This window comes from Psammomys obesus, unplaced genomic scaffold, assembly GCF_907164565.1.
Source record: "Psammomys obesus unplaced genomic scaffold, mPsaObe1.curated_primary_1811, whole genome shotgun sequence".
Classification (NCBI taxonomy): Eukaryota; Metazoa; Chordata; class Mammalia; order Rodentia; family Muridae; genus Psammomys; species Psammomys obesus.
In genome coordinates this window covers 19,038,631-19,089,651 of record NW_026585797.1, presented here as the reverse complement: position 1 = coordinate 19,089,651, position 51,021 = coordinate 19,038,631, and the positions used below count along the sequence as shown (strand labels likewise).

Here is a 51,021-nt window from a genome sequence, read left to right as displayed (position 1 = left end):
CACACACACACACACACACACACACACACACACACACACACACACACTCACACAGACATACAGGTGAGCAGGCTCACTCTGTTTTTATACACAGATTATTCTTTATACACTATTGTAAGCTTACCTTTCAGACCTAAATTTTTTTACTCTTCATGTTAACATTTTTTGTTAGTATCTCAAGACTTTATTCTCTGTGGCAAATCAGCAGATGTGATCAACTCACTTTGATCTTTATTCCAGGACATATGTGTATGTCAATATTAATCATGTACTTTCTATTTAGCCCTTAGGCTGAATTCTCCCGTGCTCTGTAGCTACAAAGCTGGGGAAGGGGAATATAACTTCTCTCTCTTATAAAGATGAAACTGTGACATTGCATTAGTAACTACTGAGAACAAAATCAGTACCCTTTGGGTGAGGACACGGCTCAGAGGATCAAGCCCTGCTATGTAAGCCTGATGACCTATATTTAGAATGTCAGAACCGACATAAAAGCCAGAAACTGGGTGGAGAGATGGCTCAGAGGTTAAGAGCACTGCTTGTTCCTACAGAGGTCCTGAGTTCAATTCCCAGAAATCATTTGGTGGGTCTATAAAGAGATCTGGTGCCCTCTTCTGGCATACAGGCAGAACATTGTATACATGATTGATTAAACAGACAAACAAACAAAATAACAAACAAATAAATAATTTTTTAAAAGCCAGGAACTACATTGTGTGTTTTGTAATACCAGTTCTCCTATGGCTAGATGAAGGGATTCTCTAGAAGCTTGGTGGCTGGTCAGTCGGTCTTGTAATTCCAACAATGAATTACGAGAGTGACCCTCTCTCAAACAAGGTGGAAGTAAGGATAAAAACCCAAGGTTGTCTTACAACCTCTACACATTTACATCCATTCTCAAAAACAAGAATAGGCATACACACACACACTCACACACACACACACATTCTCTTGCACCACACACGATTCTGTCATAGACACACACACACACATAGGTGCACACGCATACACAGAATCATTATTCGGGATCACTGCTGTGATTCCCTGCTCTCTTTTTCAGTACAGCACATTTTGTACTAGGAGACACAGATAACATAATAGTGCTGTGTGGATTATCCTCCATTCAGAGATATTTTTATTTAAAATTTGCCCTTTGTTTTGCTAAGTGGTGTAATATCTGAAGACTTTGCTGTTACTGAAAGAGAACATCTAGTATCAGATTAAACATATTTTCGAAAAAGTGGCTTTCTAGTATTACTTCCTAATACTAGAAGCTTTTCAGTGACCTCATGGCCATCAGTGCAGGAGCCATCTTCTCTGAAAGTCTGTTGGAGTCTTGGGGATAAGGCCTAGATGGATACTACCACGTAAACATTTTGTCCAAGTATTTAGATTTGAAAATGGGGCCAAGGAGAGAACTTTGTTGGTTTTGTTGCTCTTGTTTGTTTGTTTGTTTGTTTGTACTGCTATAACAGAGAGCCAATGACTGCAGCACTTAGAGAGAGCTTTATTTAGTCTCTTGATTCTGGGGCCGGAAGTTCAATGTCAGCAGGTTTGCTCTGTCCTGGCCCTTTCCTTGTTGTAGACGGCCATCTTTTCCTGTGTTCACACAGGCTTCATTTGACACTTGTCTTTGTCCTAATTTCTTCTGAGGACATCAGTCATATTGGATTAAAGTCCATGAAAATGACTTCATTTTACCTCTTTAATTCCCAAGACACCAAAGCACTCACATTCTGGGCTCATGGGAATTGGGATTTGAACTTGAGTTAATGGGACAGGACTTGGCCCATAAGTGAGTGTATTTAGATAGATACTTAACACCACAAGTGAACAAGCAGATTGGAAATCTTAAGCATAGCTGAGATTCAAACCTCTCATAAATATACGTTATGATAAATTGATGTACCTCTTAACTGCAATTTTTATTTCCTCTGAAAAAAGATGTGTGATCTTCATTTGGTCCAACAGCTCAGCTCCAAGACAGACCAACACTCAAAGTTTTGTTAATTTTGCTGAAATGCATCTAGCGTGCATGTTTCTCTAAATAGGCACTTTAGTTATTTTCTGACATCAGAGGTCACTGTTGGTCAAGAGATTTTTTTTTCTTCATCCACCAATTTTAAATTATTCTAAACAAAATAGAAAGTGTGAAAACTCTATCAGCACAAATAATGTATGATAGGGGTTACAATCAGCAGAATTATCAGTGAGCGTGCTATGAAGTCCGAGGAAGCGTTGGATGCACAGTCCTTCTCATAGAGCCTTCCAAACAGACTGACAGTTAGCACGGGGCCAGATGTCGGTTTCAGGCTAAACAAGCGCCCGTCACTTGACACCTGATGAAAACACAGAAAAATTACAAGGTCTATTTAAGTTACAAAAATCCAACAGTACTAAGAGAAAGAAAAAAAGAAAGAAAGAAAGGAAGGAAGGAAGGAAGGAAGGAAGGAAGGAAGAAAGAAAGAAAGAAAGAAAGAAAGAAAGAAAGAAAGAAAGAAAGAAAGAAAGAAAGAAAGAAAGCTTTAAACAATAGTTCACTTTTATCCTTCGAATATTCAAAATGTCGCAGGGTCTGAAGAAAATGTGAAGCCACAGAGCTGACACTGGTTTGTTCACTGTTGAATGTATGTGATCAGTGCCTGATGCTGTGTTTGTCTGAGGAAAGCATCCCCATGAGTCAATAAGCTTGAAAAGTCGGAGGTAGCCAGTCCTTTCAGACCCACGAAGACTACAGCCAACAGTCAGAAGCAGTGAGCCGAGGTGGGGCTTGACCTGCGTCTATTACTCTGCCACGAGATCCCTACAGCCCCCAGCCTTTCATGGTGCACCCTCACCCTGAAACCACCCCTGCAAGTAAAGGAACTGAGAGTGAGACCCACAGTCAAGGAAGAATGCTGCCTGTAAGACACACTGGCTTCTGAAGCAAGCCATTGTTTCTGGGCTTCGGAGGGTTTCCTCATTGCAGACAACAACCATCGCTGATTTCTCTGACCCTTCAGCTTGTTGTTTCTTCTTCTTTTTCCTGTAAATTTACTGGGCAATAAGCCCTAAGCCATTACTAACCTGTGGTCCTAATGTGCTTCTCTGTTGAGACGGGTCCTGAACTAGTCGACTATCTCAGCAGACACTAAGTAACCCAGCCTTCACCATAGAGTGCCCCCAATAAGCTTTCTATCTTTATGTTTAAGGGCAAAAAGGGACATGTGAATTATATTAATTTTCAGGCAAGAAATCTAGTCTCCTCAGTTATTTTCATGATGCTCAAAGAGAATGTTATCCTTTTCAAATGGGGATGTTTATACTGGGGAGAATTTGGGTTAAGTTTTGATGTCAAAATGCCTTCTCTTGTATTAAATTAATTGGCTATATCAAGCAAAGACGGTTGTTACCTGAAATTCCCCAGGGGCAAGCTTGACTTCACTCAGCAACACCTCAGGGAAGACATACTGGGTTCCGAAAGTGCCGCTGAGGGAGAACATTTCAAACCTGGTGGAAGCCGTGTCCACAGAACCACCACAGGTGTGGAGACTGGTGCTTTTACACTTTAGCAGAATACAAATCTAGATAAGGAATGCAAATGGCATCAGAGTCAAGACGAGTGTGTCTAATCACTAATCACTCTAACCATTTAATCACTCTACAGTGTGATTTGTAGCCGTGAATCAAAATGCCATGCTGTATGCCATGGTATGTTAATTATGCCTTAAAGCTGGGTGAAGATGTTCTAATTTCTCATCAATTTGATGCTACCTACTCTAAAAAAAAAAAATTGAGGTCATCAGACAAGCTAGACATGTCCATAATCTCAGCAACCTGAAGACGGAGGTTGAAGAACCAAGAGTTCAGTAACTAATCTGAACTACGTAGTCAGGTCCACAGAACAGGAGCCTGTTTTTAAAACAGCAATAATAGAAGGCAGGAAAGGAAGGAGGAAGGAAAGGAGAAAGGAAGGAGAAACGAAGAAAGGAAGGAGGGAGGGGAGGAGGTAAGAAGGAATGAAGGGAGGGAGGGAGGGGAAAAGGGAAGCAGGGAGGGAGAAAAGAAGAAAACTACCTCTGCATCTTTAGCTGGTAAATGTTTCTTCCTCATTTGGTCACCTGCCTCACTGCTGAATAACTGCACACTTAATAATAAAAGTACTCCAGTACTCAGTGCTTCCTGTACTGCGCGGTGGGAGGAATCAACTATAGATATGTTGTTGGGCGTTGGTCTGATGCTTATATTTTGATGCTAATTACTGGCCCTCAAGAGCTGGCTACTTCCGGATACACCTATCCTTGTTGTGTAAACCTGCCTAAGACATTATTTCTAATTGATTGATTAAAAGTCCTAAAACCTGGGCAGGGTAGAATGCAGTAGACATGGCAGAGGTTCCGGGCTTTGGGAACAAGAGAATCATGGAAAACAGAAAGACAAACAGGAAAAGAGGAGAAAGGAGGATTAATGTGGAGAAGGAACCATGTGAGCCAGGAGGAAGGACTCCAATCATGGCATGGAAAGGCCCAGATGAAGAATATAGGCAAGTATTTATAAGATTATGAATGGAGAGTAGCCCAGATAAGGATGGTTATGGTGGATGGCATTGGATGGGGGCTGGGAGATGGATGGTGAGGTTACTGAGACAGCACAAACAAAATATCTGCCCGGCCCAAAGTAAATAAGGCAACTATAAAATTTAACAGGTGTCTGGTCCTATTAATTGTGATAGTGGGTTAAATAACACTGCCACAATCATTATATAGCCCAACACCATTTTATTTACAACACCAATATGTAGATGCATAAAAGAAACCTTCACACTCCCCTTCTTCTCACAAGCACCAACTCTGGAAGTTTCCCTGGATCTTCAGGTTAGACTAAACTCAGCAACTTGATACTCTTCCAGCAAAAACACACACTACGTTCCATCCTGCATCTGCCCCAGCGGAACTATCCTCTCATGTGTCTTTCTACTCCACTAGACACGGTGTTTTCCAAGTGTGGGCTCGACACTCAGTGTCACAATATTAACACTGTTGTGCAACTACTACATATATACTCGAATGTTTGTGGAAAGGAACAAGTACGGCTGGTATGTTTACACAGTAAATAAAATGTCACCCAGTAGGCACAGTTCTGGCATCCGGGGCTGTTGGTCTCAAGTATGTGAATAATGAGGCATGCTCTGACCTTGATGAAGCCAAGCAGAGGATATTGAAAAATGACGTTATGGCTGGGCATGGTGGTGTAACCCCAGCACTTAGGGAGGCAGAGGAAGGCAGATTCTGTGAGTTCAAGGCCAACCTGGTCTACAAATGGAGTCCAGGACAGCCAAAGCTATGCAGAGAAACCCTGTCTCAAAAAAACAAAGAAAGAAAGAAAGAAAGAAAGAAAGAAAGAAAGAAAGAAAGAAAAAGAAAAATGAGGTTATGTGGCAAGTATCTTTTATGGCAAAGATAACTCAAAAGTGCTATGAAAGCGGAGAATGTAGGAGCCACCATTGAGGAAGGAATAACATTTTGTTAACATGCACAAATTTTATAGATGATACAAATTGGAGGTAAATGCTAGAAGCATCTTAATACGCAGATGCACAGGGCATGAGTGAGTAGAGGGTTACAGGGGAGAAACCACGTATCAAGACTTCTGGGTCTCCTATACTTAAAGCATTTCATTTGTCAGCTAGTGTTTTGTGAGGAACTTTCAGCAAGAGTCTCATAATCAGAAGAAGCACTGTAACATATTATGTAGCAGTGTGTGGAATGGCTTAGAGGGAGCAGAAACTGTGAGCAAAGAGCCGTATTAGGAGAGTGCTGCCCTGTTGTGAGTGAGATGGGCTGAGAGCAAAACCCAGGGATCAGCAGAGCCTGTGTAAGAAGTCTGGCCCTGCTGTAAGACCTCTCTCTTCCTGGTACGGCCTGGGAGATGTTCTGCTAAATAATCTCAGGGGACAACTCTGTCTATACCAAGCACTGACTGCATATGTTCCATTCTCAATAAAAGTGTAAGCAAAATAAGCCCTTTTCTCCCTGTGGTCTGAGTAAGAATGGCCCCATAGGCTCATGGATCTGAATGCTTGGTCACCAGGGGAGTGACACTATTTAAAAGGATTTTGAGGTGTGACCTTTTGGGAGGGAGTGTGTCACTGGGGGGTGGGCTTTGCGCTTTCAAAAGCCTCAGCCAGGCTTTTGATCTCTTCCTGCAGATCCACATGTAGAAGCCTTAGCCACTTCTCCAGCACCATGTCTGCCTGCTTGCCAACTCTTCCCGCCATGACAATAGACTAAACCTCTGAAACTGTAAACAAGCCTCAATTAAATGCTTTCTTTTATATGACTTGCCTTGGTCATGGCGTCTCTTCACAGCAACAGGACAGTGACCAAGACTCTTCGCAACTTGCTTTTGATCGTGATGTTTCATCCCAGCAATAACAACCCTAACTGAAATATTTCCCGAAGTGAGGTGTCCGCATACTGCGCTACAAACAATCCCCACTGATTATCTGCCATTCCGTTTTGCCCAGCCCTGAGCGTTGGATCTAGAATGTCTGGGACGCAGACATTACCTGCAGGTGGTACTGTCCTTCCACCGTGTGTAACCCATCAAATGCCCCGAAGGCATAAACCTCGTCCTCTCGCTTCTCCGACATCCGGTAGCTTAGATGACAGCAGAGATCGTTCTGGCAGACAGTGTAGTTTCCTGCGATTCCTTTGAGCTCCACAAAGGTAAACTCATCAAAAAAAACAGCGCTCCGAAATTCCTGGTTTTCTTTTGGGGGTGCTTCTACGCTGCTGGCGTAGGAGGTCCAGTTCACTGCGGAGTGACGTGGGTGGGAATCCAGCTGTGCCAGAAGAAGTTTTCCCTCGTTGGTCTTCCTATCGTAGTGAAAGGCCCTTGGAGAATCTGGTGCGTAGATGCCACTGCCTAGAAACACAGTTGGAACAGGGAAAGAGAATTTGTGGTTGTCACTGGTATCTAAAATTCAGTTTCACTCGCTCTAAGCGATATATTTCACTAATTCCCATAATATATGCTGACTAGACCATCGGAAATCCAATAGGACATGATAATAAAGACATTTAAACCAAAGCAAACAAATAAAAAAAGACATTAAAAAGAAGAGTTTCACATAAGTTGGAAATTTAAAACATGAATTAAAGGTATATATTTAAGTTGAGTAATCTATCAAATGGGGGCATATATTATTTTGATGTTTATTATTTTATCTCTTTTGGGTTGTTTATTTTTGTTTTTGTCTTCTTTCTCTCTTTTTGAGACAGGGTCCAGGCTGGCCTCCAATTCACTATGTAGCCCAGGCTGGCTATGAACTCAGGATCTCCCTGTCTTAGTCTTCTAAGTGCTTGGATTTCGGCTGTGCACCATCCCACAATTTACCTAAAAACTGAATGGGCACCATATGACAAACTAAATATTCAAAATTAGGAGTTGGGTTAAAGATCACTGGCTGCTCTTCCACAGAATCTGGGCTCAATTCCCAGCACCTACATGGTGGCTCACAACTGTTTACCACTCTAGTTCCAGGGAATCTGATGGCCTTCAAGGGTATTGCATGTGTATATACATGCACACAAAATGCATAGAGATACATAAAAAAAAAATCAATAAATCTTTACCAAATATTTTCTATAAAAAGACTACATTAGCTTTAAAATCTCAGGAGTTGAAAAATTTTTCTAATTTTTAAAATGTCCTTTCCAACCCAAGTTTAAAGACCAAATATTCCCTACCTGTCATTCTCCTTGAAGGATTGTGTAGGTTGGCTGCAAGAAAATTGACCCCCATGCCCATAGCCCAAGCTGAGTGGAATTCAATGGCTGCCAAATGAGGTAGAACATCCATCCAGGCTGTTGGGAACAGTATGGTGTCCACCTGGAACTGTGTCACCAGGGTGATAGCAGGATCATGGAAGAGAATATCGAAGCATGTGAAGATGCCAAACTTTCCAAACGGGGTGTCGAAAGTTATGAACTCGGGCTCCGTGGGTGCATTGAATTGTTCTTCTCCCATGAAAAGGTTTTGCTGTGATAAGCAAACAATGCAAGGAAGTAAAAGGCTAGGAAGCGCCCAGGGATATTTCTGTGCATGTGAAATGTGTTCATTCAGTAGTGCACGTGTGGTCTACGGCCACCGTCTCTATCGGAGCAGCCCCTCAGAGAATCAGGGCCACTTCAGTAGAATGGAGCCAGTGACAACCTTCACAGCACAGATGAGGTGGGCCGGCATACTTGTCTCAAAACTTACAAAGTACCCCTGAAACAGACGACCGTCTGCAAAACACCTCACTATGTGCAGAGGACTGTGCTCCTTTCTCAGGACTAAAAGTATTCCACAAAGCCTTTTTTCAGTTCACCTGTGACTGGTTACCTTGGTGGTGTTTTAAAAGCCAAAGCCCAAGAGAAGGCAGAGTAGTTCAGTGAAGGCAGCTCTGGGTGGCGCCTCTCCCAGCCTTGTAGGAACTGGTCTGTGCTGTCACAACTCTCCCTCTAAAGGATGTTTATTATTGTAAATGATAGTCGTTCTCCTACTCGCTCTTATTTGCTAGCTGTTTAATTAATTAATCGATTGACTGACTGATATTACCTTATGGTATCGTGCGACCAGTCGGCCCTGGGAATCAAACACCACATCGGTGTTGTACTGGAGGCGGCCATCGGCAGGGCACCTCGGGTCGCTGGTGTTACACGTCTTCTTATCTCCCATGTTCGCAACAACATAGATCGAGTTGTTCTTGGCCAAGCAGCTGAGCCTCTGCTGCACGGGGGTGGAGCCAAATCTGGCAGATGTCCATTGGGAGAGAAGTTTTTTTTTTTTTAAATCTGAATTAACTTTTAACAAAAATCCATGGGTTCTGTATAACTGTGTATACAACAATTGCAAATAATAAGTAGGGAGAAGGGTTAAGACAACAAAAGACTTCCGAGGACAGCAACCATGGCAATTTGGCAGTAGAAGTTATTCTGGGGATAAGAACCCAGCCATGCATATTTTTGAATCATAATAGATGTCAGATCTATAACATACATACAGATGTTATGTATGTTAATTTTAGAATGTCTGCAGCAATCCTCTGGGTATCATAAAGCAAACCTTTCCGTGTTCTGTTCATGAAACAAGGCCCGATAGGAGCATCCTGAAACACTTTAAATTCCTAAATCAAAATTTAGAACTAGAAGAATGCTGGGAGATAGCAGAACAGAGAACACTCTGGAGTCTGACTCCCTACCTAGACAACAATTGCACTGCAGAGGCTGTCCTGACTATTTTGGAACCCCGCAGTCCATTCCAAGGCCCAGAAGGTAAACTGTAATTAAGTTCGTCAACTCTGTTCTAATTAGCAGAAGCTACCCTGCTATCTCCCAACCTTATCGCCTTCTGGCTATCTGAAGTAAGAAAGACTGCTCTGCCCTGCCTAGCCACCACGCTGTGTGATGTTGCCACAGGCCTAAAGAATGAGGTCAGATGACCGTAGATTAGGACCTCAGAGTCTCCTCTGAAGTTGGTTATCTCAGCTCTCCAGTGATGGCAGCAGAACTCTGACTGACACAGGCAAAACAAGTGAGTAGAAGTTCGTAACTGAATTCTCCATGTTTTTCATCTTCGAGAATTTCTTTACTTATACAGTGAGGTACGATCATATCTGCCCTCCCTGTCACCACCACTCCTCCCGATACCTCCCCCTGGTAGCCCCCCTCACACACACACTGTTTCCTCACCTGTTTGGGTTATCACAGGGGATCCAGTTCACTTGAGGATCTGGGATATCCTCCAAGTATGGGTAGAGAGTATCCCTGGTGAAACGAATCCCATAGATGCCATCTTCTGGAGTCACGATAATGTGTGCACCCTGTTAAAAAAGGAGAGTTAAAACATTTCTGGAGCAGACAAACTATCAGAGGTGGGCCACAAGAAGAGCTGAGGAATTAAGTGTGCCAGGCTGTGTGTGGTAGAGATGCCCAGTGAGTTGAGGCCAGCCTAGAATGCATGGTAAGCTCTAGGACAGGCAGAACTAAGCAGAGATATCTTATATCAAACACACACAGAGGGAGAGAGGAAGATGGGGTGGGGGAAATTAAGCAGCAAATAACTAGTTGGGTACTTTTTTCTTATTCTTCTGTTTCTTTCTACTTTTCTTTTCCCAAGCTTTTTTGTTGGTTTGTTTTGAGACGGGATCTCACGGAGACGGGATCTCAGCTTGGCCTCCAATTCACTGTATAGTTTAGAATTACCTTAAATTCCTCATCCTCCTGCCTTCACCTCCCAAGTGCTGAGATTGCAAGTATATATTTGGTTTCCCCAAGCACTTTAATTTTCTAATCCTGCCATTATCATATCAGTGACTTTTTTTTTTATGGACAGTAACAACTGTCTAAGCCATTAACAGCTCTGTAACCCCCGATCCCATTAATTATAAACCTACTTCTTCCCCCCAAATCAACCCCTCTTTGAACTTTGGTCAATTGTGCCTGGCTGAGTCTGCATTGATTTTTAACTCCTGTTTATACCTCTTCTGCCTTAGAATTCTCTAAGCAAACGTGACTCCTGCTCCTCAGGAGGAAGGGCAGCATGTACAGGTCAGCTAGCCTATTCCTAGCCTAATCTCCCAGCCAGCGAGGCATTCTGAGATTGGAGAGCGACCTTGAAGATTGCTTATGGCCTTTACACAGTTGAACTAAGGGTGAAATACAATATTAACATGTAATAATATTTTAAGTTTTAATATATGATACATATATATGTTGGAGGCTGGGTCTCCCAGTATATGTTCACCTGGTTGGCCTGGGGCTCACAGGGATCTACCTGCCTCTGCTTTCAGCTTACAGGGATTGAAAGCATATGCCACTACACACAGTGATGTGTTCATACTTATTACAGTAACCATACTTTCTATGACCCGGTCTATAACTGACCTATGAATGTCTTTCTTAAACACTGTCTAAAGCACACTTACATTGTAAAGTTGGCTTCATCCAACCCAAGGATGTGAGCAGACATACTGTGTTAGTGAAATTAAATGAAATTAAATGTTAGTGAAATTAAAATTGATGACTATGATACTCAGTGTCAGGAGTTTGCAACCAGTTAAATTGTTTCAGACTGTAAACTGTAAACTGCAAGTCTGTGGCCATACACTCTGAACACCCCAGATCTTGTCAGATTGTAAAGTTATCAGAACCCTACAAACCAGAGCATAGGATACACTGAAGCTATTATAGTAAAAAGAAAGAAAGAAAGAAGGGAGGGAGGGAGGGAGGGAAGGAAAGAAGGAAGGAAAGGAGGGAGGGAGGGAAAGAAGGAAGGAAGGAAGGAAGAAAGAAAGAAAGAAAGGAGGGAGGGAGGGAGGGAAGGAAGAAAGAAAGAAAGGAAGAAAGAAAGAGAAAGGAAAAAAGGAAGGAAGGGGGATGGAAAGAAGGAAGAAAAAGAGAAAAGAAAAGAAAGAAAAAGAAAAGGAAATGAAAGGAAATAAAGGGGAGTGGCTGGAGAGATGGCTAAGGGCTGAGATCACTCAGGGCTGCGATCACTCTTCGAAAGGACGCAGGTTCAAGTCTGGGCACCCATGGGGCTGCCCACAGCTGCCTGGTAGAGTTCCAGGAGACCTACTGCTTCTCACCTCTGTGGGCACCAGGCACACACACATTGCATACAGGGAAAACACTCATACACATAAAATAATCTTTTTTTTTTTTTTTCAAAAAGAGAATAGCAAGCGGCCCCTGCCGTGCTTGTAATCTACCCCTTATGTTTAGCAGAAAGGGAAAAGAAAAATGCCTACTCTTTAGTTCCTCAAAGTCCTGCTTAAATAATGAGCAAAATGTTCTCAAACTCTGTTCCCTCCCTTTGCTGGAGGTGTAATAGCGTCTTTAATAATGTTGAGGTGAAAAGATTCTAGCTGTAGCCAAAGCACCTTGCAGGCTAACGTGGTAGGCGAACAGACCGCGTCCCCTGAAACCCAGCCCCGCCCCTCCCGCGCACTCCCCCGCCCCCATCCTCGGGACTTGGTACTCCGGAGGGATGGGAAAGGATACCTGCTTTGCCGCTGATACGATCGCTCCTTCCAGAATATCCAGATTCTGGTTCATTAAGGCCAGTGCCTTACTGGGAGACACGGGTAACGCGGCGTCACTAGGCGAGATCACCGCATGCTCGTAAACAGCAGCGACGAAAGTGTCCAGGGAGCTGGCTTTTAAGACACTGAAGACGGAAAACGCGGCACACGCCAGCCACCAAGATCGGCTCATGCTGAAGTCCAAAGACTGCGGAAAGCCAAAGCGTGGGTTGCTGTTTATATAAAGAAAGCGCGGGTCACGTGGTTCCCAGACCTTGGTGTCTTCACAATATACTTTTAAGGTTAATTTTAAGAAAACTTTGTCCCTGAAAGCAACAATTCCAGAAATGCCTTGATTCTTTGGTCTGGAATGCCAGAAGGGACCGGAGGCTATTTATTTCCTCCTAAAGGAGCCCCACCCATTGCCTGCTGGTCACATGTGAGGGTGAATCTCGAGTTCCAGTCTAGTCCCTTCTGGTGAAAAGCTTTGGAACGGTATCTCTAGATTTTCGGGGTAGAAGTGGGTTATATCGGTCTCCCAGTTCCAGCCCATCTGCAAACGGATTTTATGATTATCCCTTCAGCGGGGGACTTTACAGTAGCTTGCTCTGTGGAAGCCCATTGTGGAAAGCTACTTCTGTAGCTAGGTGGACACACACCATTCCAAACTACCCAAGGGATAAGAGTTTATCCAGCTGGGCGTGTCAGTCACCTGGCCAGAGGCCTGCCCCTCAGGAAGGCAGATTCGCTTTAAGGCATGCTAAAGGGACAGGAGGAATAATTATCCCTTAAAGAAATAATATGCTCCATCCCTGCGGGCAGTTGCTCCAAAGCCACCTTGAGGTTCTATAGTCAGCCTGTCTTTCTAACTCAGATTCTCTCTCTCTTTCTCTCTCTCTCTCTCCTCCCCCCGCCCCCGTGTGTGTGTGGTGTGTGTGTGTGGGTGTGTGTGTGTGTGTGTGTGTGTGTTTCTTCTCTTTCTTTCAGATGCTGGCCAGAGTCAAGACTCTGAAACAAGTTCAATTTCTTGACGGACCTCCAAGACTAACTCAAACAACATGGCTTTTCTCCTCCTCTGGGCAGCTTCTGAGACTTACAGTTGGCCTGCCCCTGGGGTTTTCTATAAACCCAGGTGAAATTATCTTCAAGTTCTGTTTGCTTGTTTTGTTGTTGTTTTGCGGGTTTGTTTTTGTTTAGGGAGAGGCGAAGAAAAAATTTTGAAGCCAAGTGTAGAGATATAGTCCTTTAATCCCAGCACTTGGTAGGCAGAGGCTGACAGATTTCTGTGAGGTTGAGGCCAGCCTGGTCTATAAAGTGAGTTTCAAGGAAAGCCAGAGCTACATAGTCAGATCCTGTCTGCAAAACTAAAGAAGAGAGAAAGAAAGAAAACATTGCATCCTCACATTATTCTGAGAGAACAAAAGACCTTCTCTCTCACAGCACTTGTGAGGAAGTAAAGCAGGGTGTGTTCAGTACAGATGACCGCCTCCTGGCTGCAGACCCCATGCTGAGCAGAGTGAATAATGTGGCTGTGTTGAGCCTGGTAGCAAGCTGACCTCTACTCAAGGCTCCGAGAGAGGGCAAGTACCAGACTGTCTTCTTCTGTGCCTCCGGGTGGTGAGCATGTGAATGTCCAAATTTCTTCTTTTCTCAGAAAACTCACAGGTAGTGGATGTGATGCCTACTCTACTCCACTGACCTCATGTTAACTGGATACATCTTTATCTTGACTATACATATCTGTGAATCCCTTTTTGGTGTTTGTTTGTTTGTTTGTTTGTTTTTCAAGATGGGTTTTCTCTGTGTGACCTTGGCTGTCCTGGAGTCTTGGAGCTCACTCTGTAGACCCGGCTGCCCCAGAACCCATAGAGATCCACCCTCCTCTGCCTCCCGAGTGCTGGGATTACAGACCTGCACCACCACGCCTGGCACGTGGTCATGCCTTAAGGAACTGGATTTCAACACAAGACTTTTTGGAATTCCTATGTTTTAGAAATTCAGCATGTCTAAGTAGCTTAAAAAGTAACTAGCTTTGCAATTTTGAAGTCCTTGAACTAGCTCTATGTGACCACTTGAGTGAAAGTCCTCTGGAGTCACACAGTTAAAAGTCCTGGCTCAGCCCAACTAGTGTTGACCTCTTGTGGTGTTTCCCTGGCCAGCTGGATAGGAAACTATGAACTTTGCAAGGAAGGAAGAGAAACTGCAAACACATGCTCGTAGCTAGGATCACTCCCGAGAGACCCAGAGAGTTGAGAGCAGGTGGAAAACCAAGTACTGTGCGCAGTTGTTACATAACAATTTATGAATGAGCTCTCCGGGGTAAAAATTGAAACCAAAATGAGTTGCCAAAGAGTCATTCCCAGACTGACCAAGGTTCAAAAGATGTACATATTTTCTTGAGGCAGGGTGCCACTATGTAGCAAGCCTTAGCTGGCCTGGAATTCATAGAGATGCACCTGCCCCTGCCTCCTGAGCCAATCAAAGGTGTGTACCACCACACCTGGTTCAAATACTTTAAAAAGAATCTCACACTGAATTCTCTGTTCAAGCTCCATGATGTTTAGCAAGGCTCTCATCACAAGGAGCTCCCTAAATGTGTTGAGAATTAGGTCACAGAGCAGTCTGTGGCCCTCTGAACTGGAGAGAAAGGCAGAGGAGACAAAGGCTTTGCAGAGCAAGTACTCCAGAACGACGCTGCTTGTGGTTGGTGAATGCGGACCCTCTGGAGAGTAAAACCTCTGCAGGGAGTGAAGGAGTATTGTCCTTTTATCCAGGTGAGTTTTATCTCCAGGAGCTCCTCCAGGATTTCATGACAGGATTAAAAAGCTCCTAGAGCTTCCTGCCATAGTGAGCCAACAAGGGGAGGGTATAATGGGCCCTGTCTTTAAAAAGGCCCAGAACCTTCCATTTTTATTCTCATTAATGAAACTTCAAGGCCTAGTGTGGTGGCACACACCTTTCGTCCAAGCACTTGAGAGGCAGCAGCAAGTGGATCTCTGAGTTCCTGGCCATCCTGGGCTACAGAGTGAGTTCCAAGACAGCCTGGGCAACACAGTGTTTTACTAGAGCCTACTCTACCTGGTGAAGGAGAAGAAAGTTCAGCTCCTCTACTCTAACAAGGGGGAAATACTGGCTCTTGCCTCCTCTGCCTGTTTTTGTCTTAGCGAGCAACAGAAGGAAAATGGAGGCTCTTAGGAAGCACAGCAGACTGAGGAGATGTGGTAAAAAGCTGAGGCTCCACCACAGGACTAGAGAATGCTTCCCACACCTCTGCAGGTCCCTAGCATATCAATCCAACATTCCTGGCCTACTTAACATAACTAGACATGAGTAAGACTTCAAAGGCTGCAACTGGTACACATCATGAGCTGGACAGGGATGTAAGGGGTGGCAGCGGCTTCTCTTGAACTCCTATGCTGTGTCTTTGTATATCTAATGTCTGTAAGATCCCCGGTGATCCATTCATCCATGGCTGCTACACATTGCCCCTCTGCTCACACCAAACATTACAGAAGTCGTACCTCTGGTTTAAAAAAAGACTCTAAATGGAGAGAAGAGCCTTCATAGAAACCTTCAGGCTTCACCAGACTGACCTGCAAGGATGGAGCACATCACTTCTTGAGGAAAAAATGGACACAATCCTCCCTAGAAAAGGGACAGGACCACCTTGGACTGGGAGTGGCAGCACATACCACTCATCCAGGTGCTGGGTAGGCATAGGTAGGAGGTCCCCAAGTTCAAGAACGACTTAAACTACAAGGTAAAAAAAATCCCTTTAAAAAGAAACAGAGAAAGAAGAGAGAGAGTAACTTACACTCCCCAGGCCTTTGCTGAGAGAACAGGGATAATATTAACCCAGAGAGCGGGTCCCACAGGGATCTCAGAAACTACTCCTGACATCCGTGTCAGCAGGTAAGCAGACAGAACCATAAAGATAAAGTGTGTGTGTGGTGGTAGTGGTGGTGGGGTTATTGTTGAGAACAAGAACCGAGGGAGTTAACACTCCCGCTGGCACTGTGATGAGCAATGTGTACAGGTGTGTGTGTGTTTGCGATGAAAGAGCAGACATGCGTTCCTGCCGAGTACATATGGATGGTAGCCATAACTTCAAAGCAATGCCCTGATTAACTTGAACATGCTCCATAAAGCTGTTGGTCCTGTAAGAATATATTTGTGCCCTTTGTAATGGTAGTGGTGGGGGGGGGGGGGACACACCAAATCCAGAGCCTCCTGCATATGCTCTGTAACTGTTTCTACCGTTGAGCTACATTCCTGGCTACTTTGTAATTTTCAGTGTTGCCACTAACAGTTACATGTTCTTGTCACAGGACAAAGTGACAGTTTGGTTTAAAGATCTTCGCTGATTTTGTTTTCTGTTCTGGAACCAGTCAATGCTCCACCCATGAAACAAAACTAGCTTCCTATTGCTGCAGATGGCTATTTGAGACAAAGCTGCAGCCATCTTTGTATTCCACTTCCATTTTGGTTCCAGGGTGAAATTCAGTTCAGAAATTTAAACTTTTCAGCTCTGCTTCCTGGAAGTGGTTGCTCATAGCTGGGACTGGCAGATCCCGCCAGAGGGTCAAGCTGCCCTTGTATTTTACTATGATTCAATAGTGTTATAATTCATGCTGTATTGTCTATTCACTTGGCTACACTCTGGTTGCACCCTTCTTCTACACACCTCACTACACTTGTACTCTCAAAGACCCTAAGCCCTGCCTCACTTATCTCACTTAGGACCAATCAGCTTAAAGGTTAGCTAGTAACACTTTGTCTAGATCGCCAAAAACGTAATAGTGCTTTGTATGGTTAGCCAAAATGTGTTACTGCCCTCCCCATGTCTTTTGCATTCGGTTCTATCTATAAAAAAAAAAAAAAAAAAAAAAAAAAAAAAAAAAAAACCCTGCTGTGAGAGCTTGTACATGTCCTAGCTGGGCTCCTAAGTTCTTACTGTGGCTCTGAGCAATCAGCTTAAAAAGGGCATTCCAATTAACCATCCATATCTAACTGAGACCAGAGTCTGAGTGGTTTGTGTGGCTCTTCTTATACTAGAACACCCACAGAGAAATACTCTTTTGGGGATTAGGGCTGGGAGAGTAATAAAGATGTTCTTTAGTTTTTTTGTTGGTTTTTTTTTTTTTTTTCTGTTTTTTGAGCTAGAGTTTCTCTGTGTAGCTGTGGCTTTTCCAGAATCCCTTCTGTAGACAAGGCTGGCCTCAAACTCAAAGGTCTGACCAAATCTGCCTCCCAAGTGCTGGGATTGAATGCATGTATCACCATGCCTAGCTTTAATAAAAATGTTTTAACATTGATTTAAGGATGAGGTTAAGAGAGAAAGGTACTCAGAAGAAAAAAAACATACAGGGAAGCATGGATGAGGGTCCTAGCCAAAATCCTGTTTATCTAAGCAGAGAGAGGCTGACAAGAGATGAGACAGGACAGAAGGCTGATCTTTCTAAGGTCTGGGAAGATACACAGGAGTACTGGGGGAGAAAGGGCTTGGCTAACATCAGATTGTTCCAGATGAACATCATGAGAACAGAGGACTTGTCACTGCTGAGCTAAGAAAAGCTGGCCTGTTGGCTCCCTGTGGTAAAATTAAAAAAAAAAAAAAAAGAAAAGAAAAAAGAAAGAACATGACTGTTCCTAGGTTTGGTGGAGGAGAAAGTTTATTGTAGATAAAAGGGAAAGCATAGCCAAAGGCAGGGAGATCTGGGAGAGCCCAGAGAGAACATGACATGACTGAGCTGTACCATATGAGAAGAGAGCAGAGGGGAGAGGGAAGAGGAGCCACCAACCAAGAGGGGCAGCCTGGGTCGAGAGATTGACCAACAGAGTAGATGAAAGAGACGAGGTAACCAAAAGGCTGGATTATATAGGGAAGGGCAGCTGGGAGAAGGGCAGCCCAGACCCGGGGCTGGTGAAGTTTAGGGTCTGGGTGGGGTATGGCAGATAGGGACTGATGGATGCAGGGAGAATCTGGTGTCCAGCATTCACTTTGATATGTTAATGAGCCCCTCAGCTCATTGTTCTGAGTTTGAGACCTAAAGGTGGTGTCACTTCAATAATTCTGATTTCTCAGAGGATATGAAAAGCTGTGCAGTTTTAGTCTGGTGGCTTGACTCTTCAGTGTGGAAGATCCCAGTCTTGTTTTGATGGAGCCCAGAGGAGAACCTGAGTCCAAAACAATAATGTCCCCATGCTTTTTGTGTTAACAGCTTGAATTAGCTCTCACAGGGTGAAAAAAAAAAATCTTCTAACTCATAGGTTCTACTATGCAATATCAGAAATTTTAGATGATGGCATGAGTGGTTTTGCTCATCACAGTTTCTGGATGAGAGCGGCACAACCATGTGAACAGAAATTTTTCATCATTTGTGTATAAACTGAGGACATGACTGCTTGTTGGTATGGATAAGGGTATCTTAGTTTGCGTTTCATTGCTATGAAGAGATAACATGACCACAACAGTTCTTATAAAGGAAAACATTTAACTGGGGCTGGCTTCAAGTTTCAGAATTTTACTCAATTATCTTCATGCTTGGAAACATGGCAGCATGCAGGCAAACATGGAGAAAGAGCTGAGAATTCTACATCTTGATCTGATGGCAGCAGGAGACTGTGCCACAGTGAGTGTAGCTCAAGCATAGGAGACCTCAAAGCCTGCCCCACAGTGACACTCTTCCTCCAACAAGGCCACACCTACTACAACAAGGCCACAACTCCTAATAACTTCACTCTCTTTGGGTCAAACATTTGATCACATGAGTCTATGCGGACCAGGATATTTGTGTTCAAACCAACACAAAGAGGAAAGTTTTATTGTAGATGTGAGGAAGAGTCCAGAGCAGAAGAAGTAGTCCAGAGGAAAAGAAGTAGAGTGAATATAGCAGGCAGACTGTACATGGCCAGGGTTAGCTGTGAGAGAAAGGAGAATAGCATCAGATAGAGAATAGAGAGAACATGATGAGAGAATCAAGGGCATAGCAGAGACAGACAGACAGACAGAGACAGAGAAAGCAAAAGGGTTATATGAAGAATGAGTAGCTGGGAGGAGGGAAGCTGTTGAGTTAGAGGGAGTTCAGGGTATAGGCCGAGGTGAGAAAAGTAAAATTTCTGGATATTTGAACTGCTTTCTTGGAGTCTGGGGAACTGAAGTCTCTTTTGGACCTGACAATGTGTGTTTTGTTTTGTTGGATTTGAGGGAGGGCTGCAGAGGGCTGGAACAGGCCCACATTATGTATCTCTGTTCAAGGCCAGGCTTGTCTACTAAGTGAGTTCTAATCCATCTAGGACTAAAGAGTGAGACTCTGTTTCTACAATAACCAACTGTCTTAAGGTTTCTATTGCTGTGAAGAGACACCATAATTACAGCAACTCTTGAAAAAGAAAACATTTAATCGGGGATGGCTTACAGTTCAGAGACTTAGTCCATTATCATCATGGCATGGTGGCACTCAGGCAGATATGGTGCTGGAAAAGTGGCTGAGAGTTCTACACCTGGATCCACAGGCAGCAGGAAGAGAGAGTGACACTGGGCCTGGCTTGAGCTTTTGAAATCTCAAAGCCCACCCCAGTGACCCACTTCCTCCAACAAGGCCACACCTCCTATTAGTTCCACTCTATGGGCCTATGGAGAACATTTCTATTCAAATCAACCACCACACCAAACAAACAAAAGAGCTGAGATCTGATTCCAAGGTCTGGATTTGGTTTAAAGCCCTCTTGAATAAAAAGCTAGCAGAAGACTGCCTACATAATAATGTATCTGACAAGGACAGCCTTTGGACAACTGTCTAGGGGCCAAAGAAGTCTAGAAAGAACTCACATGAGTCCAAAAGGAAGGAACTGACCATGATTCACATGAACAAAAGAATTCAAATCTTGATTTCCTGCCATCTTTAGAACTAAGGGTTATATAGTTTGTGCAGAAAGGACTTTAGGATGATGGGAAGAGAGAGACCAAAAAGCATTTTTTATCCATAGTTAATCAATGACCAACCTGAAAAGGACTCCAGGACCAAGGAAAATGGACTAAAGTTTACTAGGGGAAAGGTGAGGTGGCCCTAAGAAGCTCCAGGAAAGTGCAGATGACAATAAATCCATGAGTACTACAAGGATTGAGTAAGCTTAGACTACAGTAGTTTCATCAGGAAAGGAAAGGGTTCTATAGAAGATTATTTATTTATTTATTTATTTATTTTTATTATTTATACAATACTCTGCCTGTATGTGTGCCTACATGCCAGAAGAGGACAGGAGATCTCATTATAGGTGGTTGTGAGCCACCATGTGGTTTCTGGGAATTGAACTCAGGACCTTGAAAGAACAGCCAGTTCCCTTAAACTCTGAGCCCTTACTCCAGCCACTGGTAATTTGTTTCTTTATTATTTTCATTTCAGATATCTGACTTATAGACCATAACAACGAGACACCAGAACCATTTGCATAACCACAAAGCACTCATAGTTACTGAATACATGTCTTTGTTCCTTGCTGTCAATGACTCTTTGTATGTACTAAACTCACCCAATATATTGACAAATGATGTATATTAGGATTCATGAGAGGGAAGGAGGGAAGGAAGGAAGGAAGGAAGGAAGGAAGGAAGGAAGGAAGGAAGGAAGGAAGGAAGGATGAGTAATTGTGGTGGCTTAAATGAAAATGGCCCCCACAGGCTCAGAGTAGCATTATTGGAGGTGTGGCTTTGTTGAAGTAGGCATGGACTTATTGGAGAAAGTGTTTCACAGGGGGTGGGCTTTGAGGTTTCAGAGGCTCAAGACAGGCCAAGTGGCTCATTGTCTCTTCCTGCTGCCTGTGGATCCAGATGTAGAGCTCTCAACTACCTCTCCAGCACCACGTCTGCCTGGATGTCACTGTGCTTCCTACCATGATGATAATGGACTAAACCTCTGAACTGTAAGCCAGCCCCAATTAAATGTTTTCTTTTATAAGAGTTGTCACTTTGTCTCTTCACGGCAATAGAAACTCCAGCTAAGACAGAAGTTGGTGCCAGAAGTAGGGTACTGCTGTGACAGGCCAGAACATGTTTTTGTTTGTTCGAAGGAATGTGGGATTTGGGATTTTGTATTAGAAAAACAGCTGAATGCTTTAAACAGACTTTAATGAGACATAATAGAAGACAGTGGTACTGGGAGTGATTTGAACTGTGGGGGCCTGGATCAAGAGGTTTGAAAGCAGAAAAATATCAGTATGAAGCCTAGAGAACATTCCTGTGATATTTTGGGGAAGAACATGGCTGCTTTCTGCCCTTGTCCAAAATAATCTGCCTGAGGTTAAATTGCATGATCATAGATTAACGGCATTAGCAGAAGACATTTGCAAACAACACAGCATGAGTTATGTGGTTATTGGTAGCCAGACTTATGCAGACATATAGGGAAAAGGAGCAAGATGAGAAGGAAGACGACAAAATGTACAATTGTAGGAGGAAAGGAACAGCAAGAAGTATAAACAGATGAAAGAAAAGCCTGGTGCTGAATGAAATAAAGGGACCACGCCCAGAGAAGCTTCCAACTTGTGAAAAGAATTAAAGAAAGGCTTAGGGCAAGATGTGGGGATGCACACCTTTAATCCCAGCAGTAAGAAAGGCCGATGCTGTTGGATGTTGTTGGATGCTGTTGGATTTTAAGGCCGGCCTGGGATAGCCAAGCTTAGGCAGTGAAGAAAACCTTTGAAAACAGAAAGCTGGTAAAAATGTATTTGAACAAGAGGGCCATGTTCCAGCCCCAGCAAGCAGCAGAACTTGGCAGCTTCAGCCATGTGGTTCTGAGTTTAGAGTCAGGGATACAAGAAAGGCATTATGGACTCTCTCTATATAACTAAGGGAAGTCACTGAGATCAGGTGTGTGGTAGTTCCTGCATGGAGGCCTAAAGGGGCAGTTGTGTGAAACTTTGAAGATGAAACCTGGATTTCCTTGGAGACCACCCCCTCAAGGTTGTTGGAGATGCTAGACTCCTGGATCAAGATGTAGACTTTTCAGTTTCTTCTCCAGCACCATGTCTGCCTGTATACCACCATGCTTGCCACCATGGTGACAGCCGACTAAACCTTTGAACTGTAAGCCAGCCCCAATTAAGAGTTTTCCTTTAGGCTCCCTAATAAAGGGAGCAGGGGCTGATTGGCCTGCTCTTTGATCACCTCCCCCTGAGGGAGGAGCAGCCTTTCCAGGCCACAGAGGAAGACTATGAAAGACAGTCCTGATGAGACCTGATAGGCTAGGATCAGATGGAAGGGGAGGAGATCCTCTACTATCAGTGGACTGGGGAAGGGTCATGAGAGGAGATGAGGGAAGGAAGGAGGGAGGGAGGAAAGGAGGAAAAGAGGGAAGGAGGGAGCATAGGGGCTATAGCTGGGATACAAAGTGAACAAAATGTAAAAAAGTAAAAAATTATATTAAAAAATAATAAAAGAGGTTTCCTTTGTAAGAGTTACTCATGGTGTCTCTGCACAGCAATAAAACCCTAACTAAGACAGTAATAAATCAAAAGGAAGGATGGAAGGAAGGAAGAAAGGAAGGAAGGAAGGAAAAAAGAAAGAAGGAAGGTAGGAGAAAGGAAGAAGAAGGAAGGAGGAAGGAAGGAAGGAAAGAAGGGAAGGAAAGAAAGGAAGGAAAGAGGGGGTGTTAATTATAAAATAGTGGCTCACACAATTTGGCTACTGTCAAGGATCATGATCTAAAAGCTGGAGACAATGAAGGCCAAGGACATAGTTTGAAGACCTAACAACTAGAATGCTGAAGTGGAAACTTCTGGTTTCCCTTGAAGACTCAGTTTTGTCACGTGATGTTTTGCTACAACCTGGACATGTGATGTTTTGCTGTGAGCTCTCACATGAAAGGGGTGTGACTTTGGCCAGCTGAGAACATCTGTGGGTGGACTCTAAGGAGAGGAAATATATAGAGGCCCACGCACAGTGAGACATCGCTTTTTGGATCAACATCTCTGCACTGATCTTTGTTGACTTTGCAGAGAGAAATGTTCCAGAGAACTTCTAAGGACAATCCAGCTGAGTCTTGTGGCTTTCACTGACTTTGTATTGCTGCTTGGTGTTGGATTTTGGACTGGACTGCAGATATCCTGCCTGAGTTTGGTAATCCCCTAAAGACCCATCAACCCTAATTAGCAGCAAGTAGATAAAAGAGGTCTACAGCCATTTCCCCTACTAATCTCCTACCTAAGGTTTAGGCGGTTGGAAGGGAGATAAAGGTGTTTAAGAACCTTAAATAAAGTAGGTTTGGTGAAAAATCCAAGCCTGCAGGTGGCGCCCAATGTGGCTTAGGCACAATGGGTAACTTCGCTTCTAATGTAGTTGAGGAATGGTCAGGTTTTGATGGGTTGGCAATGTTGTTTCAGGACGTTGCTGCTGAGTGGTCTCCTATCTTGCTCCCAGAGGAGTTTCTGGTTTTGCTTTGTGGTCTTCATATATACCTCTGTCTCATACTGCTAGAATTTGGTATTATACCAAATGTCAGCCCACTGACTTTGTTGCTTTTTCTTCTTTTGTTCTATTATTTTTTTTTCAGATTAACATACAAAGTACTGGGTTTCATAGTGGCATCTTCACTGGCATGTGGCCTTACACTTTGTTCTCAATGCTTTCCTCCCCTCTCCCTCTCGACTACTTCAAGCTGATTTACTTCCTTTTCCCAGTTGGTTCCCTCTTCTGCTTTCCTTTTAAATATATCTATTTTCATAATTCCCACCTTTTTAAAGATCTCTCTCCCTTTTAATAATCTCCTTCACAGTTCTGTGACTATACCCAAACACACAGACACTTTTTAATTTAAGACTCGCATATGAAAGAAAATGTGATTGCCTAATTTTGCTTAAGTTATGATTTCCAGAACCACCTATTTCCCTGCAAATGTCATGATTTCATTTTTCTTTATGGCTGCATAAGACTCCATTGTATAGACGGACCACATTTCTTTATTCACTTGTTGATGACACCTGAATGGGTTCCATTTCCTGGACATCATAAATACAACAGCTATAAGGACGAATCTCTGTGGTATGCTTAGGCATATACCCAAAGGTAGTATAGCTGAGTCTTATCTAGACTGGCTGGCCCAGCCACCCTGCTACCTTTGTCTTCCCAGCAAAATTAGAAGCATGTACCACACCATTCCTAGCCTTCAAAACAGTTTTAATTTGTACTTCCCTTGGGGATAAAGATGTTCAATACTTCTTTTGTTTGTTTGTTTTTTAAGACATGGTTTCCTTACATAGGCTCGACTGTCCCAGACTTGCTTTGTAGACCGCTGGTCTCAAACTCAAAGAGGTCCATCTGTCTCTACCTCCCGGAGTTCTGGGAATAAAAGTGTTTGCCACCACACCCAGCTTCTAATTGTATTAATTTGGATCTGTTCTCAGTTTCTTTTGATTATTTTGGCCAAGAGTTGGTTAATTTTGTTCTCACAAAGAACACAGTCTTCGATCAATTTCATGTACTGCTCATTAAGTCTTTATTTAATTAATCTTTGTGCTGATCTTTATCATCTCTTGCCATATTCTGTTTTAAGGTTTAGATTGATCTTGTTCATCTGACCCTTGGAGTGCATTTGTGTGAGATTTTGTAATTGTTTTGATGTAAGCATTCACAGCTATAACTTCTCCTTTTGTGGTTTAACTGTATGCCAACAGTTCTGGTAGGTTGTGCAGTCATTTAATTTCTACTTGAGTTGCAGAATTTTTAAATTTCCTGCCTGATATGTTCTGTGACTCACTGGCTATTCATCTGTTTGTTGGTCATGGGCTGGAGAGATGGCTCAGCAGTTAAGAGGACTCGCTGCTCTTGCAGAAGATCCAAGTTCAGTTTCCAGCACCTACACGGTACATTACAACTCTCTTTAACTCCAGTTCCAAGGGCTCAGATGCCCTCCTCTGGTCTTCAAAGGCAGAGGGCATAAACAGGGCACACATAAACACAAGCAGGAAAAACATTCAAGCACATCTTATCAGATCACGGTGCAATAGAACCAGAAAGTATTAGCAAAACTACAGGAACTTTACCAATACACAGAGGGTGAACAATAAACCTTTAAAACAAATTTTTAAAAGTTGTATTCTGAGGAAGAGAGAGAAGGCCCAGTGGTTAAGGGCACTTGATGATCCTCCAAAGGACCTAAGTTCATTTCCCAACACCCACTCCAGTAGCTCACAACTGACTGTAATTCCAAGGGATCCTCCCTTGACCTGCCTGACTCATGTACACATACCCACACAAATAAATTTTTTAAAAAATTGTTTAAAAGTTGTGTTCTGGCTAGTTCAACAATAGCTGTCTATCAACAACAGTTTCAAGAATCCAGGAGTTGTTCAGTCCGTGAGGCTGGATGTTTCAGCTGGTCTTCAGCAGGACACTGGAATCCTGAAGAAGTAGGCTCTAATGCCAGTGAAGGAATGGACTTGATAATTAAAGGGAAAGCAAGCAGGCAAAGAGAGCAAGCTTCCTTCTTCATGTTCTTTACATAGGCTGCCGCAGAAGGTATGGTTCAGATTAAAAGTGGTTCTTCCCATTTCAAAGAGTTGAGAAAAAATGAAAATCCTTCACAGGTGTGCGCAGACATTTGGGTTTCAGATGATTCCAGACGCAGTCAGCTGAACAGCCAAAAATAGCTATCACAGTGCCTTCCTTGTTTGTTGAGACCATGTCTCACTATGTAGCCCAGTCCTGACTAGAACTTGCTAAACAGACCAGGCTAATCTCACATTCACAGAGATCCACCTGCCTCTGCCTCCCTAGTGTGGGCTCAAAGGCATACATCACCATGCCAGGCTACGAGAATCATTTTTAAGAAACCAATAAAAATAAAACAAAGATGCTATTAAATGTAGAGCTAGGAGACAGAAGGAAACAAACCAAAAAAAAGCTAAAATAAGGCAAAGAAAAATACTGCCCAATAATGGAAAAATACATAAATAAAACTAGTACAAAGGAAAATAACAGAAACATAAAACATTTTAAAAACTGCAATACATTAAAACCCTAGCAACCACGTGGAGAACAGAAAAGAAATACACTGAGAAGAAAAGACAGAGCACTGAAGCACCTTCCTTCTCGCTCCTTGAAAGCTGGAGGGGGCCCATCACCAGCCCAGAGGCAGGGCAGCCTCCGCTGAACATGTGGACTCTTATTTTTCCTTCGGTTTGTGCCATAGCAAGGACTGTATTGAGCAAATGTGTTATGCAGTGGTTCTCAACATTTTTAAGGCCACGACCCTTTAATAGAGTTCATGTTGTGGTGACCCTCCCCAATCATAAAATTATTCTCATTGCTACTTCATAAATGTAATTTTGCTACGGTTACGAATCTTAATGTAAATGTCTCATATGCTGCTCCAGCAAAGGGGTCAGGACCCACAGGTTGAGAACCACTGCTCTAACGGCAGCTAGAATGCTTTATTCTTCTGTGGTACCAGGGCCCTCTGCTGGCCACGATTGTTTTTGCATGCTATGGAGCAGAAGCTAACTCATCTGCCCAGAATGGCTGTTTCAGTGAGGGGTGTCTCCCAAAGGTGCTGGAAGCAGCTGTTACAGGCAGAGATCTGCCTTCATACTTTCAAGTCTTCCTGAGCACTAGACAACAAGGCGGAAAGACAGAGCTGTGAGTGTACTGCACACACTTGGAACTTCAGCACTCCTGGGCTCTGAAAGAGTAAGTAACTGGCACACAGCTGCAGAATTTGATCCATCTGCCAGCCTCAGGTGCAGAGCCATCAAACTCCAGGCTTATTCTCAGCCGATGAGATCTATTCTCGGCCACCAAACGTGGCCTTTCCTCTTAGACATTTTGCAGCTTCGTGAAGCTTGCAGCCTTTGGCCCATGAGTGGCCCTCCTGATCAATGTGTCTGCCTGTGTAGGCCTTTCCTCATCCAGGATGAGCCCACCAATTTTAATGCTACTCTCTTTCAGAAAGGTCCCCGTCACACACTCAGAAATATTTAATCAGCCAACTGAGCGTCCACGTGTAATCAAGTGAACACATGAAATTAGACTTCACCTGATGGAATCATGATTTGTATACAACACCTGCGAAAGAAGCCCTCCTCTTACATAAATACACATTCCATATTTACATATACCTGAAGAGATACATTAAAAGATGGGTGCAGCTCTATTTAAGAAATTTATGTGAAGAAATTTATGTTTTCCCATGATCCTTTCTTTCTCTTCGCCATCTTTCCTCTGGCAGGCTGGCAGCTATCAACATGAAGGTTGAGTTGTGCAGTTTCAGTGGCTTCAAGATCTATGCCAGACATGTGGTGGCACCAGGACAGGACCGACGTGAAGGTTTTCCAGTTTCTTAATGCGAAACGGGAGTCCACATTCCTTTCCAAAACGAATCCTCGGTAGATAAACTGGACTGTCCTCTACAGAAGAAAGCACAAGAGACAGTTGGAAGAGCTTCAAAAGAAAAGAACTCAAATTCCAGCGGGCCATCACTGGTGCATCTCTTGCTGACAGAATGGCCAAGAAGAATCAGAAACCAGAAATTAGGAAAGCTCAGAGAGCAGGCTGTCAGGGCTGCCTGCCAAGGAAGCAAAAAACTAAGCAGGCATCAAAGAAGACAGCAAATGGCTACTGCCAAGGCCCCCACAAAGGCAGCACCTAAACAAAAGATTGTGAAGCCTGTGAAGGTCTCTGCTCCCCGAGTTGGTGGAAAACCCTAACTTGGTAGAACAGAGTTAAATAAAGGACTGTTTCTAACACAAGAAAGAAGGAAAGAAAGAAAGAAAGAAAGAAAGAAAGAAAGAAAGAAAGAAAAGAAAGAAAGAAATTATGCTATCCCAAACATGCACATACCATATGGCAACCTGCTTTCATTTATTAACAACACAATATTGTATATTGTGTACATTATAAAGAAATAGATTGACTCATGGTTCTAGTTCAAAATCATGGGCCCACTACTATGGCTAAAGAAGCTCCATTTTATACTATGCATCCATCTTGGTACCCACAAGACCTTTGTGGGTTCCCAGAAACCCTGACTCAGTGACCTCCACTCAAAAATGTACAGCTGTGACCATCTACTCGCTATGGCTAACTGCTTTTTGTTTCGTTTCTGCAACTTGCTTACGCCAGGTACCCAAGATTGTTTTGAGTTGCCTTAACCACTTAACTTGGCAGGACAGAACAATTTTTCCTTGCTTGCATAGATTTTGACGTTCTTGTGTGGCTTTCCCTTTAAAAGTTCTTCCCCCTCCCTCTCCTTCCCGCAATCTCAAATTTGGTTCAGAGACTGTTCGTCCTGCTAGCAGCTGATCAATAAATATCTTAATTATAACTGGATTGAGTCTACAATCCTTTCCCAGGGTGTCACAAACTCTGTAATACATATCTGTTAATTCTCTTTTATTAACAGCGGCATAAAACTTCCTATGGTGGGAAACAGTCCTGCTGTATGCTAAGCCCACACACACACACACACACTCACACACACACACACACACACACACACACACATTCTGAGCTGACATACAAGAATAGCTAAATAAAAACACTTAGCCAGAAGCATAACTATAGAGGCTAAACAAGGTTAGTGCATTCAGAGACTTTCCCGGGACTATATGGACTTTGATGGATTAGGCCTTTGTTTTAGTGTTGGCAGGGGGTGCTGTGTGCTGTTTTCCAGCCTGAATGGCACTTGCATCATGGCGTCAGTTGTCTGGGACTCTCTTACATGCCCCACTCTCTTAGTACTCACAATGGAAATTAAATTTGATCATGCATTTTGGAGGAAACAAATCACATCTAGGCCAGAGCACACCGATTGCTTTTTTTTTACTTCATTGTTTTATTTCTTGGTTTAATTTGTCCTTTTAACAGCTTACATTGTGTCTTCTAATCAGACACTGCAGATTCTTATTCCCTCCTCTCTCATTCATGCCCACTCACGGTGCCAGGCTAATCCTGACACTCCCCAATGAAGGTGTTCATGGTGACCTCCCAGGTCCCTGCCCTAAGCGTGGGGGGTCCTTCTCAAACACTCTTCCATACAGGGCCATCACTAAGACAGGCAAAGGGGCTCCACCTTGGCTCAGGAGACGTCCATCCCTTGAGACCTGATGAAAGACAGCAAAGGGTTAACTCCAACGCAGAGCCCAGCTTCCAAGCACCATCTCCTTCTAGAAACATCCCTCCTGGAGCAGCATTGGGTGGCAGAAAGCACACATGATTTCATGGCAGAAGACTCAGCTTAATGACTTTGGTCTCATATAGAGGGATGGGGGTGAAATGTGGCAAATAATCTCTTTTAAGGGTAGTTAAATAATGTACAATATGTTCTTTAACTCGTGGACCACTACACAACTATTGGTAGCATTATGACGACTTCTCAACACTCCCATAGAATAAGCTCCGTATGCAGGGTTTCTTCCATGAAATAAGCTCCATACCCAGCATACTGAGCACTGAACCCAGGGGCTTGTGCATGCTGCACACAGTTTCTGCTCATGATCTATACTTGTAACTCTTTAAAAATGTGTATTTACTCTTTAGATTTACTTACTGATCTTACATGTGTGAATATTTGACTAGCACATAGGTCTGTTTACCCTGTGCATGCTTGCTGCCTGTGGAGGTCAGAAGGGGTGCTGTACACAGAGCCCCTAGAATTGGAGTTACAGATTGCATGAGCTACTGTGTGGGTATTAAGAATCAAGCTCAGCAAGTGCTCTAAGCCATTAAGCCATCTTCCCAGCTTAATCTTATTTCATGTAAATGACTGTGTGTCTGCATATGTGTAGCTGCACAGTGTGCTTGCCGTATCTGAGGAAGCCTGAAGAGGGCGTCAGAGTTCCTAGAACAGGAGTTACAGGCACAGTTGTAATTGCTTTTGTATGTTCATGCTGTGAGCCAAGCCTAGGTACTTTGCAAGACTAGAAAGTGCTCTTAACTGCTGAGCCATCCCTTCAACCAGTGTGTGTGTGTGTGTGTGTTATTTTTTTATTTGGTTTTTTAAGACTGGGTCTTTCTATGTAGTCCTGACTGTCCTAGAGCTAGCTATGTTGACCAGGCCTCAAGCCTACAAAGATTCACCTGCCTCTTACTTCAGAGTGCTGGGATTAAACTTTTGAATTTTTATTTTGAGACTAATTCTCACAAACTAGCACTTCCGACTGGCTTCAGACTCACTTCGTACCCTAAGCAGGCCTTGAACTTTTAACCATCCTACCTAGTTAGTTTAGATTACAGGCTGCTCCACCAGGCCCAGGATTTAATAAGCAGCTGCAGTATTTAACAAACTGTGCTTAGCTTGAACCTTCTATATTATACAAAAGGTTATCAACAATCCATAGTCTAATTTTAAGTCCCCCAAGACTTCACATTTTGTAGAACAATGCACCCCAACTTGTCTATTATAGGATAAATTCAGTCTGGAACTCACGCTGTAGACCAGGCTGGCCTTTAACTCATAGAGCTCCTCCTGTCTCTGCCTTCCAAATGCTGGAATAAAGGCCTGAGCCACCACCTCCCGGCCCTTTAATTTAATGATCTTTATTATTCTGGTTTACTTCATCTATCCAAAAGAAATTTATCTTCGTGAAAGCTTCTTACTTCATAATATCTTTCCAGGGCAAGCTGACTCCCGCTTAGGACAATCTGTGGGAAAACATAGCTTGTCCCAAAGGTGCCGCTGAGGGAGAATTCTTCAAACTTGGTAAAAGCTGACCCCACGGGCTCCCCACAAGTTCTCAGGTTGGTGGTTTGGCACTTCAGCAATGTACATATCTGTGTAAGAGAGGGAAAGGAAAAAAGTAGTCATAACTCCATGTCAAAGAATAGTTTCCATCTGAGCAATCGCAACTTGCTAAATCTTAAGTCAAATTTAGTAGAACAAGATCTTTACAATTTTTCTTTTCTTTTTTGTTTGGTTGTTTGTTGTTTTGTTTCCCGAGGCAGTTTTCTCTGTGTAGCCTAGGCTGCCCTGGAACTCACTCTGTAGCCCAGGCTAGCCTTGAACTCAGAGATCCATCTGCCTCTACCTCCTGAGTGCTGGAATTAAAGGCTTGTGCCACCACTGCCCGGCAGTTATTATGCTTTTCATAAAGGCAAAATGAGATAGAATTTTAAACGTCAGTGTTCTTGGTAATTCTAATTTGGATTGTTTTATAAAGTATTTGCTTTTGTTAAATTTCTATTTTTTTATCTCAGTCACACATTCATACGCTACACTGGGTCACAAATTAATTTAACCTCTAGATGAAGAGTTGCAAAACAGTTCTCTAAAGTAGGGAAAGGATTCATAGAAGTTGCGTCTTTTTAAACTTGAACTTGCCTGCAAAGAACTCTTCAATCTGCTTTACGTTTTTCACCCTGTAGCCAAGAAAAAAAAAATTGTTCTGGCTAAAATGGTGAATAAATTACATATTCCAGGGCTGCAGATAAATCCATGATAAAAGCAACGTTATACCAATTAATTAAATTTAATTCAATGTTTAAGGAAAAGCTATGATGCTTGTTCTGATTATTTTATATTTTGTCAACTTGACAGAGCTAGGATCATCTAGAAAAAAAGAACCTCAACTGGGGAAATGCCTCCATCAGATTGTCCTTAGGCAGGTCTGTGGAAGCCTTTTCTTCCTTAATGATTATTTATGTGGGAAGACCCAGCCCTGAGTTGTATAAGAAAACAGGCCAAGGAAGCCCATGGAGAACAAACCAGTTAGGAGCATTCCACCGTGGTCTCTGTTTTAGCTCCTGCCTTGAGTTCCTGCCCTAACTTCCCCGGGTGATAGACTGTGATCTCAACAGTGAGCCAAATAAACCTTTTCCTCCCTGAGTTACTTTTAGTCTTGGTCTGTTACCACAGCAACAAAGAGCAGTGGCGTAGAAGAAAACGTAGCGGTCAGGTAGCCAAGCATATACCTGTAAGTAATATTGGCCTTCCACAGTGTGAAGTCCGTCAAACGCTCCCAGGACGTACGCCTCATCCGGTCGACTCTCAGACATCTTGTAAGTCAGGTGACAGCACAGGTCCCTGTGGCAAACTGTGTAATTCCCAGTGCTTCCCGTAAGCTTCGTGAAGCTGAATTCATCAAAATAGATCATCCCCGGGAATTCTGCCTGCTCTGTGGAGAAGGGCTCGATACTTCGGGCATGAGCGCTCCAGTCAACCGCTGCAGGCGCTGCGTGCTGGCTGGGCCGAGATCTCAACTCCGAGAGCAGCAGCTGGCCGCTCTCCGTCTCCATGTCGTAGTGATACACTCTGACTGCCTCGGGGCTGTAGATCCCGCTCCCTGTGGGCAGCAAAAAGACATGCACAGGTTCCCCCAGACTCTTAACTGTGACAAAGGAGAGCTCAAGAGAGCATAACAGCTTTTTAAAGGATGTGACTGTAAGTTCACTGTAAATTGACTCTGCTCTCTGCATGACATGCTGAAATGATCGTTTGAAGGTTTTGGTTTTATTATTATTATTATTTTTTAATTTTCCCCTTTTTAAGCCAATTTAACAACAACAACAAAAATTACTCCAAACATGAAGAACAATTTCAACTCTCCGGTGACTTAATTAATCTATTTGGGTTTAAAATTCATTTACCACAGTGAAAGCTAGTCAAAAGGAAAGCAAGTATTACCTTTAATGAGGTTACTACCAAGAATAGGCTCTAAAACCTATTATGCTCAGTAATTCTGTCATCACAGATTTATTTCAATACTACTAATAGTATAGACCTTCCTTAGGTCTTGAGGGTTTTTTTGTATCTTTGGTTGTGAACTTAGCCTTTAATGGCCCAGCCACCTCTCTGACCACTTTTTTTTTTTTTTTTTTTCATGACCTGACTTTTTTATAACTCCGACCTTCCCTCATGAAGCATAGCGGTAATATTTGCTTTCTTTCCTTACCATAATAAAGCTCCTCAAGCAGAGACCTACGCTGCTAATCAGGCTTGGCACTTAAAGTTTGTAACCCCAGCACTCAGGAGGCTCAGGCGGAAGGATCATAAATTCTAGGTCTGCGTGGGCTATATAACAAGATCCAGTCTCAAAAACAGAACAACTGGTTTCCTGCCCTCAGAAAACAAACAGGTAAACAAATAAATCAAAACTCAAGCAGAAACCCCTAGTGCTATTAATTTTACGAGAGTAGAGTTAGCCATAGAGCTGTTAAAGAAAAGTTTGACTTGAAAATCAATGAGGAATTTTTTTTTCCCAAGACTGTCATTGCCACTGGATGGAAGGCAGAGCTACCTGTCATGTGCATTCTGGTGTTGTGGGTATTTGCTGCAAGCAGGTTGACTCCCATGGCTCTGGCCCACGCTGAATGGAAGGGGACAGCTGAAAGTAGAGGTAGGGTATTGTACCATGCCGTAGGGAGGAGAACACTGTCGACTTGAGAGTCCTTCACAACCATCACAGCCGGGTCGTAAGAAAAAATGTCAAAGCAAGTGAAGATGCCAAACTTGCCAAAGGGAGTGTCAAAAGCCACCAGCTCTGAATCTCTGGGAAAATCAAACTGAATTTCTGGTTCAAAAAGGTTGTACTGTCAGCGACAAGCAGAGAAGGAGGAAATTAGTACGGAACAATTTTGTCAATAGATGTGCTCAATACCCATAAGTCTTTTCTTCTACATATCCTGACGTGCATACGCTGACAGGAAGATTTGCAGGCATTGTGCCTATTAAACTAACCATCTGTGAATTCCCTCACTGTGACATTAATCAAAACACGTTATTTTTAACCATCGATGAATAAATGAAATCAAATGATGTCTAAGATGTGAATGTTTCTCTCTTTAAAACTGCAGAATGAAAAAAAAATTGCATTGTTTTTAATTATATGTAAGTGTTTGTGTGTAAGCGCATGAGTGTGGCCACCAATGGACCAGAAGCGGGGGGCAGGTACTCTGGAGCTAGAGTTACAGGCAGTTGTGGTTGCTCTGTAAGAGCCGTGTGTGCTCTTGAATGCTGAGCCATCCTTCTGTCTCCCAGACAGGATGAACTCCTGAGTCTTATCATTTTAAAACTGTTTCCACTGTGTTCATCAAATATCAACAGCACTCTCTGTGTGAGGTCTAGCATGTGTTCATAAAACAAACTTCATCATTTCTACTGTAGCATCTATAAAAATTAAATGAAGTTGACTTAAAATTTATTTCTACTATGGAGTTAAGTCTTGCTAATTACTAAGCTATTAGTTATTTTTTCAGCCTGATGGCTGATTCCATGATGTAGGTATTTTATTGATGGCAGCCATCATGGGGATTGGTGGATTGAATGAAAATGCCCCCATCCCCATAGGCCCACAGGGAACTATTAGGAGGTGTGGCCTTGTTGGAGTAGGTGTGGCTTTGTTAAAGGAAGTGTGTCACTGGGGGTGGGCTTTGAGGTTTCAGATGCTCAAGTCAGGCCCGGTGTTTCACTGTCTTTTCCTTCTGCCTGCAGATGTAGAACACTCAGCTCTTTCTCCAGCACCCTGTCTGTCTGTATGCCACCATGCTTCCCACTATAACAGTAATGGACCAACCATCTGAACTGTATGCTAGGCCCAATTAAGTCTTTTTCTTTAAAAGAATTGCCATGGTCATCGTTTCTCTGAGGATGACTGAAGTTTCACAGCTTTTTGTCCTAATATTTGCAACAACATCTTTATTCTTGTCAGGCAGCTGACTGTGTCTTGCATTAGTTTGGTCTTTCCTGAATCCTGATAGCGTAAGCCGGGCAGGAGCAGAGCATTCACATAGCTGGGTCTCCGCTCAGTCCAGTGTGTGTGTTGGTGCAGTCTGGCCTCAGCTACCCCACATCCCAGTGCTCCTGAGGCCCCTTGCTCCTCCACTCACCTCCTTTGTGGCCTTGCATCCTAAAGAACAGTAAATGGCTCGTTCAGGACCAGTGTGTGACCTAGCTGGAACGGAGGGATGAGGAGGCCATTTCGGGGTTTCTGACTAACAGAAATACATCTTTCTGTGGACTGAGATCTTAACGATGAGAACCTGGTGCTGTGCTGTAGTCACGTGACTTTCAAGAGGACAACTATCCGGAGCAAAAGCTGCTAGTAAGACCTAGAGGGGTGGATAATATCTCCGAGATGGACCAATTGCTCCTGCCTTTTCTGTGATAAGTATTTTTTTCAGCTACACAAACATGGATATTTCCCTCTCTTTTTTTTTTAACCAGTTTCTGTTGGGTTTTGTTTCATAGCCGTTAAAAAGTCAATTTGAAATGGTGTCTTAGTATTAAATAATCACAGATTATGTAACCCCAAATCCTCTGATATTAACTCAAAGATGAGACAACATTTCTCCTTATTTCCCAAAGGATATTCAATATTTGTGAGGCTGTTACAACACCTGTTTTAGCATTTTGCGATATTCTATTTTATGATTAATTCCAAAGAGAATCTTTAATTGTTATGCAAATAAATGAAATTGCCTTTTCAACTAGAAATGGTAATAATTGTGAGATGTTTATGTAACAGTTACATCTCCAGAATACAGCAAACAACTATACCTACACATCACAAACAACAGAATAAAACGAGATGAGTGAAGGCACGGGTAATGCTTACCTTATGGTAGCGGGCTGTTAGCCTTCCCTCAGAATCGAACACCACATTGGTGTTGTACTGGTAACGGCCATCCAGAGGACATTGAGGATCGGTGGCATTGCACGGCTTCTTGTCCCCAATATTTGCCACAATATAGATAGAGTTATCCTTGGCCAGGCAGCTGAGTCTCTCCTGTACCGGTGTGTGGCCAAACCTAATTCAACAAATGTCACCTCAGGCTGATGACATGACAGTGACTTCCAAAGTGACACTACATTGTGCCCTTTCCTATAATGCAACAGCTCTGGTTCAAGGATCAGCAGAAAAGATTTTAAAACTCACAAGCAGACGGGGGAGACGACTTGGTCAGTAAAGCATTTGCCTTCTAAGTGTGAGACCCTGAGTTCAGATCTTCGAACATGCCGGGCTCAGCACCTGTAAACCCAGCAGTGAGCAGAAGGGAGATGGGGACAGACCCCACAACCTTTGGGGTCTGCTAGCCTGCCTGATGTGGCAAGGGTCCAGCCCATGGAGATTCGACCTGAGAGAGCGGTCGATGGTACCCGCACACTCACTCCTCTGTAAGGTTGTCCTTCTGACCTGCAAATACGCACTGTGCATGCTTACATGGGCACACACAGAAATGACTCCTGCATGTATATACATGCACACGAAAGGAAAACAAAAGCTTACGTGCAACATAGTGTGTGTGTGTGTGTGTGTGTGTGTGTGTGTGTGTTTATGATTTCCAGTGTCTTCTAATGGTCCAGACATCCCAGGACAAAAGCCTAGAGAAGACTGAAGGGAAACATTCTTTCTTGCCTTTGAAGGGGAACAAAAGTTATGCAGCAGCTTGCAACTCAGAGGACTTTTCTGTGAGAAGGGCCTCATCTCTCACACAGCTGGAATATTACAAATCTGTGACGGTAAAACTGTGGCCAAAAACAACATACCAAGTGGCAGAAAACAGTTGGTCCTCTGCAGGTCTTCTTCTATGGGGAGCTAATGCAGCATTGTGCAGTGGGGCGGTAAGCAGAGGTACACAGGCCTGCTGGGTCAGTTTTCACACACACACACACACACACACACACACAAACACACACACCAAATGTGATATTCAGCTTCCTTTCTATCTCACTGGGTTCTCTTGGAAAAAAGTACACATCATGAAATTGCCTTCCTATTTGTCTTGGAATAAGAAAAGGAATGTAGTGAGGTGAAATACTACTTCAAACAGTTGAACACCTCTCACATGAGGGATATGTGTTGTGAATAAAAAATGTACTCAATAAAGCAGAGGCTGGAGAGATGGCGCAGAGGTTAAGAGCACTGGCTCCTCTTCCAAAGGTCCTGAGTTCAATTCCCAGCAACCACACAGTGGCTCACAAAACAGATCAGAGGCCAAAGATAGAAGGAGGAAGATTTCACAGAAAACTGGGCAACAGATACTAGAAAGCAGATTACTCTTTGTGAATAAAATATATTTGGTAGTTATTATAATTTTTACTATTATGTAGGATAGTGGCAACAAGTCTACTTGGTTACCATGGCTTAATGCAATCGCCATGCAATGTGTATGTGTTCATATGTTCGTGGGTACACATATGTACCTTGTGGGATGAGAAGACAACCCTGGGGGTCAATCCTCAGTTACTATTTCCCTCCCTGCCTTTCTCTCACAGTGTCTTTCATTGGTCCGGGACTTGCTGGCCAGCAGGCTCTAAGGCTCTAATATCTCCACCTTCCACCTTGCCATTGTCAAGAATTCAAGTTTGTGTTTCTGTTCCCACTTTTTCATATGGGTTTTGGGGATCAAACTCAGGCCCTCACCCTCTCAAGGCAAGGGCTTCATGGGCTAAGCCCTCTCCCCAGCCTTCAACTGGCTTTCTCTGATTCCACTTAACCTAATTACTAATTACATAGCCTTAACTTTCCCTTTCTTCTCCTAGTGACACCTGTTGTCATAAGTGAAAATTGGAGGCAATAGATACGAGTGTCAGCAGGTCCATGTACATATAAAATTAGCAACTAAAAGTAATTACACCCAAAATAATCTATTTCATTTTCTTTTAAATTTTTATATAATTATACAATTATGCATATTTCAAGAAAGTTATGCCTAAACCACAGTTATTAATAATTTCTAAAATCTCTCTAAGGACAAGAGTTTATACTAGTTTACACTCAGTTTCTCTAGTCAAAAGAGGACTGTGGTAAGTAACAAGTCGAGCATTCTTGTCTAACATCATTCACCAGACAAAGACACATTGAGCACTAAACACTATGACACATCAGTATAACGCCACTGACTCAGAAAAGTGACAAGTCAGGCTTGTGACTTTGCTAGTCCATCTCATCACAAAGTCTCTGTTGAAAGCGTCATTACTCTCTGGCACGGTGTTACCTTTTAGGGTCTCCACAGGGAATCCAGTTCACTTCAGGGTCTGGTATATCCTCCAGGTAGGGGTAAATGGTCTCCCTGGTAAAGATCCAACCATAGATTCCATCTTCTGGGGTCACAATGATATGTGCACCCTGCTCAAGACAAGTATGGGAAGAAAAAGTTTCTCACTGTTTCTAAACACCCACGTTCTGGTCCAGCTGCAAATCCATCTGCCTTCCCTGACAGGAAGAAAAAAAAAAAAAAGTACCTGCTCGGCTGCCAGCTTGATTGCTTTCTCCAAAATGTCTATGTTCTTGTTCATCAAGAGCAAGGCCTCTTCGGTGGAAACGGGGGTTTCTGTTTTGTTTGGCAATATAACAGCGTGCTCATATACAGCAGCAATAAAAGTGTCCAGCGCACCCACAGCCTGGGTGAAGAGGACAAAACTCACTACACATTTAGGAAAATATAATGGAGCCATAATTAAAATATGGTGATCTTTGAAAAAAACGAAATATTCTTCCACCGTATATCAGTGGAAGACCATTCAGACTAAAGTCCTGCTGGCAGCCAGCTACCTCTGTCTCCCTGTGGATATATTATGCAACACGGCATTGAGAAAAGAGGTTGTGCAAGACTGGCAGCCCCAAATACATACCTGTATGGGCGTGGGTTTACACCAACTGTTGACATTCCGCAGGGGCTGACGCATCTTTAAGAGGGGTCTTTCCGAACACACCAGTGAACCCACACAAAGCACACTGGTCAAATTCTTATTGGGTATATTTTCAAAAGAAAATTATTTTATTAGAACAGCAATATTTATACTAGTGGGTCAATATTAGGGTGCTCTAGAAGACAGCTATCACATCAACAATTTATAAATTGAGGATTTATACCTATGGCTGTCACAGGGACAAAATAGTGTAAGAAGAGCTCCAGGGTTTTGTTTTATTATATGTATTTTGTTATATTTGTATGGGAGTTTTGTGTACCATGTACACCTCTATGTGTGTATGTGTGTATGTGTACCATGTCCATGCCTGGAGACCAGGAAGGTCAGAAGAAGGTATAACATACCCCTGGAATTAGAGTTTCTAATGGTTATGCACAACCATGGGGATACTGAGAAACAAACCCAGGTTCTCTGAAAGAACAAGTGATCCTAAATATTTCTTCAGCCCTCCCTTTTTTTTAATTATTTGAGAATTTCATACAAATCTATGTGTTTTAGTCAAACCCACAAATCCAAACCCCACTTATCATGCCCCAATTCCACCTCTAGCCTTCTCTCTCTCTTCCTCCCTTTCCCCTCTGTCTCTCCTCCTTCTCTCCCTCCCTCCCTCTCTGTCTCTCTGTGTGTCTCTCTCACTCTTTTCCCCCTCTGAGAGCACTGAGTGCTGCCTGAGCATATAGGAAGGAGCATGGAGGAGGACTTTGAGGTGTTACATCCCCGACAAAACCAAAAAGAAAAAAAATCTTTCCCTTCTTCTTCCTCCACCAACCATCATGTCACCTTCTCTGCTGGAGTAAGTCTTCAGAAGCCTCTCCCGTCTCCACCATGGATTTTAGACAGCTTGTTCTGGAGTGGGTCTTGTGCACACAGACTACAGGCTCTGAGTTCCTATGTACCAGGACTCTCTTGTGTACAGCAGACACTATTTACTGTAGCTGTTCACTATTTCTGGCTTTTACATTTTCCCACGATTATTTCTGAGCCTTGGGGAGGTTAATGATATAGATGTCACCTTGAAAGCTAAACACTCCACTCTTTCATACTCTCTGCATGTTAGCCAGTTGTGGGTCACAGGAGGAGGAAGAGGAGTAGGAAGAAGAAGAGGAAGAGGGAAGAGAAAGAAGAAGAAAAGAGGATGAGGAGGAGGAGAAAGAAGAAGCAGGAGGAGAAAGAAGAATTCTCTCTGATGAAGGTTGAGAGATATACTAATCTACAGGTATAAAGATAAGAACTTAAAGGGCAGCTTATTACTATGTACATTTAAAAGAATAATAGTATTAAATTCTCTTTCTAGGATCCACGACATAGCCAGTTATGGTGATTTGAATGAGAAAGCCCCTCTATAGGCTCATGTGATAACTGGTCCTCAGTTTGTGGAGGTGTTTGGGGAGGTTTGGGAGGTACAGCCTTGTTGGAGGAAGTGTGTCACTGGTACTGGGCTTTGAGGGTAAAAGACTTAGACCGTTTCTAGTTTGCGCCCTGCTTTATGTTTGAAGTTTAACCACTTCCTGCCATTATGCCTGCTGCTTCCTGCCATGCTTCTCTGCCATGGGGAAACCCTTAATCCCTCTGGTACCACAAGCTAAATAAACCTGTCTTATTTTTATAAATTGCATTGGTCAAGGTGTTCTATTCCAACAATTTGTTACTAATACATCAGCCATGAAATTTTAGCCCAGTTAACAATACCAGACATGAGTTCTGTCTTACGAAGCAGGCTTTAAATCCAACCAGAACATATTTGGTTGGTCCCATACATTTATGCCATTGTTTTACCCAATGACATATCTTGCCATGCCAATTCCTGCTATAGTTCACAGATTTCACAGCTGAGTAAGGTGGTTAAACACTCTTTCTCTCCCTGTAACATTAGTAGAACCTTTTGTCACTCGGAAAGCTAACTAGTAGGAACAAAACTACTAGGTTAGTACCAGCCTAATTTCTCCATGTCCGATGACTTAAGTATGAGCTCTCTGCAGCAATGAGGGTCTTGTCATCAAGTTGTAGATGGCAACCAAGAGCCATACCCACTGAACAACAACTCACAAAGAGGTAATCCATACTTGGCACTGGGCTTTCATTGGATAATCTACGGCGTCTAGGAAAGGCATTTTCCTCATTACAGAGTAACTCAGTTTAAACTGCTTTTACATATGAGAAGCTCCAGTGTTGAATTTACAAAATTACAAAAACAAAAACAGCGGTTACCTTGGGTTCACAGATACACAGCAATGTTGGGCTCACACATTTATGAAAGTGAGGAACAGACACAAGTTTTGCATCATTGGAAGATATTAGCCAGAACAATGGCTGGTGTTTCTCTTAAAACATCTACATCACTGCCTGAAATATTGGAAGTTTATCTGGGTACCACATAAATGTTAGATTTTGGCACAGTCATTGATGACAAATACCCTTGGATTGAATATCTAGGGATCTCTGGAAAATGACTAATTCTGAAGAAGTTACACTAAGGGGCCAGGACTTCAGTATCAAGGAATGTCTTAATCGTTATAAAAATCTCCCGACTTTAGTAAAGTCCTCTTCTATTTCATGACCCCAAAGTCCACCTTCAGGATGTTAAACTATGTAGTATCAGCAAACTATCTAGTTTAAAGTTATTATATATGTATTTGAGTAACACCCTCATTATCGCTATTGATTTAGTCACCTGCCGTCCTACGTCTGAGTCATAAGGCCTCTTTTAAACCTCTCTTCCTAATTCGTCATGCTAAGTTAACTGTCAGTCTGCTGCTTCTTACTCTGGACACTCTTGCCCATTCTGCACATATCACCGGAAAATTTCCTTCCAAAATACAGCTCCTACTCTGCCACTCAGACTTCAAAACAGTCAGTGTTTCTCTGTGATTTCAAGCTTCAGTTCCTCACGTAAGTTCTTTTACTCCATTCAGGTTGCTATAAGAAAATACTAAGGAGTTTATAATCAATAGAAATCTGCCTCTGATGGTTCTGGAGGATGGGAAGTCTGATATCAGTATGGCAGAAGATCTTGGTTTTTGAGAGACTCCATTCACTGATTTTACGGACCACCATTGCCTTGCTGTGTACTTGTCTGATGGAAGGGACCTGGGAACTCATTGAGTTCTCGATTATAAAGGCATCAGTCCCATTTATGAGAACTTCACTTTCACCCTCAGCATAAACCCACGCTCTGCCCTACAATAACCTGGCTGTTAAGATTCTCCTTTAGAATTCAAGGAACAGAAACCTTCAGTCCATTCCATGATCCATGAGGAATAATCAAGTTGATATTTCAAGATGTTCAGCTAAATATTTACTAATAAAGTTACAAAGTAATTGTCATGTCTATTAGTTAAAAAAAAAAAAAAAAACAACTTTGATGTCTTTACCAAACAGTGGAGTTTAGGATACGTGAATGCTATGTATCAAGTAAGAAAAATACTAAGGACTTCGGGGGATGACTCAGTGAGTGAAGATCGACACATGGTAGCATAAGGACTTGAGTAAAGTCAGATGCTATAACATGGACCTGTAAACTCCCACTCCTGTGACAACAGGCAGAGTGGAAACAGAAGACCCCTCAGAAGATTTGAGGCTGCCCGGGTGTATACGGCAACCACCACACCCGTGCTCATATGCAACAGGCACACACACAAACTCTAACAAACATTTTTCAGTAATAAATAATGACCAGTGCATAAATAACACACACACAAAAAAAATCATAAGATAATAACGTGATTAAAATCTTGGGAGCGCTAGCCTTTTTCAACCAACATACAATAATGTGCTGAGTTAACTTCTACAGCTCGCTTAACAAGCTCCCGTCAACAACATCACAGCAGTCTCCATCCAGGGGGCCCAGAGCACACCACTCTGCATGGATGGTTTGAGCCCATTCACCCTGGAATGTCCTTGGCCTGACTTGTCCACATCCCGTCTCCTCATATACTTTACTTTACATTACTTTTACATAAGTTACATATACATTACTTTTCATTTTAATGGATGTGTACGTTTAATGAAATGTCTACGGCGTACATGCCTTGACGTCCCTACAGAGTCAGAGGACAACTTTGCAGAGTTGGTTCTCCCCAGCTGCCTTCAGGCTCTGGGGATTGAACTCAGGCTGCCAGGTTCTCAACTGCCTCAAATGCTTTTATCCTCTAAGTCATCTTGGCAGCCACCTCTGAACTCTTACAACATTTTTCTGTGTTGTCGGAGCTCTCCCATTACTTGGTGTTGAGGTGAACTTTAATTCACATACTGAAGCAAATGTTTGTCAATGCACATCTTGTCTTCTCAAAGAGATTAAGGTAGGAAAAACTGAATATCCATGTGCAGACTAACAAAACAAGGTTTGTTACTATCTATGATATGAACACCCTACTCAACTGCCTACCACACAGCTGAGTGTTGTAATATATATTTAGAACACTCTTTCTCACGTTAAAACAGATTATAATTTCCTCCATGTATCTCCTAACAGTTTAAAACAGCAACTTCAGCTGGGTGTAGTAGTGCGTGCCTGAAATTTCAGCACATGGGTGGAGGAAGGTGAATCATCTGTTCAAGCCATCTTAGGTTACATGAAATCATTTCTCAAAAATCTCTTAAGGCTGAGAAGCACTTAAGTTCAGTGTCCTTAGTCTTCAGGGAAATGCAAATCAAAAGGACTCTGAGACTCTAGCTTACACCCATCAGAATGGCTAAGATCAAATACTCAAAGGGAATACTCCTTCATTTCTGGTGGGAGTGCAAACTTGTACACCCACTGTAGAAATCAATCTGGCAGTTTCTCAGAAAATTGAGAACAGCTCTAACTCAAGACCCAGCTATACCATTCCTGAGCATATACCCAAAAGATGCTCCACCATACCACAAAGACACTTGCTCAACTATGTTCATAGCAGTTTTATTCCTAATTTTTTCCAGAAACTGGAAACAATCTAGATGTCCCTCAACTAAAGAATTGATAAAGAAATTGTGGTACATTTACACAATGGAATACTACTCAGAGATTAAAAACAAAGACCTCATGAAATTTTCAGGGAAATAGATGGATCTAGAAAATATCTTGAGTGAGGTAACCCATACTCAAAAAGACATGCATGGTGCATACTCATTTATAAGTAGATATTAGCCATAGAGTGCAGGATAGCTACGCTACACTCCACAGACCCAAAGAAGCTACAAATAACAGTAAGAGCTTAAGGGAGGGTGCTTGAATCTCACTCAGAAGGGGAAATAAAATCGATATCTGAAGTAGATGAAGGGAGGGAACTGGATGGAAAGGAGGTGGGGAGGGTAACAAGGGTGGAAATCAGGTGTAAGGAGAATGGGGGTGGGGCTGGGGTAGAGGATCGGGAGAGAAAACAGAAATCAGTTGGGGAGCATCTCTGGGACTGGGGAGGTTCCCAGGAGTCTATGGTGGTAACTCTAGCTGAGACTCCTAGCCATGGGAAATGTGGAGTCTGAAATCACCACCTCTTGTCGCCAGCAGGACTTTCAGGAGAAGGAGGGAGACACCAACCAACCCATAAAACCTTCATCCCAAAATTTGTCTTGCCTATAAGAACTGTAGGAATAAAGATGGAGCAGAGATTGAGGAAATGGCCAAACAAATGACTGGCCTAACCTGAGACCCACCCATGGGAGAGAACCAACCCCTGACACTGTTAATGGTACTCTGCTATGGTTGCAGACCAGGGCCTAGCATAATTGTCTTCTGAGAGGCTTCATCCTGCAGCTGATAGACACAGATGGAGAAACCCACAGCTAAATAGTAGGCCGAACTCTGGGAGTTCTGTAGAAGAGTGGGAAGAAAGATTGAGGGAGCCAGATGGATCAAGGACTCCACAAGAAGACCTACAGAGTAAACTAACCTGGGCCCACGGGTGCTCACAGAGACTGAACCACCAACCAAAGAGCACGCATGAGCTGGACCTAGGTCCCCTACACATATGTAGCCTACCTGCAGCTTGGTCATCATGTGGGTCTCCTAACATTTTTAGAGGGCTGTCTTTGACTCTGTTGCCTGCCTTTGGAACCCTTTTCTCTAGCTGGGCTGCCTGGTCTGGCCTCAGTGGGAGAGGATGTGCTTAGTCTTCTGTGACTTGGTGTGCCAGGATGAGTTGGTACCCAAGAGGGTCTCCCCTTCTCTGAGGAGAAGAGGAGGGATCTTGGGAGCATGGGACTGGATGGAGAAGAGGGAGGGGGCTTTGATCAGGCTGTAAAGTGATTAAATTAATTAATTAATAGGGGGAAAAAAAACAGGAACAGGAGATAGCTCAGTGGTAAAGGTGTTTGCCAACCAAGTTTGAGAGCCTGAATTTCTTCTCCAGGACCCAGAAAACAGTAGGAGACAACTCACTCTGTAAAGGGTCCTTTGTCCTACATGGTAGCACTCACAGAAATCTCTCTCTCTCTCTCTCTCTCTCTCTCTCTCTCTCTCTCTCTCTCTCTCCCCTCTCTTTCACACACACACACACACACACACACACACACACACACACACACACAAAATAACAAGCTTTTAAAATTAAAAACAAAAGCCAAAGAAATGTAAATCTTGTTTCCACATTACAGCTCTTTAGATAATTCAAAGGAGTTTACTCTTTTTTGGGTTGGTTGGTTGGTTGGTTGGTTGGTTGGTTGGTTGGTTGGTTGGTTGGTTGGTTGGGACAGGGTCCCATTTTGCACAGTTTAGCATAGACTCATGATAGAGCCAAAGACAGATGACCTTGAACTCCAGGATTACAGCTGTGTACTTCCTCTTGCAGCTAGTTTTTGTTCTTTGTAGTTGTATCATCTTTATAAATTCCCTAAGGACAGGGTCCAGCCTCTGGTTTAGCTGCTCCTGTGGAATTATGCCCTACATGAAGCCCTGATTCCTACATTGCTGACTCCATACTTTTGGCCTGGTTTTAAATTGAATCCCTTTGCATTTAAGTTGAATTAAGGCAGAAAGATCTTTTAAATCTTTTAATTTAAACCTGACTGCAGAATTACTACTACTGGTTATTTCTTTAAAGGCTTGTTCAGATGTTCGATTGATTTATGAAAATTTACAACTTCTAGAAGTGTGTGTGTGTGTGTGTGTGTGTTTTACCCTTTGGTTTGATTCTGTTTCAAATTCCCTTGAATCTGGTAAACCTGTCCACTTCCAGGGCCTCTGTGTCTTCATGCCCTGAAATAACATCCATGAATTCCTTCCTGGAAGAATTCCTAAGGATTGCTTCCCAGCAACAGGAGAACTAAATTTACATTTCATGCTGAAATTCAAGCTTGTCTTGGCTCACCTGACTGTCAGAATAAAATCAGAAGAAAAGGCATGGGAATTCCCCTGCACTTCCCCATTTTCCACTCCAGGAAACGTCTCCCTTTCTGTCATGTTGAAATCAATAGAAATTCAAAGCAAGTATTTTGTTACCTAAAGAGGTTAGTTATTCCTTTACTTCCTGTATTAGGAGCCAGGACTGTCCACAGAGGTCACATGAAGTGACATTTTATACATAGACCCAAGGACAGTTTGGAGTATTGTAATTTTGGGAAATGTAAAGTTTGGAGTTTTGTACTACAATAAGTATACAACTGTTCTTTTAAATATGGAAATAAAGAACAAAAGATGTAGCTCAGTGGGAAAGAACCTGCTTAGTATGTAGGAGGCCCTACATTCGGTTTGACTCCCAGCACCTTCAACACGTGTTTGTGTGTGTGTGTATGCATGTGTGTGCACGTGCGTGTATTATGGTGTGTGTGTATATGTTGTGGTGTGTGTGTTTACAAGGGTCTTTCTATGTGTAAGTGTGTGTATTGTGTTGTGTGTGTGTTGTGTTGTGTGTGTGTGCTTAGAGAGTCTCTCTATGTGTAAGTGTGTGTATGTGTGAGATGAGTGTCTCTGTGTGTATGAGTGTAAGAGGAATTTCAAGAGACAAAGAGAAACCTTGAAAGGTAATCTTTACCTGCACTCTCCAAGCCTTCCTTCCTCATGTTCACTGGGAGATCTCTTCACAGCCATTATTCTTTCGCTTCTACCTTTTGTACGTTTTAGGCTTTTATTTGCAGAGCTTCACTGTGACATGTTAACATATGTATGCATGTATTTTGATCATTTAATCTCCTTCCTTGTTCCCTTCTCTTGTTTCCCTCCCATTCTCACCGATCACCTTCATTTTTTCATCTAGTTTCTTTCTTGTCTTTTGTTTTAATGACATCTGGGTTTCGTTCTTGTGAGAGAGAGAGAGAGAGAGAGAGAGAGAGAGAGAGTGTGTGTGTGTGTGTGTGTGTGTGTGTGTGTGTGTGCCACAGTGCTCATGCAAAGGTCAGAGGACAACTCCGTGGGTCCTGGGGATCAAGCTTGCCACTGGCTCTTTCACCCACTGGATCGTCTTACTAGCCTCTTTTTCTTTTTTATGACCCAGTGAATTTCATTGTTTTTGTTGTTTTACAGGAGCTTGGGCACATTGCATGTGGCTATACTGGGGAAATTGTCTCTTCCTCCCCCAGTAACTGTTAACTGCCTATGGGGGAGGAGAGCCTCTCATGAGTCTTAGTTTCTCCCATGATACCAGAGACCAGCTTTCTGACTCCTAGAACAACCATTCTAGTTTGTGGAATGCTGCTCCATTTGAGAATTAGTAATAAAGGTGGTGTTGTCCCTTAACATAATCTCTAATGCAGGGGCAAGAGTTCTCCCAGGAGCAAAAAGATAGGCTGGTAATCCCTGAACAAACTTTCAGAAGAAATAGAGAATTTTTAACCATTACATTGTACCCCATATACAATCAGTATACACACACACACACACACACACACACACACACACACACACACACAATGAGGCTCCTGTAGCCCAAGCTGTCCTCAAACTCTCTATGTAGCCAAGAACTTGAACTCCTGATCCAAATCCCAATTTATAGGAATACAGGTATGTGCCACCACACACAGTTTTATGAAATGCCATGATCAAACCAAGAGCATCTCCAGCCCCCAAATAAAATTGTGAACATCTTTGTTCTCACATAGCTCCTTCCTAACAAATTGCTTTTTACAGTCTCAGTCTATACCTGACAGAGGGCTGATATCCAGAAGATATAAAGAATTCAAGAAGTTAAAAAGCATCAGATCATGTAATCAATTAAAAAATGGGGTACAGAGCTAAACAGAGAATTCTCAATAGAGGAATATCAAATGGCAGAGAAACACTTAAAGAAATGCTCAACATCCTTAGTCATCAGGGAGATGAAAATCAAAATGGCACTGAGATTTCACTTACACCCATCAGAATGGCTAAAAGATCAAAAGGTCAAATGACAACATATGCTGGAGAAGATGTGGAGAAAGGGGAACCTTCCTCCATTGCTGGTGGGAATGTAAACTTGTACCACTTTGAAAATCAATCTGGTGCTTTCTCAGACAATTAGGAATAGTGCTTCCTCAAGATCCAGCTGTACCACTCCTAGGCACATATCCAAAATATGTTCAAGTACCCAAGAAGGACATTTGTTCAACCATGTTTATAGCAGCTTTATTTGTAATAGCAAGAACCTAGAAACAAACCAGATATCCCTCAACTGAGGAACATGGATACAGAAATTGTGGTACATTTACACAATGGAATACTACTCAGCAATTAAAAAACAAGGAAATCATGAAATTTGCAGGCAAATGGTGGGAACTAGAAAAGATCATCCTGAGTGAGGTATCCCAAAAGCAGAAAGATGCACATGGTTTATACTCACTTATAAGTGGATATTAGACATATAATATAGGATAATTATACTAAAATATGTATACCTAAAGAAACTAAGCAAGAAGGAGGACCCTGGTAAGATGATCAATCCTAACTCTGAAAGGCAACTGGACAGACATTAGAAGAGGGAAAAAACAGGGAGCAGGACAGAAGCCTACCACAGAGGGTACTCTACTTCAGAGAGTATCAAAGCAGATGCTGAGACTCAGAGCCAATCTTTGGGCAGAATGCAGGGAATCTTATTAAAGAAGTGGGAGATAGGAAGACCTGGAGGGGACAGGAACTCCATAAGGAAAGCAACAGAACCAAAAAAAATATGGGCACAGGGGTCTTTTCTAAGACTTATACTCCAACCAAGGACCATTCATGGAGATAACCTAGAACCCCTGCACAGATGTAGCCCATGGCAGCTCAGTTTCCAAGTGGATTCCCTAGTAAGGGTAACAGGGGCTGTCTCTGACATGAACTCAGTGGTTGGCTCTTTGATCATCTGCCCCTGAGGGGAATACAGCCTTACCAGGCCACAGAGGAGAACAATGCAGCCAGTCCTGATGAGTCCTGTTAGGCTAGAGTCAGACAGAAGGGGAGGAGGTCCCCTCCTATCAGTGGACTTGGGGAAGGGCATGGGAGGGGCTGAGGGAGGGGGCTACAGCTGGGACACAAAGTGAATAAACTGTAATTAATAAAAAAATAAATAAATTTTAAAAATCTGTGAGGGGCATAGGGAGAGAAGAGGGAGGGTGGGTGGATTTGGGAGGATATGAGGAGGGGGGCACAGCCAGGATGCAAACTGAATAAACTGTAATAAATGATAATAACAAAAAAACCAAACTACTTTATGCTTTATTTCTTTAAAAAAATTAAGATTAACTTGTTTTTTATTTTATGTGTATGGGTGTTTTTTTTGCGTGCATGTATGTCTGTGTACCACATTTGTGGCAGTATCCATGGAGGCCAGAAGAGGGTGTCAGACACTCTGTAGGTTCTGGGACTTGAACTTGAGTCCTAAAAAAAGAGCAGTCAGTGTTCTTAACCTCTCCAGTTTCTCTTTCCTTTTTTCTTTCTTTTATCCTTTCCTCATTTATTTTTATTTAAATTAAAAAATATTTTTCACATTTCCTGTATGGGTATTGTAGGTGCTGTATTCATGTCGTCACCATGTCACATTCTCCTGGCTCCAACTCCTCCTGTGTCTCCCTCCCCAGACTCCCTTTCATATTCACGACCTCTTGTTCTGTAATCGTTATTGTTACATGTATGTACACACACATAAAATCTGATCATACATATTGAGGATGCTTTAATCCTGGTGATTCTTTAATCATTCAATTAAAGAATCTGGTGATTCTTTAGTCATTCAATTAAAGAATCTGGTGATTCTTTAATCATTCAATTAAAGAATCTGGTGATTCTTTAATCATTATTTTTGCACCTATATCCATGTATGAACAATCTAATGAGTCTACTTAGTGTTGCTCAGATCTGTGTGATTAGGGCTGACTACTTGGCATTGACTAACCCATTGGGGGCTCATCCCTAGGGGAGGTTCATGCTCCCCAGGCATTAATCATATACAGCTCTTCATCCAGGCGTTCTGTGAGTCGTCACCTGGTGTTACCATTCTGCTGGTCTACCCTATCTGACCTATCTCACGTTGTTGAGATTTTGTGGGTGCAACTGTCCTATATAATAGTCACTACCTCACAGCAGACACCCTGGTGCTCTGGTTATTACAATCTTTCTGCCCCTCTTCTTTCCCTGAGGCTTTGGTAGAGGCATTGTATGGTATAGGCCTCAGCTGGGACACTTGCCCAAGGGTCAATTGTTCTCTGCGTTCTGGCCACCTGTGGATTTTCGTAACGTTCTCCATCAATTACAGAAGTATCTCTGATGAGGGGTGGGGACTACACTTTCCTGCAGGTAAAAGGAGAATTTAGAGTGCAGACAGAAATTACACTAGTTAAGCAAAGTGGCAGGAATGTAGTTTTCATTCATTTTTTTCTTATCTAAATTGGGTAAAATTTTTCGGTTATGATCAAAAAGTTCCAATACAGTTCAACATTCTTTTAGGTATGTGAAATGTACCTATATATGTGAAAATATATTTTTGAAATGAAAATATTAGTTTAATCTGGGTGTGGTGGCGCATGCCTTTAATCCTAGAGGCAGAGGCAGGTGGATCTCTGTGAGTTCAAGGCCAGCCTGGTCTATAAAGCAAGTCCAGGACAGCCAGGGCTTGTTACACAGAGAAATCCTTGTCTCAAAAAACAAAAACAAAACAAAACAAAAACAAAAACAAAACAAAACAAAACAAAAAAAAACACCACAAAGTATGGGAGTAACCAGCCACTTTCTGATTGGATATGATTTCTACTCTACAGAGGGAATTCATTCCTGGCTCTGTAGAGCCTACTCAAAAGCCCCTGGCTGAGGACATCATAGGTTCTAGGGAGGAATGCACTTGTATTGTTCTGCTAAATGGGTGTGTTGTTAAATGGCCTTCGAGACATTTGTGTTTAAAGCCGTGGATCAGTGCCAATCTCAGCCTTCCTTACACACACACACACACACACACACACACACACACACACACACACACA

General features: G+C 42.8%; 2 protein-coding genes and 1 pseudogene across 3 annotated transcripts; 1 reads left to right on the top strand and 2 right to left on the bottom strand.

The window, feature by feature from the left end:
- Window positions 1-1,906: 1,906 nt before the first annotated feature.
- Window positions 1,907-12,392, bottom strand: LOC129670643 (pantetheinase). 2 transcript variants are annotated; one of them, XM_055599207.1, is made up of 7 exons: window positions 12,027-12,392; window positions 9,717-9,847; window positions 8,584-8,776; window positions 7,731-8,022; window positions 6,548-6,906; window positions 3,393-3,563; window positions 1,907-2,339 (listed from the first exon to the last, which is right to left on the bottom strand). In XM_055599207.1, the coding sequence occupies exons 1-7, from the start codon at window positions 12,237-12,239 to the stop codon at window positions 2,163-2,165; spliced, it is 1,536 nt and encodes a 511-aa protein (XP_055455182.1). In that variant the 5' UTR covers window positions 12,240-12,392; the 3' UTR covers window positions 1,907-2,162. The 2 variants fall into 2 exon arrangements, with proteins under 2 accessions (XP_055455182.1, XP_055455183.1); XM_055599208.1 differs by having other exon boundaries at window positions 1,907-2,132.
- Window positions 12,393-27,217: 14,825 nt separating this feature from the next.
- On the top strand, window positions 27,218-27,789 carry LOC129670816 (60S ribosomal protein L24-like; annotated as a pseudogene).
- Window positions 27,790-28,848: 1,059 nt separating this feature from the next.
- On the bottom strand, window positions 28,849-38,507 carry LOC129670652 (vascular non-inflammatory molecule 3). The gene is made up of 7 exons (XM_055599219.1): window positions 38,218-38,507; window positions 37,971-38,101; window positions 35,588-35,780; window positions 33,272-33,563; window positions 31,947-32,317; window positions 30,636-30,809; window positions 28,849-29,140 (listed from the first exon to the last, which is right to left on the bottom strand). The coding sequence occupies exons 1-7, from the start codon at window positions 38,428-38,430 to the stop codon at window positions 29,012-29,014; spliced, it is 1,503 nt and encodes a 500-aa protein (XP_055455194.1). The 5' UTR covers window positions 38,431-38,507; the 3' UTR covers window positions 28,849-29,011.
- Between the last annotated feature and the right edge of the window lie 12,514 nt (window positions 38,508-51,021).

Coding starts and splice junctions, on each gene's coding strand:
- LOC129670652 (XM_055599219.1), bottom strand. CDS start 38,430: ATGGCTCCATTATATTTTCCTAAATGTGTAGTGAGTTTTGTCCTCTTC. Junction 38,102..38,217: donor TCAAGCTGGCAGCCGAGCAG/GTACTTTTTTTT, acceptor TGTCTTGAGCAG/GGTGCACATATCATTGTGAC. Junction 35,781..37,970: donor CCCTGTGGAGACCCTAAAAG/GTAACACCGTGC, acceptor TTGTTGAATTAG/GTTTGGCCACACACCGGTAC.
- LOC129670643 (XM_055599207.1), bottom strand. CDS start 12,239: ATGAGCCGATCTTGGTGGCTGGCGTGTGCCGCGTTTTCCGTCTTCAGT. Junction 9,848..12,026: donor TCGTATCAGCGGCAAAGCAG/GTATCCTTTCCC, acceptor CTTTTTTAACAG/GGTGCACACATTATCGTGAC. Junction 2,340..3,392: donor TTGCCCCTGGGGAATTTCAG/GTAACAACCGTC, acceptor TGTTTTCATCAG/GTGTCAAGTGACGGGCGCTT.